This window comes from Ostrinia furnacalis, unplaced genomic scaffold (assembly GCF_004193835.3).
Source record: "Ostrinia furnacalis isolate ACB-3 unplaced genomic scaffold, ASM419383v2 OfSCF6199, whole genome shotgun sequence".
Lineage (NCBI taxonomy): Eukaryota > Metazoa > Arthropoda > Insecta > Lepidoptera > Crambidae > Ostrinia > Ostrinia furnacalis.
Window position 1 is genome coordinate 1 of NW_021136438.1, and position 59,968 is coordinate 59,968.

Genomic DNA, 59,968 nt, shown 5'->3' on the forward strand with positions numbered 1-59,968 from the left:
TGTGGCGTTAACGCGTCGCGCGAGTGTCAGCGCGAGTGTCAGTGCGAGGTGTGCGGGGGCTGAGGTAAACAAATGCACGGCATCGAGGCGGTAAATCCTAGCCTTAATGTAAGTATTTCTCTTGGTTGTGGCCCTACTTATGTACAAGCCTCCTCCATCATTTTCCATCTTTCCCTATCGCTGGCTATGTGCATTAGTATTTACAAATTACTTATTTCTTTAAATGTCACATAGGATTCTATTAGTGAATTAACTGTAACAATGTTTGGATGTTACAATAAAATTCAGCTTTCTATTTTGCTGGAAGTTAGAAGTCAGATTCAGTAACAAAAAGACACCTATTTATCAATGCATTATTTTAGAAATACATATAATGAATAAACTAAATTCTATTACTGCTAAATTCTACTTACTTACTCATGCAGAACAAATAGGTGCTTTTAACTAGAGATGAAACGGATAGTTGTTTGGCCGGATACCGGATACCGGATATCCGGCCAGCTGCTAGGCCGGATAGCCGGATATCCGGCGGCCGGATAGTTGGCCCATTGTCTCGTTGCATGTCGTGACGAGTTTAGCGCCGCACAGGTGCTCCGAACGCAATCAGTGGGTCTATTAGTAGACTAGACTAGTCACACTTTTCGAAAATCGAATCAGTCCGAACAGAATGTCAGATTTTGCCACTTGTCTAGGGGGCAGATCAATTCGGGCGATTTCGGTTGCCATCGTAAGTGTGTGATTGAATAGCGATAATTAAATTAGTTTACTTGCTGCATAATCTGACTGAACTGCATCATGACATCAGACCATCAGTGATCAAAGTGAAAAAAGATCGCCAATTTTATTTGGCAATATTTCGAGAACAGATATTTACTATTTATGTATTCGTCATTAGAGTGAATAGCCCAGAAAAAGAAATTAGTTTTTTGAAAGGCCTTAATATGGCTTTTTGTAACTTTTTGGACTTTAAATAAAAGCCGTCATTATTTTATGCCATTTTATTGATGTTTACCTCAAATATTAATGAATTTATTTTATTAATAGGAAATTGTCGTAGTTTTTTAATATCCGGTATCCGGCCGGATAGTGAGCTACTATCCGGTATCCGGCCGGATAGTAAATTTAGGCCGGATACCCGGCCTACCGGATAGTTACCGGATATCCGTTTCATCTCTACTTTTAACCAATATCAAGAGCACAAACATTATAACAAGCTTCTGTAATTTCAGAGGACAAAAAAAACATTTTAAACTTACAGTATTTGTAGTTGCATAAAAAACCAATACTAACCATCCAACATGAAAATGATCAACGTTGACTCTACGCAGTCTTCTCATCATGTCCAGCTGATACTCCTCCTCATCCATAGTGTCATCATGCTTCGGGAACGGGAAGCAGTTGGTGATCTCCAGTCGGTTCTCCACGACCAGACCGAGTAAGGCTCCCTGGGCCACCTCCATGTTGCTGCATGATTCCTCATGGCAGTGCTTCACGATTTTCATCACCGCCTGTAATAATTTGATAAACTATAATGTTCCACTCCAAATGTTGAATTAATTTATCTTCTTTCTTTTCAGCCAAATGACGTCCACTGCTGGACAAAGGCCTCCCCCAAGGTTTTCCACAATGAACGGTCCTGCGCTGCCCGCATCCAGGCTCTTCCCGCGACCTTTACCAGATCGTCGGTCCACCTAGTAGGAGGCCTGCCCACGCTACGTCTTCCAGCCCGTGGTCGCCACTCGAGAACTTTCCTGCCCCAACGGCCATCGTCTCTACGAGCTATGTGCCCCGCCCACTGCCACTTGATTTTAGCAATTCTGCGAGCTATGTNTTAATTTATACTGACTGGAAAAAAAAAATCTTTAATTTAAGATATTTTGGATAAAATCAAGGTAGATCTAAATGATGGTTGATGGTGATGGCATCATTTTTTATAGATGCTAACAGATATTGTTGGTGACAACATAACCTATTATTAAACTTACAGCTCATAACATTGGACACGAATTGAAGGCTTTTGTTTAGAATCTTCACTGGGCATCGAAATAAACGAGAATAAGGATTAATATTGCGAAAATTATATAAATACATGACGTGTCGAGTTACTAAACGAGAGGTTAGATTTAGAAGTACCGTTTCAAGCGATTTTCTCAAAGTAATTCAATGAAATACTAACCAAACCATCACATTGTACGTAAGTAATAGCGGCTTCAGTCTCAGGAACTCTTCTAGCCGACCCACCAGCACGATTCGCCATTTTTATTGAATTACAAAAACGAGAAAGGAAAGAAACAAGGCGGATGAATGACAGATGAAATTTGTCTTTGACATATAGATTTTTGTTAGTCACAATATGTACGCATTATGCTAAAGACATTTAAGCTATTCAGCCCTCAATAATGGAAGTAGTTAAAATTTAATTGCAAGAAAGTAAAATTTTAACAATATTTTTGTACTGTCTTGTATTGATTTTATTGTATTGTATTGTAATTTATAATTTTATAAAAAAATAGAAAGCACTACAACCATAGACAAGTTATTGAGCTACTAGCTGACCCGGCGAACTTCGTACCGCCTTAGCGTAGAGATTTTCTTAATATTTTTTTCCGTAAGAACCATCCTTGGACTTCCACAAACATTTAAAAAAAAGAATTATCGAAATCGGTTCAGCCGTTCACACGTGATGCCGTGACAACGCGAAACGGGTTCCATTTTTATATATATAGATAGATTATCAATCAGCTGTCAAGAAGCTGTCATACCAAAAGAAATGTCAAAAATGATCAGAAATTCTTATCACCGAAGTTATAAATAAATATTTATTTGTTCATTTTCAAATCATAAATCACTTTCTTATAGTCCTTTAGTGCTATCATGTTTGTGTTCACCAAACTAATTAACTGTAACAGTGCCACAAGTAAAACTAAGGTTTATAAACCGTTGAAAGTGCTAGAGGAAGCTCGATTTCAATGATACTCCTACTTCCCGGTAAAAGAAAGAAGTCTTTATCAAATAATGAGTCAACATAAGTTCTGGAAAGGGATCACACCATTGAACATCTCTTCTTCGCAGCAAGTACCTGAAAAAATCGTGAAACTTTGTTCCTTGGGCAGTGACTTCATTGTTCTAGGAAATGACCATGGTCTGTATCACTGCGACATTGAAGAAGATTGTTTAGTATTTAGGAAAATAGGTGGCATTTCCGCTATCGACATATCATATCACGGCGATGTTCTTTACGTAATAGACGTGCATGGACGTATCTACAAGACGAATTCTACTTTCAAAAGTAAAGAAGAGATCGTCGTGAAAGAAGACGCGAAGTGTTGCCCTCACGGCTTCAAAAGTTCCAGTTACAAAGTGAGGTTTAGGAACGTGGTGTCAAGTGATTTTGGCCAACTATTTATCAGCAGCGATGGGCAACTCTGGGGCTGTGGTGTTATGCCCCAAATAGGATTAGATACTAGTAGCATTAAGAAAGTTCTATTTTTCGAAGGCCGGACAGTGTACAGTGCGTCAGTTGGGCAGAATTTTGCAGCAGTGATAGCTAGGAAAAACGTGAAGCGATCGGGGAACTGTGACACTGAGAGTGATAATGATGATGAGGAGGTGTTTGCGTCGAATTGCTCACAATGCCAGACAATAATAGGCCTAGCTTCCCCCGCGTCTGTGCCGTCCCTCTCAGAAACCTGCCCCCTAGGAGTACAGATCAGCAAGTCCAGCGAGGACTCTAGTAGTACAACAGCCCCTCAAACTGATGTCCATGTTGATGCTCATAGTTTTACTGAAGATTCTAGTCCCTCATCAGAAGAGTCAAAAATTGCAAGGAGTAATGCCACTGAAAAAATCACTGATATTGAACCTGACAGTGTGGAAACCAAGTCACATGATGATGATGATGAAAGCACAGAAAAAGATAATGCAAGCACCCATGAGAGCACAGAGAAAATAAACAATATTTTTATAAACACAGATGCAGCTAGACAGTTCCTTAGCAGGCAGCTTTCATGGGTTTCTGCTGGTGAAGATTATTTAGTGGAATATACTGAAAAACCAACAAGGATCATCAAGGAGAATGTTTCAAATCTCACTAACTTTGTGTATGAAGGTGTGAAGACAGTGGGTGACAAAGTGGCAACATTATCTAGACATGTCAGTGGTAGTAGTGAAAACAATGAGGTAGTAGAACTACAAAATAGGCACAACAACGAAGAATTCAATTCTCTAATGTATAGCTGCGCTTCAAACTGTAATATGGACGAATTACAGTTCTCTACAAGTACAATAAGCAGTGAAAAGGAGTTTGAGGCTGCCAGAAAGAATGAAAACCTCAAAAACATGTCAAAACTTGGTAAAAATATTTTAGCAACTGAACTGTGGACCTGGGGAGACATATCATATGGACAGTTAGGTATAGGTGACACAGTCAAGAGACTGAAGCCAATGGTTGTTATGAGCTTATCTGGTTTTGGACTTCAGAAAGTTTCTTGTGGCAAGTGGCATTGCTCAGCGCTCACCCTTGATGGCCGCCTATTCCTCTGGGGCTACAATCATTTCCATCAAGTCAGCTTTGAATCTAGAGACGACAAAAGTGGCCCCAAGAAGTTTACTGAAAATTCAGATAGCGATAGAGTGAGAGACATGATTGCTACTGACCATCACACACTTGCTTATACACACAATGAAAACATTTTCTACATGGGAAAACATACTGAAGGTTACACAGAATCCATTGTGAATTTGAACAAGAATGCAGAGAATGAGGAGATTAAAGAAAATGGGAAAGATCTGGCTGTGAAAATAACTGAGCCCCAAGTGTACATAAATAAACCCCAGAATATGTGTTACCATTGGAGAATTTTGTCTTCTGGTAACATCAGTTACTGTTCTCTTGAAGAGTCCATGAAATGTCCAGAATTTCAGGACTTATCTATTGCTCAAAGGTATTTAGAGGAGATGCTGTTAATATATCATTCCCTCATCAAGCCCTTTTTAAAAAAGAGTAAAGTAATTACTTCACATTCCATTATATACGAAACTGTTTGTGATATTTTTAGTGACATTTTGAATACAACTGCCCTAAATGTGCTCTCGATGTGGCAATATGCAGAGAAGCACATCAATGAATGTGATATTTCTTTAATTAAAAATTTAGAAGAGTATATTTATTTGTACAGAAAGTATTATGTAGCTGTAAGCAACTTGATTGTTATCGGAGGTTTTTCTAACATTAACAATATAGTTGATGTTCCAAATAGTATTTATAATTTATTTAGTGATCAACTCCCATCGAACAAGCAGAAAAACAACAAAAAGACTCTGGAAGCCATAGTAGCACTTGCTTTTGTGCAGCCATTAACAAGATTGAGCTCCTACAAGTGTATAGCTCAGTCTCTTTTGAGATATAAATCGCAAAGGAAAAAGGCCGATGCCAAAACTAATATCGACGATCGATTGAACAAAGTAATCTCGTCTTTGGATACTCTGATAGAGGAACAAGAGAAGAAACGGAAAGAAGCGGACTTGACGAAGTTATTTTGGGAGAGCATAGGGAAATCTCTGGAACAGTACAGGACTCCAGAACGCCGTCTAGTCAGGGAATCAAAGTCTCGTCTTCTCAATCTGGTGAACCCTGGCAGGTTTTCGTCGCATTGGTTCATTTTATTCAATGACTTGTTCATCCACGTGGTTGGAAGTACGCCCAACGTCCACCCCTTGGACACACTATGGGTGGAACCTATTCAGAACACAGACTCCGTACAGAATGCTATTCAGCTGACAACACCCGAGGAGATTCTCTCTGTTTCCACGAGTACCGAGCAGGAGAAAACGGAATGGATACATGCGTTAAACTTGTCCATAAGGTCTGCTTTGAACAAGGAGTCGAACTTCAAACCACCGCCGGCTAGGACGGCGAGCTACACCTTTTCGAGCAAAAATGTCTTCTACAAAGACGCGCAGTATAGCGGTCGATGGTTAGACGGCAAGATACATGGAAGCGGCAAAGTGGAATGGCCTGATGGCAAACTTTATGTGGGCCAGTTCCAAATGAATTCCCTGTGTGGACATGGGAAGATGGAAATGCCTAGCCAAGGTAAATAATCTTATTTTCATACGAGTTAAGTGCGTAGTAGTTACGGACATACGCACATCCAGTTATTAAATGCGACATCTTTAATCTTACTAAGTTGCTAGATGCGAGTTCGCAACATTTAAATAAGTATTGGCATGATCTGTTGATTGTTCTTATGTAGGCTATTGTAACTACATAACAATTCAACAAGAATACGAATACCCTGCACTTAATACCTAGTAGGTACCTAACATTACAAATAGTCCTTGTCATACATAATTAACTTTGTAACGTTAGGTAGGTACAAACTTACATACAATAAAAATATTTATCTTTTGACGTCACCTGATTATACGCGCGATCTAGCGCGTAGTAGTTTTTTCGCATGAATAAAATTCTTATTCTGTTGAATAACAAAAGGTTTCTACGTATAACGTAAGTAGGTATTTATTGAATTATAGTTACGTCATTCATATGTCCAATCCTCAAAGAATATAAATTCCTCAAATATCTTGTTCCAACCTTCGCGTAAACAGAGCAGTAGAAAATATCTTTAATCACTTTAAAATAAGTATTTTATCGTCATTTCAACACCAGTTTACTGCTTTTGAATTATTTACCTAGAAATGAATTCAGATTTCATCTAATTTAAATTTGAAATCGCACAAATCTTAGGTTCCTATACGAATCAATATTCTTATTGTAAGTAAAATAGAGTCCAACTGCTTAAAAATATCCGCTAGTCTCTTCCAAAGTCACTGAATCTCATCAGCAACAGCATTCAGCTACCGATTCTAGTCTTTCTTCGCGTATGTACTTAATTTCTAACCCACACATACTGGATCAAAACACTATCTTCACATTTCGGAAAACCTCCACCTCCATCCTCCACATATCATATTACCTATTAATTTTTTTCCAAACTGTATTTCCAGGAATCTACGAAGGCCAATGGAAGGACAATCTCCAAAATGGCTACGGTGTGATGCGCTACACAACTGGCGACATTTACGAGGGGTATTTCAAAGACGGCCAGCCCCATGGTCACGGGATAAAAAAGCAGGGGGATTTCACATCATCCTCTGCTACAATATACACTGGGGAATGGGTGAACGGGGCGAAACAAGGATATGGAGTGATGGATGATATAGGGAAAGGGGAGAAGTATTTGGGCAACTGGAGCGATAATAAGAAGCATGGATGCGGCCTCATTGTGACCTTGGACGGCATATACTATGAAGGTCTCTTCATGCAGGATGTTCTCACGGTTAGTATGTGTGCTAATGCGAAATGTAAGCAATGTATTTTTATACGTTGTGTATAATAATAGCTTTATCAACATATCTGTAATAGAAATTCATTAGCGCGCGTCTGTTACTTTTCTAGCCAATGTACCGTTTCCGTTTTTTCTCTCGCTCTCATCAAATGGCGATTCTTTGCGATAGAACGAGACTACATGACCGGAAATTGATAGCAAAAACTGTGGCCCATAGTACAGTCTCCAGTGCATCAGCCTATATTTTTTGTTCTTGTAAAGTCTAAATAAATGTAAATAGGTATGACTATTTAAGATATCGCTGTTTGTTAGCTCCGTGTGTCGTTACGTCATCTAAGGAAAAGTAAGTTATGTTATATGTGAGATGATAGTACCTACATTTAATTATCGTTTGATGAATTAATAAAGGCAGTCATTAAGCCACATTGTCTCTTAATTTCATTTATCTAATATTTACTAACTGTTAGTGTATTTGCTTTTACATAGCGATTAAATGTTTATTTTGACTCATTAATGATTACTTAATCAGGGAATTACCGAAACTTCCCGGATAACCGCTTATCGTACTTTACCGGGTATAAGTTATTATTATAAAATACTTCGGTGTATGTCGAAAATCACGTCTCTACTTCCTTTACAACTTATAATCGCGAAACTGAAATGCGTTGGATATATGCTTTAATTTTTGAAAAATGCCCTCACTTCACACCTACCTTCGTTCGTTTCAGTCAAATGATGTACAGTGAAGTCCTGCGCTGCCCGCTCCTACCTATCAAACCTACATTAATCTATACTAATATTATAAATGCGAAAGTAACTCTGTCTGTCTGCCTGTCTCGCTTTCACGCCTAAACCACTGAACCGATTTTGATGAAATTTAGCATAGATATAGTTTCGAGTCCCGGGAAAGGACATAGGATAGTGTTTATACCGGTTTTTGAAACAGGGACGCCGCGATAAAGTTTTTCTGTGACAGACAAAATTCCACGCGGGCGAAGCCGCGGGCGGAAAGCTAGATATTTTATGCTAAATAAGAATCTATGTGTACACTATTCTAACTTATCAAAACAAATTACTCTAAAAATTCCCTATCATTCCAGGGTCATGGAGTAATGGTCTTCGAAGACGGTACCCACTACGAAGGCGAGTTCCGCTCAGCCGGTGTCTTCTCTGGGAAGGGAATCCTGACCTTTTCTAGCGGGGACAAAATAGAAGGCTCCCTTAGCGGCGCCTGGACTGAAGGCGTCAAGATATCCAACGCGACTATGCACCTGAACGTGTCGAATCCTGCCCTGCCGGCTAATTCTAAACCTAAGTGAGTTTCGTTTAAGGTAGCTTTTAAAATAGGGCTCCCTTAGCGGCCCATTGGGTGAAGGCGTGAAGATATCCAACGCGAATATGCACCTGAATGAACATGTCGAATCCTGCCCTGCCTGCTAATTATAAACCTAAGTGAGTAGGTTTAAGGTAGCTTTTAGATGAGCAACATTCTGTTAGATATTTTGACATCTTAACATTCAAAGACTGCTGTGAGACTCCCAAAGATGCAACCTATAATAATACCTGAAATAAACGCTCACGGCAGATAACGTCAAGTTAAGTCCAATTCCATACATCGTATAAATGCTTTCTTCGTCTTTCTTCTTTCCAGTCCGTTTCAATACTGTTTTATTCTAAGCTTTAAAAAACTATTCCTATTATCTATTGTTATTATATTCTGTTCCTTGTAATTCCTTTTATGTGTAAAAAGCAATAAACGTTTTTTATTTTTATTTTTTTATTGCAAATACATTGAGACCCTTTTGTACAACTAATGGCAAAATTATCTGTGTCTATTCTAGTTCCTTCGGCAAGCTCAGTGTAGCTCCAAACCAAAAATGGAACGCGCTCTTCCGCCAATGCTTCCAATGCCTGGGAGTCTCTGAGACCATCCTGACCCCCACTGGAAACCACTTCGCAAACGGTCCAGCCGGGCCTACCATAGACAACGCGAAGATCTGGCAGAACGTAGCTGTAGCTATATCCTGCTCGCATAAGGAGAAACATAATAGAACCCCATCGAAAAGTAGTAGAAGCAGCGATATTGAGAAGTCGGTGGATTGTTTGGAAGTTATACCGAAGTTTGGACAGAAAACGCTCAATTTGGATGACTATACGGAACTGAGATTGTATTTGCAAAATGTAAGTATTCAGTTATATATTATGAAAATATTCATTAACATCTGTCATCTGTAGTCAGTTTTCTTCTGGCTTCCAATTCTTATACCTTCTTTTTGAAAACATTATTTTTATTTAGACTATCGCCATTGGCGCCAAATAGAAAATATCCTATTGTTTTTGGAAAAAGGGGCTAATCGACAGTAGTGCCAACTGCACAAATACGGTTGTGCAATGAGGGCTATCGTTTTAGCGCTCACCAGTTAGCGCCACTGTAGAGTAAGATCCTGTCACTTGCTAGTAGCGAAGACAGTGGCGCCAACTTGTGGATATCATCATTTCAGCCACAGGACGTCCACTGCTGAACATAGGCCTCCCCCAATGACTTCCACATCGCACGGTTGGTAGCGGCCTGCATCCAGCGCCTTCCCGCTAACTTTATCAGGTCATCGGTCCACCTTGTGGGTGGACGTCCCACGCTGCGTTTTCCGGTACGTGGCCTCCATTCCAGAACCTTGCTGCCCCATCGGCCGTCAGTTCTGCGTACTATGTGCCCAGCCCACTGCCACTTCAGCTTGCTGATCCGTCGGGCTATGTCAGCGACTTTAGTTCGTTTACGGATCTCCTCATTTCTGATTCGATCTCGTAAAGAAACACCGAGCATAGCCCTCTCCATAGCACGCTGTGCAACTTTGAGCTTCTGTATAAGGCCTATAGTGAGGGGCCACGTTTCCGAGCCATAAGTCATCACAGGTAACACACATTGGTTGTAGACTTTCGTCTTCAGGCACTGGGGTATTTTGGACGAAAAGATGCTGCGTAGTTTCCCGAACGCTGCCCAGCCGAGTTGGATTCGACGATTGACCTCCTTCTCGAAATTGGACCTACCTAGCTGGATCGTTTGTCCGAGGTAGACATACTTGTCAACAATCTCAAGAATCGAGCTCCCAACCGACACCGGGTAGGGCGCAACATGGACGTTCGACATAAGCTTCGTTTTGTCCATGTTCATCCGAAGGCCTACCTGTTGGGAAACTCGATTAAGGTCTTCGAGCATGGATAATGAGCACATATTTTGATTACTTTGTTTGTGTCAATTTCTAATGCGTCACTGAGTTTCGAACTCAGCGCATTAGTTGTAGGCCAGTAGAATTAAACACAAAAATGAATCAAATCGGAAATAATTCCTACAAAAGATTTTATTGCTTTAATGGCTTCATTGTTTGCCCATTAAGACTCTCCTAGGTTTTCGACTTCGACGGAGTTGTGCTTAAGTGGTGGGGGCCCCCGAAAGGGGCGTTTTTTCGGTTTTCTGGTTATACCGCGTAAAGGACTTACCCTTAAAGCAATAAAATCTTTTGTAGGAATTATTTCCGATTTAAAATCTTATTCTACTGGCCTATTGGCATCTCTCTATATCTCTCTGATTCCCCCAGTACCCTTAGTATCTGATTACTCCAATTTGTGTCTTATCTCTTTCCCAATAAGAAACACGCTCACAACACTTCACTAACTTACCTTTTAACTCACAGGCCTGCGAATCCTCGCACCATCCGTTAGGCCAGCTAGTCCTAAGCCTGACTAACGCATTCAACACCACATACGGAGGCGTCCGCGTCCATCCCTTACTCCTAAGCCACGCGGTCAAAGAACTTAAGAGCATCACCTCGAGGCTATACCAAGTTGTGAGGCTATTGTTCCCGGCGTTACCACCAGAGGGCACTGATGTGGTGTTAGCGTATAGGACGGAGGGAATGGAAGAGGAAGTTTATAGTGAGGACAGCAATCCTATTGATGGGTGAGTTTTGAAGCTAAGATTTTTTCTTATCATTGTTGAACGGGACATTTGGGTGAAAGAGATAACGCATTACGAGCTTGATGGTTGCATACCTTGACTGTTTTCACATGCCTGAGTACAAACAAGCGCGCAAGCACACACACACACACACACACACACGCAAGCACACACATATACACACAAGCACATACACACACACCAAACGCAACCTAAATATGTGGTGATTTTGTTACTTTTTGGTTATGATAAAAAAAAATGTTACTGTTAATTTGTTAAGGGAGAGCGACTCCTTCTGGCACAGGTGCCATTGCACTTACAAGAAAGAGTCCACCTCAAATTCCATTAATTGTTGTTGTTAACGAAATAAACATTTTTCATTTTTTCATTTTTCAAACAATTTAAAATCTAACGCCTGTATTCACAAACGATGCTTGCTTAAGTGAAGCAGCAAATCGAACGCATAGAGTTAAATAGAGCTCTGAGGCTGGTTCGCGTGTCACCCTGTGCGTCCACGCGCACTGTGAGACCTCATAGTAATGTTTGTGAATACGGGTGTAAGAGCACTAAATAGAGACTGGTTTTATATTTATGAAACTACTATAACGTCAGTCTTTCCCAAAGTGGGCGATAACGCCCCCTTGTGGGCGCTGCAGGCTTAAAGGGGGGCGGTAAGAGACCCAGAAAAAAAATCGGGGCGTTGTGTAAAGGCATGGGAGGCGTCATCTACTAGGAGGACTCTTAGACATCGACTGAGCTCGACTCTGGACTACAAAAATGGGGGGCGCTAAAAAATAACTTATTCTCAAAGTGGGCAGTAGACTAAATAAGTTTGGGAACCACTGTATTACGTGATCCGAGCCCTGAAAAACGACTGTCATAATTTTCGTTTAATAAGCCAAATCAGTTTTTTCGAGCTGACCATCCCTGGAAATAGTTTTCCATAATATCCGATGTTACACATTCTCTCGTACTTATTCACATTTAAAACAAATAATTTCTCTTTCTTACCACCTCTACCCGTCTGATCAGTGTCGGGAGTATACTAAATCCACCATGTGCCTCTGATAAATAGAAGTGGGTCGTATTCTAGCATTAGAGATTAAATGACTCTGTGGGATATGATGTTCATCCACAATAAGGAAGCTAAGGTGTTAGGGCTTCCTTCCGAGCGGGTGTTGTGCTCGGGGACCAAGGTCCAATTTACACCATCTTGGTTTGTCTACATATACTTGGCAGGATATAAAACTCTGTCACCGCGATGTAGGATTGTACGCGCGGTGGAGTGTGCCATTGTGAGGTTATAACAGCGCCATCTGTTGGTCACTAGTTTGTAGTGGCGTCGCCACAAATCAATTATGTTGATAATAAACTTCTCTTTCAGCGAAGTAATATCAGCGGCCTCGCTACTCCAACCAACGTTATTACCTCGAGTGCATCCCGCCCTGTTTGTACTATACGCCCTTCATAACAAGAGGGAAGACGATCTCTATTGGCGACGACTGCTCAAGTGGAACAGACAGCCGGATCTCACCCTTATGGCCTTTTTGGGAATCGACCAGTAAGTACCTTATGTCTATCACTATAGAGTTGCTAATTGAACGACTCAATCAACTTGTTATGTCCTTCATAAATAACAAAGACGATCTGTACTGGCGATGACTGCTCAAGTGGAACAGACAGCCGGTCTCACCCTTACGGCCTTTTTGGGAATCGACCAGTAAGTACCTTATGTTTAGCAGCAAAGAGTTGTTAATTGAATGACTCAATCAACTTCTTGCGCCCTTCATAACAAACGCAAAGATGACCTCTATTGGCGACGTCTGCTCAAGTGGAAAAGACAGCCGGATCTCACCCTTATGGCCTTTTTGGGAATTGACCAGTAAGTACCATAATGTCTATCACTATAGAGTTGCTAATTGAACGGCTCAATCAATCTGCTATGCTCTTCATAACAAGAGGGAAGACGATCTTTACTGGCGACGACTGCTCAAGTGGAATAGGCAGCCGGATCTCACCCTTATGGCCTTTTTGGGAATTGACCAGTAAGTACCATATGTCTATCACTATAGAGTTGCTAATTTAATGACTCAATCAACTTGCTACGTTGTTCATAACAAGCGCGAAGATGACCTCTATTGGCGACGTTTGCTCAAGTGGAACAGACAGCCGGATCTCACCCTTATGGCGTTTTTGGGAATCGACCAGTAAGTGTCACCATGGAGTTGTCAATCGAATGTAATGTAAATAAACCAATTAACCGCGCTTTTTTTGGAAACAAATGCGTATTCAAAGGCGCTTTTGAGAACTGACCAGAAAGTTATGTACTGTCGGCCACAGTTCCAGCTACCCATTTCTGTTTTTTCTCTCGCTCTCATCAAGTGGTGATTATTTGCGATAGATTGAGATGACATGAGAAGAAAGGTAGCTGGAAGTGTGGCTGGATATACCTTAAGTGTATTCAGAAATAAGATTGCTATAGAAATGCATCTTCATAACCTATTTATTCCACCCACCTTTCTGCGGCAGAAATGGCTAGCCCACTATCACTTTTTTAGTTTTCATTCCCGTTCCTAATTTATTATTTAATGAGATTTACAGCGTATATTATAATTATGTACTCTAATACTATGAAAATAAGGTGGCTATTAGAATATGTATTAACTAAACATCTATTGTGTGTGTATTAACTAAACATCTATGTTCTTTCCATGCAGAAAGTTCTGGGTAGGCTACAAAGGCCACAACCCCTCGTCGCCTCCGTACTCGCCAGTCAAAGAGCAGCTGTTCCAAGAAGCTGTGGAGACTCTGCAGCAGCTCAAGACCACCTTCTCGCCCATTGAGAAGCTGCTGGTCATCAGAACTACCTTCCAGAAGATGACCACGGCGGTTCAGCAAGAGCTGGGTAAGTATTTTTCAGTCAAATGTCCACTGGACAAAGGCTTCCCCTAAGGATTTCCACAGATTTCCACAAGGATCGCTGCGACTGCAGAAATGTTCTTGAGACGACCACGGCCCGGAAAACGTTGTGTGGGCAAGCCTCCCACTAGGTGGACCGATGATCTGGTGTAGGGGCCGTTCAAGTATTACGTAAGCACCAAGGGGGGGTGGGGGGGTCTCTGTTTTGCTTATTTTGGATGACATGGGGGGTAGGGGGGTCTAGATGATGATTACGTCATCGTTAGTTATTTCATCATTGCAAACGTTGTGATAGGGATAGAGACATGCGGTTTTTGGTTTTACGAAGGTAATACGATAGAGAATAATACAAAGTAATAAAAACCACCGGTTATAGGGGCATTTTTTGGAGGAATTTATTAAATAACCAAAAAAACACGAATTTAAAAGCAGTTTTTTTTATCAAAAAGTATCATTTTTTATTATTTGNCGCGCGCGATAAAGTTTTTCTGTGACAGACAAAATTCCACGCGGGCGAAGCCGCGGGCGGAAAGCTAGTATAATATAAGATAGAGTGATGATAAGGTTTATTATGTACTACTGAACTAAAGCGCAGCCGGGGCGGGTCGCTAGTTAAAGATATGTATATGTTTCTCAAATCGTACTAATATTACAGGAAAGATTTGTACTTTTGTATGTGTGTAACGAATAATCTCAAAACAGTAACATTGGCTCTATGTTTGAGCCATCCAAGAATCGGTGCGGTTTTGTTCCCCAGTCGATGAAGCACATGATGTCGTGCCCTGAGTGCCCGAGCAACTGAACTCAGGAGGATTTAATGAATGCTGCTGACAACGCCACTCTTGTAGCGGAGTTTTGGGCTGACACTGTGTACGTTTGTTGTCGACACGATAAGAACATAACAAAACGCAGGCAAAAGCTAGAATTAGATACAACAGCTCATTGTTAACGTCAGTCTGAAGTTACGAAAAGTGCCTAAATCCTTTGGCATTCTTCAGGTCGGTCATCGCTCCACATTTTTCTGATGATTCAACGTGCTAATTTAGGCTTTTAAAATGCAAATTGGCCAAAATCTTTTCCGTGTTTATCTGTGTCAGACACAAAGGATGTTTGAGCACCACTTTCAAAAAGAGGGCAGCACTGTTTGAGGAAAACATTAGTGATATTTTGACGTCGATTCGCTAAATCAAAGAACCATTACGGCGTGGGTGTCGTGAGTGTGTTAATAGTGATAGACCTAAATTCAATAGCAAACTTGCTTTTTGAGGTAAATAAAAAAAATCTGTGAAATATTTAACCAACGATAGTCAGTTCTTTATTATTTCCTGTATTTACTTCAAGACTTTGTAACATTGTTACAACAATTTATTTTTACTGCTATTGTGTAACTAGGGAAGTAAAATTACATTTCTTTTAATCGTAATTTCGATTTAGGAGTTAGGTAGTACTTATTATTATTATAAAGAAATTACTATGAAAAGTTTCTAAACATTAATAATAAAGTATATTGACCCTACACTATCGTTGTAGGTATCGATAGAAAAACAATGTCACATTAAAAAATAGATATTACTGATATTACTAGCTACGTTATAATTGTTAGGCTGGATTGCACCATCTTACTTTAACTTTGAGAAACGTCAAAAATCTGTCAAACTCCACACAAATAACACCGGTTATCGTTACACTCGTAGTAACGGTCAAAGTTAGTTGGTGCAACTCAGCCTTAGTGTGCTAATAACATTTTTAAGGCTGCTATTTTTAAAGTGATACGTTTTATTTATGAGACAACTTCCTACGAGTACATGTTCATCCGATAATAATAACGCATTATTACTAATTACTAATCCCATCCCATCCCAACTATCCCAACTATCCCAACTTAATATTATAAATGCGAAAGTAACTCTGTCTGTCTGTCTGTCTGTCTGTCTGTCTGTCTGTCTGTCTGTTACGCTTTCCCGCTTAAACCTCGCAACCGATTTTGATGAAATTTGGCATAAAGATAGTNTTATAATATTAAGTTAGTTTTATTTCAAATTCATTTTTTTATTGCACATTAAGTGTCTTTACACAAGGTCTTAAATCAATAACAATTAAACTTTAAACGAAATAATACTTAAACAGTTAACAAAAGTTTGCCTTCTGTCACTAGCTACGATTGAGGACGGACGTGTCGAGGCGTCTCGAAGTGCTTTGCAATTTCAATTTAATTTTTTGTTGAACTGTGATCTCAAGAGCTCGGGCTTCGCCCTCGCTCCAAGACGGTGGCGGAGTCCCGGCGCTGCCAACTGCGGTTTCGGCGCCGCGACCGGTGATTTGAACCACGGGCCTGACGCGTGAGTGTTGAATCCGATACCACTGGACCACGGATACCGGGCGCGTTGCGGTCGAAATTAGTCATTGGCCCCTACGCTTCGAGTGACGTCACCGTTGTGCCCGCCATCCTTGACTAGCTCGGCTGTTAGTTACTACGGAGTGTCAATTCGTGCTAGTAAAATTTTATAAGGCGTTATTCATTGATTACATACTCAGTAACCATGAACTGCAGTGCGTGCAAAAAGTATTTGGATACAAAAGAATGCATGAAATGCCGTCTGTGCACTAGCAAATTCCACATTCAATGCCTTAACATAGACAAAAAGCAATTTTTGACACTTAACAAAGAATATAAAGCAACATGGATATGTCCAGCTTGTAGCAGTGTTACCCGCCGTGCGCGTTCAAATGACAACACTCCTGTACGCCAGAGCACATCAATGGCGCCGGCCTCAGACAGCATGAACATGTCCTGCGACTTAGACGATCCCGGTACTACCTCCCCTACTGGAGTTTTATCATCTCCCAGGGCAACTTTTAATAAAGAAGAGATCACTCTGGAACGAATTAGTATACTCCTTGATGAGAAGCTCAGTGCGTCTCTTTCTGCTTTTATGGAGAGTTTCCGAATGGCTCTAAGAGATGATGTCAAAGAGATGGTTAAAAACGAGATTGGTTCTACAATGGATGCCATCAAGGAGGAGTTTAGCGCTACCACCGACTTCATTTGCGCAGAACAAAAATCACTTCAATCGGACATCACCAAAACTGCCACAAAAATCAAGTCTTTGGAAGACGAAAACACAAAGCTTGTTAGGGTCCTAACGAATATTAGTAATAAATGAAATAGCGGACTGTATAAAAATAGGTGCTGTATTCTCGCCAGCCTAATTTACAATAATTATCTAGGATACGCGGTAATCGTGCGACGACGGTGGTGTCCCAAAGGCGAGTGTGTGACCCGAGCGCAGCCGATGATGACGCTGTCGGCCCGAGGTGACGTTAGTCATTGTACGCCGCCCGCACGTCTCCTCCCGCGCGTTGTTGGGTTCCCAACAAAGCTTCAGGTAGAGATTAACCGCCTTAACACCCGCCTGGCGACGATTGAAAAGATATCACGGAGCTGTAACATTGAATTGCAGGCGGCAACCGAACGTAGGAATGAGAATGTGGTGGCGCTCTTCAAGAACCTGTGCGAGGCGGTAAAGGCATCAGTGGACGACAGCCATATTAGCGCATGCCGGAGAGTGGCAAAACAAAATACTGCTTCTAATAGACCACGTAATATCATAGTGACGTTTTCGTCACCGCGCGTCAGAGACTTGGTTTTGTCAGCTACGCACCGTTATAATAAGTCCCACTCCGGGCGCGGGTTACTGTCCTCAGACTTGGGCATTACTGGTGATGCGTGCAAGATATATGTTAACGAACACCTATCTCCTGAACTAAAGTCACTACACGCAGCAACAAGGAAGGTAGCTAGAGATCATAATTATAAATATGTGTGGATTAAATATAGCCAAATATACGTTCGTAAAGACGACTCTTCGGGTGCCTTACTTGTAAATAATACGGAGTCTCTTAGTAAAATCAACTGAACATCGCAGTAGCTTTATTGTTAGTGTTCTCTCGTTTTTTTATAAGTATTGAAGCGTTAATATTTAGTTTACATTTTAAATTATTAAGTATGTATACGTTATTTTACCAAAATTTAGGAAGAGCTAGATCTAAAATTAAGGAAATATATTTAAACTTATCTGTTAACAATTATGATATAGTTTGTTTGGTCGAAACTAATTTCGATAGTGGGGTCTTTGATGGTGAAGTAATAGATAGCCGGTACACTGTATTCAGAAGGGATCGCAATAGCTCGAACTCCTCTAAAGAGAGCGGGGGAGGCGTCTTTGTAGCCATAAAAAGCCAAATAAGTGTTACCAGGCAAACTTGTTGGGAGAGTAGGGCCGAGGACTTATGGTTAACAATTCTGCCCCATAAATTTAGCGAACGTTCTACACATATATGCCTATGTTACTTGCCTCCGGATCTACCACTGGAGAACGTTGCCGAGTTCCATAATAATTGTCAAAAAGTGATATTCAATTCTAAATTAGAGGATATATTTTTGTTAATTGGAGATTTCAATACCCCTAATATCTCATGGATTAGTCACTCTCAACTTAATTATGTGACCCCCTCTAATCCTCTGGATCGCAAAGCCAACTTGCTGTTGGAAACTGTAAGTGCCTGCAGTCTTATTCAATTTAACACTATTCCTAATGGAAATAATCGTTACCTTGATCTAATTTTTGCAACCCTATCGGCCGGTGCTGTTTCTGTTGCAGTGACCGATCCTATATGTCAAGTGGACTGTCATCATCTCGCTTATTATGTCGAAATTTTAAACATAGAAAAAGATAAACCTGTTAAACCTAACAACAAAAATCGTTTTAACTTCAATAAATGCAACTATAATAATCTAAGGATAGATTTATGCTGTGTTGATTGGGAAAATTTGCTGTCATCCAGTGATATCGATGTATGTGTTGATGAGTTTTATTCAAAACTTAATGAACTTATATCTAAGCACACCCCTACCACTAAAAGTGTCTCATCTAAATACCCTATTTGGTACAGTAGAGCACTAATACAATGTATTAGCGAGAAATCGAAATACCACCGTCGCTACAAAAAGTTTGGCAACCCACGGGACTATGACACTTTCACACTTCTTCGTTCGAGATCCAAAAGACTGATAACCGAATGTCATGACGTATATCTGTCCTCAGTTGAGGATTGCTTAGAGGATGACCCAAAGGTATTCTGGAGGTATGTGAATGGGAAGAAGGGTAGAGCTACAATTCCCAACACAATGTTTTATAAGGGCAGGAAATGTTCCGATGGTCAAGGCATTTGCGAACTTTTTTCAGAGTTCTTTGGCTCGGTATACGACGGTCCATGTTCGACTGTTTCGCCTGAATCTTTGGACCTTCCCGCAGTTTCTAATTCCACACTTCATCATTTCAATTTCACACAACAGGAGATTGCCTTGAAAATAAAAGCCTTAGATATAAGTAAAGGTCCAGGACCTGACGATATCCCTCCTAAATTTATAAAGAACTGCTGTGATGAACTATTATTGCCGTTATGCCTGTTGTTTAATAAATCGATTGAAACTGGAATGTTTCCTTCCCGTTGGAGAGCGGCCAATGTCATTCCCATTTATAAAACGGGCGATAAGACATCTTGTTTAAATTATCGGCCAATAAGCATCCTTCCATGTTTCGCGAAGCTCTTTGAGTCATTGGTTTATGAGCCGCTCTACGATCATCTTAGTGGGCACATATCTAGTAGACAACACGGTTTTGTTAGAAGGAGGTCTACCCTGAGCAACCTCTTGGAGTTTAAAAACTATCTCTGCCATGTGTTTGCTTCAGGGGGTCAAGTCGATGCTCTGTATCTCGATTTTAGCAAGGCCTTCGATAAGGTGGACCACTCACTCCTGTGTTATAAACTCTCGTACTACGGTATACATGGGAGTTTGTTGAGATGGGTGGTATCCTACTTAAGTAACAGAACTCAATTGGTGACTGTGAAGGGCTTTTCATCCTCTCCTATATTTGTATCATCTGGAGTCCCACAAGGATCGCATTTAGGACCGCTTCTATTTGTGATCTTTATAAACGACTTGATTAATCGACTGTCATGTCCCTCTCTTCTTTATGCTGATGATCTGAAAATATATACTGATGTCACGGATACAGCGAATTGTGAAGTACTTCAAAGAGATCTCAATACTGTGTCTGATTGGTGTGCTTTAAATAAAATGAGCCTCAATGTGAACAAAAGCAGTGTTATCTCCTTCACAAAAAAGAAAAATAGAACTTTTTACCAGTACTGTATCCGGGACAAAGTACTGGGTAGAAGTGAGGTCATAAGGGACTTAGGTGTATATTTTGACGAGGAATTAACATTTCACCATCATTATGAACAAATTATTAAAGTGAGTAATAAACTGTTAGGATTCATTATAAGAACCACCAAATCTTTCAGGAGGCCCCGTAGTATGTTGTGCTTATTTTTTAGCTTGGTTAGAAGTGTCTTAGAGTATTGCTGTCCGATATGGTCCCCTTACTACAATGTCCACATTAATACCATTGAAAGGGTACAGAAGAGATGCCTGAGGTATATAACATATAGGTACGGCATGGGCCGATCGCTTAAGCAGTACAGTGATAGACTTTCTAAGTTTAATATGGTCTCTTTGCAAACTCGTCGAACAATCCCTTTAAGATTCTACTTGTTCAAAAACTGAGTAAGCATCGCTTGTGCATCGGCATTCTTTTCACTCATAATAATATGTATATTCATAATATTTATTTATTCATTATTTGCAAGTCATATTTCATCACATACTGTATCATACTTAATATTAACTCTGTAAGGGTGTAGCAATTTTACAACTTATAATAATTTAGGTACTGAGTGAGCGCAGCTTGTGCTTCGACATCCCTTTCACATTTTTGAGTGAGCACCGCTTACACTTCTGCCCCCTTTTCACTAACAATATACATATTCGTAATAATTCAGGTACTGAGTGACTACCGCTTGTGCTTCGACATCCCTTTCACAATTAAAGTGAGCACCGCTTGCACTTCGGCCTCCTTTTCACTCATAATAATATAAGATTTATAAACATTAGCGTTCCATTTCAATTCAGTAAATCGTATAAAATTGTCACATTGAGACCAGCGTTTCTTTATTTTACTCATAATGTAGTTTTAAAATAATTCAGCTATCTACTGAGTGAGCACCGCTTAAGCTTCAGCATCCATTTCACGATTAAGTGAGCACTGCTTGCTCTTCGGCATACTTTTAAATTCCATACAAAAAGCACCGGTTACCGTTATAGCTACGGTCAAAGTTAGGTGGTGCAACTCAGCCTAAAACGAAGAAAGATTGAAAAAAAAGAAACATTTCGTTTTAAACCTTAACCGTATGACAATAAAGTGCACAATGGTATTTCGTATTGCAACCTAAGCCCTGATTGTCTCTTATTGGTCGTAGTAAAAATATAGTAAAATGCGTAACCAATTAGAGACGGGGTGAGCACGTGACCGGAGCGATGCGCTTACGCTAAAATTTCTACAAAGTGGTCAGGCGGAAGAGTCCCCGATAGTACATATCCCAAAATGAGTAGTAATTGGATAGTCCACATGTCTAATCTTAACTCTCAATGCGCTTTTCATAATTTAAAGTAGGTATCCATTGGTGACGACTTTTCACATTGTCAAGTCTCTAGTTGACTCACTCTAGTCTCAACTCTCAATGCATTATATCCTAAAGTAGGATCCATTGGTAACAACTATTTATTTCACATTGTCAAACCTCTAGTTAGACTCACTCTAGTCTCAACTCTCATTGCACTATATTGTAAAGTAAGTATCCATTGGTGATGTGACTATTTCACATTTCAAATCTCTCATTTTAAATTCACTTTAGTCTCAATTCTTGTATTCGCTAGATTCACAATCGGCCTTGTTATTACTGCACTGTTGTCCAGGGTTTTTTTGGAATTATAAATGCTTGATAACTTTAGTGCTGCTCCTTTACTCAAGGAAATAGTGGTGAGTCTGGATGTACTACTCACATCTCGCATACACGGTATGGTGGATTAGATCACTATCATAAGTTTCAGTAATGCTTTTTAAGTGTGACAAACTAATGAAGTACCACTTATATTCGTCAAAATAAATAAAATATGTCTACCACTTCATAAGACAAGACATGTTTATTCAAATTCAAATTATTTATTTCTCATTATTGTAGATAAAGATTTTACCACGTGTTAATCGTACCTATGTTTGTACACTTGTAAAAGTGTATCCCATTTATAAAAATTCACTGTTTTCTATAAGTTGGAACACATTATCATGTATCTGTATACATACATCTTGGATTATTTCACTGAGATGGCAGTAAATATACTTTTCTTTGTTGTCACGTCCACTAAATGTATAGTAGTAAATGTATACAGGGTGTCCCAAAAACAATGGATAACCTTGTAACCATCGATAGACCTCGCCATGGTCTCCCTAACGTCCAATTTTGACCCCAGTAAAAATATCACCGTTTTCAAGATTTTTAAGGTTTTGTGCATTTTTAGAAAATTGCCACCTGCGATCACTCTTTCTCATGCCATTTCTACAAATGAGGATATTTTTCAATCTAGTTATCACAAGGGATAGTTGGGTTATCAAAAGAAATGATTAAAGTTCAACAAATTAGTTTAAAAGTATGAAAATTTTAAGAAATTGCAGAGAAGAAGGAAAAATTAATTCATTGTCGTGCACTTTTGATCAGCCATCGTGTAAAAAAAATGTAGGAAAACCATCGTGCCCATTATCTTAAAAACTTCCTTGGTTAATTGAGATTCTAAAAAGATATCATAAGCCTATGTATTCTGTATAATTTTTATCTTATGGCTACTTGAATAGCAACTAGTATGAAAACTGCAAAAATGAGTTTTTTTCGTAATAGTTAAATTAGGACTGCATAGTGGCATTAAATACAAATGGATAATATTAAGCGTAGGAATTTAAATAAAGCAACATTTTTCATCATCATCATCATCATTTCAGCCATAGGACGTCCACTGCTGAACATAGGCCTGTACCCCAATGATTTTCATAATGACCGCTTGGTAGCGGCCTGCATCCAGCACCTTGCTGCTTACGTTTATGAGGTCGTCGGTCTACTTTGTAAGTGGACGTCCTACGATGCGCTTTCCGGTACGTAGCCTCCACTTGAACCCTGTTGCCTTATTCGCCGTCATTTCATTTCTGCAGTTTTCATACTAGTTGCTATTCAAGTAGCCATAAGATAAAAATTATACAGAATACATAGGCTTATGATACCTTTTTAGAATCTCAATTAACCAAGGAAGTTTTTAAGATAATGGGCACGATGGTCTTCCTACATTTTTTTTACACGATGGCTGATCAAAAGTGCACGACAATGAATTAATTTTTCCTTCTTCTCTGCAATTTCTTAAAATTTTCGTACTTTTAAACTAATTTGTTGAACTTTAATCATTTTTTTTGATAACCCAACTATCCCTTGTGATAAGGAAAAAAACTAGATTGAAAAATATCCTCATTTGTAGAAATGGCATGAGAAAAAGTGATCACAGGTGGCAATTTTGTAAAAATGCACAAAAACTTAAAAATCTTGATAACAGTGATATTTTTACTGGGGTCAAAATTGGACGTTAGGGAGACCATGGCGAGGTCTATCGATGGTTACAAGGTTATCCATTGTTTTTGGGACACCCTGTATATTAATAAGTACTTTCACCAAACGTACCTATAATATGTAAAACAATAACACAATCACTTTGATTTCATCATTCACCATTATTGTTCAGTTTCATAAAGTCCACCATTAAAACTCTTCTCATTTAAATGAACTACGACTTGTTGTATCCTTTGCAACTTAATTATTTATGTATGAATTTCGTATACATAATGTTCCGATAATGTTTTATAACAATAACTACACTCGAGCCTGGAGTCGGTCATTTGAAATGTTTGTAAACATCTCAGTGTCCACACTTGTATCGACTTCCATGGACAAATTTTCATATGTGGCCAATTAATTATTACATTATCATCTTCAACTTTTCATTATCTTATGCTGTTAAATTCAGTTACAGTCCGGAATACCGGAAATGTAATGTAACATTTCCGGTGTAACATCATTATCTTCAGATTTTAAAAGTGGGAAGCAAATAAGTATGCGTTATAACTCTTGTGAACTGGGTCGATCGTTGCAGAATTCAGTAAGTACTTACTAACTCTTCCACCAATGAACTTGAATCATTATAAAGAAGTTTAGTCCCATGTAAATAGATACATATATGTACTAAAATAATGTCTTCATTTAACACTGGAACAGCCACTTCGAGAATCGCCAAGATAAACGTAAACTTTTACTGTTTGCAATTATCGCTCTATTTTATTAATATTTCATTTATTCTAGTGATCGGGTTTTCAATAAAATTTTGTCCTCCGTCAAAAGCCTGCTTAAGGTATCTTTTGCTACTCGTATTATATCCATTATCAACAGGCAACTTTTTTTTTCATTTTCTTAACGTTCCATTTATTAACCTTTTACTTTTATTTCCATCCCTGGAATATCATTCTGATTTAACTTAATCACCAAATAAGTACATTACTTATTTTAAACTTTCGTATACCATATTTTAAGTGTACCTTGAAATGTGGTTAAATTTATTTCTGTATAATATTATAACATCTATCCATGCGAGGATTTTATATNACATAATTGTCGACAACTTCGAGTGTAGAGTCTCCAACCTTCAGAGGAGTGGGTGCAACACGTACCTTGAAATGTGGTTAAATTTATTTCTGTATAATATTATAACATCTATCCATGCGAGGATTTTATATTATCTACTCAATTGAGTACATTGTTTTCACCGTATGACACTCGTAGAAGCTGCTCTCAATTAACAAAATGCTCTAAGATCTGTCTGTCAGGCACATGCCTCCTCGTAGTCCTGTTTTGAATTTACATAGTTGTATTCTCCAATTTACACACCTCTAGTTCTTTCGTCTTCAGTGTTGTAGGTCTCGCATATACGTAAAAACAGCTAAATTGAGTCTCATAAATCATTAGTATTGTGTTATCAATTCATTATCAGGCAGGTCCACTAGTACACTGCTCGAAAATGGTAGGTAAACATTAAACTCTACATAAATTACAGAGAATGTGACCATGTTATATGAACTTCAGAACGACGAGTCTGTTTCGATTCCTTGTCTCGCAAATAAGCAGGTTGCTTCTTTTATTTTTAAGTCGTATGACATTTGTCTCGGATATTTTTTTTTTTTTTACATACATCACTATCACATTTCACATATCAATAAACATACATTCTTTTCACATAGTATCACTCGTATATTAGTCTCTTCTTCATAGTGATTCAGGTCTATAGCTTACTTATTTGTTAGTTCATTCATCACTATTCATTCACTATAAAATATAGGGTATTCGACACAATTTGTGTTACTAGAATCAAATAGTTCGATTTGCATCAATTATTATGGGTAATTTGTCTATTTATAAGAATAATCTCTGGCACCCTTGTATTTGTTCTCATAGCATTTCCCTTACTCAATAATTCAGGTATCTATCTACCTACTGAGTGAGCACCGTTTAAGCTTCAGCATCCATTTCACAATTATGTGAGCGCTGCTTGCTATTCGGCCTACCTTTCTTACTCAGTCATCAAATAATAATAATAATTACAACATTAACACACCATAACTTTTCCCAACGGGATAGTTACACTCAAACTAATATAACGTAATTTCAATGATGTATCTATTTTCACTGCTAATTGGTTATACCACCAATCACAATAAACTGTCTCTTGGTAAATCAATTGTAGGTATGCTTTAAAACACTGTTACCCATATGGTACACAATTTATCTAGCTCTAATTTCACTACATCCGCTTCAACAAGATCAACAAACGTAAACTTAAAACCGCTCTAAATAACTGTTGTAAAAACCAGTAATTTGATTAAAATCATATTCATCGATACTACATGGTAGGTATCGCTCACAACACATGGCTGTATAAGCTGCACTGGATTTATTACACATCAGTTATGTATTAAATTACCTTGTTCCGGTTAACAAATTATCATTTAATTCAAATCTTTCAATCAGTATCTGTAAAATCATTGTTATCATCACAACATCACCGGACTTTCGTGATCTTTACACTTAGGTATCAAACCATTATTAACTCAAGTTCAATTTTTCATAGTGACGTAATAACCAATACGTTACTCATATAATATCACAAACATTCTAGCACAATGGCTACCAAATCTGAAAGCCCAACTGTTAAATCCCACATTGATGGTTGAAAACAAATTACTTACTTATCACTTCATTTACCTCAGATACGATTTTATTTCAAATACATTGCGTGTGGTAACATAAATGTAACGCAGACACATTTAGACAATCACGTAGGTGTCGCTTTTCAACTTGTAAACTTTGACCAATCTTTAACCACTCTGACAGTGTTAATTACGTATCTTCAAAACAACTCCATTCACTGGAGTAATGAACTAATTACCGAATCTTATTTATTTTTCGACGTCAAAATCAAAACACTTATCATTTGTGTTCACATCTCTACGACAATTAGGTAGTCTTACCTACTTATTATCGATTTGTTAAAATTACCAACTTTCATCGTCCATGTGTTCAGTCAGTCAATGTTATGATTATTTCAGTACATTTGCCATTTGTAAATATAGCAGGTACCATACCTTTCCATGGGCTAAAATACACAAAATATAAATTATTATTACCAGTAACTCTTAAAATATATGTATCTCCATAAATCATGTTTGCACAATCACGACAAATTGTCGAACCAAATTCATCATAATAGTAACAAATCACAAGTACTTACTTTGAACCTTTAGAACCACACACAATGGTGTTTATTGTTTCGAGGCCTCGCCACGAAATTTTATCTTAATGGTGTTAATATAAACACAGGTTCGCTTCGCTAGCGCAATCCGAGTCAGGATGTGTTTGACCAGTGTTTGTTCCAAACAGCATGTAATATTACATTAATTGAATACAAAATAATTACGAACTCTATAATTATGGGTAATTTAAATTTACTTAATTTACATCACCATATTATTTCACAGTAATATATTCCATAATTGACACACATAACTTCTGATAATCCTTTGTCACTTTCAAATAATTCAAAAAATTTATTTTGTTAAAATCTTAATAACCAATGATGGAGTAAAAAAAATGAAATTAATGAATTGTGCCATTATGATATATTTTATATTAATCATAAACTATCTGCTGAGAACTTATCTTTTCTCTTAGTAAAATGGTACTTTTACGAATTCAATATATTCACTATAAAATCACTTTTAGCCATTCCAAATTCATACTTAGTTTCTTGCGAAGATCTAAATTATAAATATCTTCAATACTTGATAAATAAAAGAAATCTTTCTTTGCAAAAATTGCATAATGACATCCTCATACCAAAAATTACTCACTTCGCGTTTTTTATTTTTTTTTTATTTTAATTAAATTAAAATTTTAAACCATCGAAGCAGATCTTCTCAATTAATAACGTAAGTAACAGTATCCAAAACAATATCAGTTTCCTTTTTCTCACTGTATTTTCCATTCTTTTGTCGTGAACTTTATCGCGCAAAATAAAAGCGCATAAAATAAGGACTCAATGTTATTTTCTGCCAGTCAACTATTGATTGAGCGGTCACTTCCAGAAAACTCACTTGTTGTTTCATNAATCCTTTGTCACTTTCAAATAATTCACATTTATTTTGTTAAGATCTTAATAACCAATGATGGAGTAAAAATAAAATTAATGAACTGTGCCATTATGATATATCTTTATATTAATCATAAACTATCTGCTGAGAACTTATCTTTTCTCTTAGTAAGATGGTACTTTTACCAATTCAATATATTCACTATAAAATCACTTTTAGCAATTCCAAATTCTTACTTAGTTTCTTGCGAAGATCTAAATAATAAATATCTTCAATTCTTGATAAATAAAAGGAATCTTTCTTTGCAAAAATTGCATCATGACATCCTCATACCAAAAATTACTCACTTCGCGGTTTTTTTTTTTCTTAAATTAAATTAAAACTTTAAATTATCACAGCAGATCTTCTCAAATAATAACGTAAGTAACAGTATCCAAATATCAGTTTTTTTTTCTCACTGTATTTTCCATTCATTTGTTGTGAACTTTATCGCACAAAATAAAAGTGCATAAAATAAGGACTTAATGTTATTTTCTGCCAGTCAACTATTGATTGAGCGGCTACTTCCAGAAAACTCACTTGTTTTTTCATGCAACTTGATCAATAATAATAAAAATAAATAATTTACATACCAATGGGCGTCGGACTCACTTCTGATATGTTAGATTCGTACACATACTCACTCACAAATTGGATATTAAATACAAATAGTCTGAAACCAACTTATTCACCAATACCATAATTTGCCAATTCAAGCCATCAATCATAGGTACACAACACACTGGTATTTTAAAAGGCTCTCGGGTCATGGCGTTCTAGCTCGCCGCCAACGTTCGAATGCCACAAGGAATATCTTTTTGTTATCCCGTACGACTCCCCGCGTTCCTCAGGTGTAATTTGATAGCCAAATCAGCGTTAATCCTTTCGTTGCTAACAAACCTATACACCTTGTAGAGCCATTTTAGATTAACAGGAATAATAATAAAATATCATTTTCCTGATACTCATTCTGTCATTGAATATTATATGAGAACCTTTTGGCCATATTCAAAGAGCCTGCGCTTTCAGCGCTACCATGGTTTATGGTTTCGTCCCAGTTTGTGTACACCGTCCGCAAACACTCCAAAGTTACGATGCGCTAACTCCCCCTATGCGAATAAATGAGCTAACGAGAGAACAGATTAGTACAGTTTAATGCTCACTCATCTATGTGTAATTACAACGTAATAGGGTAATTACTAGAGAATAGTTTTCGACGGCTGTAAATAACGTTTATTTCTCGCCTCATTGACTGGCAATTCGACTTGACAACTTGACAGTTATTTCTTGGTATTTTAATTAAAAGTGCCTGCCTCAATCTGGTCCCATTCTTTTCTAATCTAAAACGAAGTCTACTTCTACGGTTTCTGAATGACTAGTAAAAAGGCGTTGTTAGCAGCCCATTAACAGCAAATGAGGTGTTAACAAGACATTTTAGAACAAGACAGTTTAGCTGTCTAGCCAATGAACTTGAGATAGCTATGTCATTCCGTTCACACGACCACGTACCTACTAATTCCTCTACTTAAGTATATCAGTGAAAACGTACAATTGTACTCAACTCAAAGATAATTTCTTAAATGAACCGTTCTTTGTCCGCAGTTTAACACAGCAAGTAGTAGCACTGAAAGAAATCAGACTGCAAGAAGAGGAGGGCGCGCCTTTCACGGCGATCCGTGAGGCGTCGCTTCTAAAGGAGTTGAAGCACGCAAACATCGTCACGCTGCACGACATAGTGCACACGCGGGAGACGCTTACCTTCGTGTTCGAGTTTGTGGTGAGTCAGCTGGCTGTCCTTGTCTTTCTTTAGTAGAAATCATGCTGCGAGAAAAGGAGGGAAGCTTTTCACGGCGATCCGTGAGGCGTCTCTTCTAAAAGAGTTGAAGCACGCCTAAATCGTCACGCTGCACGACATAGTGCACACGCGGGAGGCGCTGACCTTCGTGTTCCAGTTTGTGGTGAGTCATCTGGCTGTCCTTGTCTCTCTATAATAAAAATCAGACTGCGAGAAAAGGAGGGAAGCTTTTCACGGCGATCCGTGAGGCGTCTCTTCTAAAAGAGTTGAAGCACGCCAACATCGTCACGCTGCACGACATAGTGCACACGCGGGAGACGCTGACCTTCGTGTTCGAGTTTGTGGTGAGTCATCTGGCTGTCCTTGTCCCACCTTGGTAGAAATCAGGCTACGAGAAAAGGAAGGAAGCCTCTCACGGCGATTCGTGAGGCGTCGCTTCTAAAAGAGTTGAAGCACGCCAACATCGTCACGCTGCACGACATACTGCACACGCGGGAGACGCTAACCTTCGTGTTCGAGTTTGTGGTGAGTCATCTAGATGTCCTTGTCACTCCTTAGTAGAGATCATTCTGCGAGAAAAGGATGACACATTCGTGGTGCGTCTTTTGGAAGCTGAACATCGAATCGAATTGACAGACGTTTGTTTCGTCTCGAGGCTTCCACTTCACCACTCTTCTTATCCTCATCTCAACGAATGTCTTTAATCTTTATGCTACAGATATCTAAGTTTTAAAATAAATATATGAACTAAAGTATCCCTATACTTATCTTACATCAATAGCAATATGATGTTGTATGTCAACATTCATGGCCAAAAAGGGTTTCCACATTTTAACTTCGCCCTTTCCCCGCATCGTCACTTTTACTCCCGGCGCCTTAGGCGGTCACATACCTACCCGACTTGCCCTAATCTGAAATTGTTACTGCGTTCGCTTACCCTTGCCCTATCTCAAACTGTAATGCATTCGAAGCGTAAGTAGATAAATAAAGAAACTTGGAGACAGCCTGAAACAGAATACGTTTCCAACAAGAAGGGCCTCACCCATTAATCACACAATGTTCTTAGAAACTTTTTTTTTATTCACCCCCTCCTCCCATTACGTGGTGAAGTTTTAGACTACACCCTCACCACCTTTTCCTAAAATATTAATATTAACTTTAGATACAAACAAACAACATACGGGGCAACGTCAAACGTATTTGGCGCCAAAATCATTTTTCTTCTGCCAGTAGTTCAGTAGCCGCGGTCATAGAAAAAATGTACACACGTGATATCTCACTGCACACCTCCCTTGTGACATGTCGTGTCTTTTTCCGAACTCCCCCTACCGAGACTCTTGTGATTAATTGACTATCCATAAGCTGCATCAAGCCGGCTGATACTGAAATTGTCACGTGTTTTCTGAACAGAACAATCAACGACGTCCACAATTTTCTAAGGCTGAGTTGCACCATCGTACTTTAACTTTAAAAAACGTCAAAAATCTGTCAAACTCCGTACAAAAGCACCATTTATTGTTATTGTTACGGTTAAAATAAGGTGATGCAACTCAGCCTAAGTTTAACTTTTCCATGTTGTAAATCCTACACTTTCATACTCCTCGTTACAAGACGCCGAACCCAATCCCTCTTATTACAGAAAGTTAAACTCTGGTTTAAATAGACATTTAGTATGGAAATGACAATTTAAACCAGTGTTAGTCCCGGGTTTAACTTTTTTGTAATAAGGGGAATATGTCGAACTACTGCGAACGGTACCACGAAACTTGCACGTTGTTGTTTGTATTTGTGGCGAGTTAATATTTAGTTATGTGCAGTCGAAATACGAGTTTGCTTCCGTGAAATATTGTTCTTGTGTTCTCAATTTAATGTTTTCTAGTTTAGTTTTGATTAATATTAGCACGGGATTCGTACTGATGAATTTGTGCATAAAACAGACTGCAGCTGTTATTTCGTTGTTCTTTTATTTTCCAAATCTAAGGCTGGGTTGCACCATCTTACTTTAACTTTAACAAACGTCAAAAATCTGTTAAACTCAATACAAAAAATACCGGTTATCGTTACAGTTACGGTCAAAGTTAGATCGTGCAACTCAGCCTTATACTTTTTTGTACCAACTACGTCTCAATTGTTGATTTATACAGAATCTCTGCAAAAGACTGTATTTTAATTTCCTGATACGCTTGTTTTAATTTATTGATGCTTTACGTTACACGGTCTTGGAATAAGGAAGTGAGTTTTTAATTTGCTCCTTGATAAGTATATTAATTAAATCGTTCTTTGATAAACAAACAATAATACAATATTCCACCCTTGTTGTGCTCATATTCTGATCGCATCATGTAAATGAGGAAACTTCGGTATCTGAGCGATCAACTTCGTAACGAGTATTTAAATGTTAATTATCTTTCAGCGTAAAAGTTTTCCAACAAAATAGACGAATTTACGAGTATATTTTGAAGCAATATTATTCCACATTTCAGCACATAAGTATTAAGTACAACGGAAGTGCTATAAATTGAGGTAAAATTTAACACTCAAACGTTCGGCATACGTATTTGCTTGTATTATTTATTTTCGACGGCCGAACTAACCAATTTTATTTAAATGGAATAAAATAAAATAAAACATTTTTCTGTACAGTCGGTATTTATTTAAAGTACCGACTAATATTTTCAACAATTACAAAGACCAAGCTATAGATAGTGATAAGTATTAAATAAGGGTTTATGATCAGCCCTATAACGCTAAGTATCTTCGTAATTCGTATTTGCGTATTACAGATTGAAATTTTATGCAAGATTTATCTCATTAATTTTTTTAACATTATGCTTTACATGAAAAATAACAATCAACTCTCTTGACCCTTCATACAAGAGCCCTAAATAAATATTATCTGTTTCCATTGATGATTGAGCGGAGCTTGATGGACCAGTATTTTGATAAATCCGACGTATTTAAGCGTCGGAAATGCATGAAAACTCCGCTCTACGTATCTCAGCATCAACGTAAACGCACCTTTATCTTCATGCCTACGTCACAAGAATGTTGTGTTTCAATTAACCTTTTCCCTCAGGACACGGACCTATCACAATACATGGAGAGGCATCCGGGCGGGTTGAACCACCACAACGTCAGACTGTTCATGTTCCAGCTGCTACGCGGCCTGTCCTACTGCCATCGGAGAAGAGTTTTACACAGGTATGAAAGTTATAATAGTCATTAATTTATTATCTGCAAATAGGCTTTTAAAAAGCTAAAAGCGCTTTCCCAGTAGGTATTACTTAACCGTATCACTGCTTTTCGACAATAAATGCTGTGTTGCGAAAGTATCAACATCATTTCAGCCATTGACAGTTTACTAATGAATCAAGAATCATTTATCTGCTGTTATTGTATTATGGATGTAAGCCTCCCCCAAGAAGTGACACAAAGCACTGTCACATGCCTTTTTCCATCTTCTTGAGGTCGTCAGTCCATCAAAATAGGTGTTGATAAACGTTTTGCCAGATTTTAATACTTGCACAATCTTCGAATCTAGTTTAGCTTTCGTCCAAATAAAAGCTGTTAATTTGATAGACTGGATGTTTCAACACGAAACGAGTTCATCTTAAGCCCGTAATGAAACGACGATAGATTCAAACTCGGGCATTGGTTTAAGGTTGTTATGATTAGTTTCAATATTTATCCATTCGTTAGTAAAAAAACATACTTGAGTATCGTTTTACAATACGGGCTTCTTATTTTTATTTAACTCTTGATCAACCCACCCTGTATGTAACTCGATTAATGTTCATTGATACTTTATTTATAGATATTAGTTTTTACTTTACGATATTCCGGAGTATACTTCACATCGGCAATAAACTTCAAATTGGTTATAGCTCGTTTTATTAGCTTACATTCGTTGTAATAACGTATCCGGTACGTTACATCACGTATTTGTCGTGAATTGTGTAATTTATATCAGTACATCGACTAATATTTTACAACGAATCGCAAATAAATCACAATTATTTATGTTGGCATCATGTACTTTTGTTTTTTTACATACGTCAATTAATCGTCAAACGTTGTTTTCTTTAAATTATATTCGTTTATTTCACCTACACGTTTTATATTAATAACGCGATTCTTTATTTTTTTACTCCACTACCGTCATGCATGAGACACAAATATGTAAAAATAATTATAAGATTATGGTTTAAAAATAGTGTCACTTTCAGATGACATTACTCTGATTTGTATTAAAATTTCTTATGACTACCTAATATTCTAAAGAATATACTCAAGTATGACTATTGCTTACTTACAGTATATTCAATAGAGCAGTAAACATACATTATGTCATCATACACCCATAGCAAAAGATGTGCCTTTAAAAGAGCAGAGCAAATAACGCGTTTAATATAGGCACGGGCGAGCGTAAGTTCGTTGCGGACGTGACCGGCGTGCGGGATGCCGGCAGATATCGATGCCTGCACCCGGTGATACTTTACAGTTTTACTGAGACAAGCCCGTAGTATATGACATCATGTACCTATATTACATTATGTATTATTATTTATCTTCCAAAAGATGTGATTTTAAATAACAGCAAATAATGCGTTGAGTATAGGCACGGGTGAGCGCTTCGCAAGTTCGGTGAAAAGCTCATATTTACGATGAAGTTGAAGCGCTATAATTTGTACACAATATTATGGGTCTACTTAACTCTAACATCCGACCACTACTGTAAAATCGTTCTCTCGTTATTTTGCTTCGCATTCATGAAACCCAATGACTCGATTCTCCAGGGGTTAATTGTATGTTGAAGTAATTTTATTGTATGAAAATAAAAACAGTCTTTATTCCTGTCGATCTTTAATGCCACATTATTTTGTTCTTTCGTTAGCAATCCTTGTATAGTCAGTGTCAAATAGTTCGTACTTCGTGACACCCAGTGGCCAAAAAGTTGAGAAAACGTGACAAGTTAACAAGACGTGTTGTGAACTTTTTGGCTACTTTGGGTGTCACGAACTATTTGACGCTAACTGTACTAACGTTGTGCTAACGTATTTAATTAATAAATATACTTATTTCTTCGAAACAGGGACGTGAAACCACAGAACCTACTAATAAGTTCACACGGCGAGCTCAAGCTAGCGGACTTCGGGCTGGCGCGGGCCAAGTCGGTTCCCAGCCACACGTACTCGCACGAAGTCGTCACGTTATGGTACAGACCTCCAGGTGAGACAGCAATTACAGTCTTCTTTCTTTTTAACTGGATTGTGATCATTGATTACTGAGGTCACATAAGTTCACACGGCGAGCTCAAGCTAGCGGACTTCGGGCTGGCGCGGGCCAAGTCGGTTCCCAGCCACACGTACTCGCACGAAGTCGTCACGTTATGGTACAGACCTCCAGGTGAGACAGCAATTACAGTCTTCTTTCTTTTTAACTGGATTGTGATCATTGATTACTGAGGTCACATAAGTTCACACGGCGAGCTCAAGCTAGCGGACTTCGGGCTGGCGCGGGCCAAGTCGGTTCCCAGCCACACGTACTCGCACGAAGTCGTCACGTTATGGTACAGACCTCCAGGTGAGACAGCAATTACAGTCTTCTTTCTTTTTAACTGGATTGTGATCATTGATTACTGAGGTCACATAAGTTCACACGGCGAGCTCAAGCTAGCGGACTTCGGGCTGGCGCGGGCCAAGTCGGTTCCCAGCCACACGTACTCGCACGAAGTCGTCACGTTATGGTACAGACCTCCAGGTGAGACAGCAATTACAGTCTTCTTTCTTTTTAACTGGATTGTGATCATTGATTACTGAGGTCACATAAGTTCACACGGCGAGCTCAAGCTAGCGGACTTCGGGCTGGCGCGGGCCAAGTCGGTTCCCAGCCACACGTACTCGCACGAAGTCGTCACGTTATGGTACAGACCTCCAGGTGAGACAGCAATTACAGTCTTCTTTCTTTTTAACTGGATTGTGATAATTGATTACTGAGGTCACATAAGGTCTCACGGCGAGCTCAAGCTAGCGGACTTCGGGCTGGCGCGGGCCAAGTCGGTTCCCAGTCACACGTACTCGCACGAAGTCGTGACGTTATGGTACAGACCTCCAGGTGAGACAGCAATTACAGTCTTCTTTCTTTTTTATATGGATTGTGATAATTGATTACTGAGGTCACATAAGGTCTCACGGCGAGCTCAAGCTAGCGGATTTCGGGCTGGCGCGGGCCAAGTCGGTTCCCAGCCACACGTACTCGCACGAAGTCGTCACGTTATGGTACAGACCTCCAGGTAAGACAGGAGAAAAAGAAGAGAGAAGAAAACTGTTTGTCTTTTGTCTTATTCTTTCATGTAATCATCATCATTAGGCCATTTAGTTACAGGAGCACGACCCTCTCTAATTTACCAGAGAGGCAAATGGATGATTTAACGCTGGCTGAGGAGGTTTTTTCGTGTAGATTATGATGACAATGAGGTCATGACCCTAGAGTCAACGACTGACAACTATTGTCACAATCTTATTGTATGAAGTCTACGTAAGCCAAGGGCAGAAACGAGTATTAAATAAACGATCATGATCACCTATTAAAGTCATAATTTACTTTGCTAATATGGTGTGACGCTCTGACGTAGGCCGGTCAATTATTTATATTTGGCATGTGTAAACTCATTTATGCATTCGCTAATTTATTTTAGCATGCTCCTAATGTGTTACATGTATTACTTTGTCATTTGTAGTTCCACAAATAGGTTTCAGCGCTCTACGTGTGTGGAAAAACCGCTAAGAGTAAATTAAAAGTTATTTTTAGCACACGTTAATAGCTAAGTTTAACACTGCTTCATGAGATGTCCGACAAAATCCTATTTTTAACCTTTTTTTGATGAAAAAATGCATTGAATTGCATACCTATCCTGCGGGGACAGGGTAGGTTATGTGGGGCGCACCAAGTCAGAAGGACAAAGGCATACCCACTAAAAAGACCCCGGTGCTCCGTCATTCGCCTTAAGTGGGAAGGAACTTATTTAAGTTGGAAGTTATCTGAACACCTTGTGCGTTGGCTTTGAATACTGCAACGAAACGAATGATCTGATATCATTCAAAATCGAATGTAAAGCGACAATAGCCCAGCCAGGGTGGAAAAAAATCATGATTTATTTATTTTAATCAAAAAAATCAGATTTTTAAGAAAAAATCACGATTTTTTTGATTTATTTGATTTTTACGATTTTTATTACGTTTTGCGATCATTTCTTTAGTTTTTCTTACGGAAAACATTTTTATTTACGTAGAATTGATGTATAGAGCTGGCAACACCACCAAAAAAAATAAATTGTGTGGTTATCTAAAAAATCGCAAACATGTTTGTACGGAAAAAATATTTTTTTCTGATTCTCTATTCAAAAAATCAATTTCATACATTAACACCTATTATTTAACATTGTTTTCGAACATTACAGTTGATTAATATAAAGTCCCAGCCTTTCATTAATTCCATTTTTGGCATTTGATTTAAATCAGTGATTTTTATTAAAAAAATCATGCAATATAAATCGTGATTTAAATCATGATTTAAATCAAGCAACCCTGAGCCCAGCGGTGTTGGCATCAGACTACGATTTGAGTATACGACCACCCTCGACCGCGTGATTATTGTGGTGAACCCACTCCTTTTTTTTCGTCGGGAAATGCTTTACGCATATCCACTAGCCGATGGGGCAGCCAGTGGGTTATGTGGGACTCTTCCCGCTAGAAGGACGGGGCCTATCCTTAATGGATAGCCACCGGTGTCTTCCAGGACTGTTGGATCGAATCAACTCGTAACCTAAGCATATATTTACCGTACTCGTAAGGGTTAACAGGAATTTAGCAATTCATCATCTATCATTTCAGCCATAGGACGTCCACTACTGAACATGGGCTTCTCCCAATGCTTTCTACGTTGATCGATTGGTAGCGAGCAGCCTGCGTCTAGCCCTTCCCTGCTACCTTTACGATGTCATTAAGCAATTTGAGGATATTTAGCAATTACTGACAAATTATTAAGAACATTTTCAGCATGAGTATTTTGTTTCGTAGATGTACTGCTGGGCAGCACGGAGTACTCGACGTCCCTAATATGTGGGGCACGAGCTACATCTACCTTAATACAATAGGGATAGGGATCATGTTCTATAAACATTCAGTAGCATCAACTTGTCTCGCACATGTACTGCTGGGCAGCACGGAGTACTCGACGTCGCTAATATGTGGGGCACGAGCTACATCTACCTTAATACAATAGGGATAGGGATCATGTTCTATAAACATTCAGCAGCATTAACTTGTCTCGCAGATGTACTGCTGGGCAGCACGGAGTACTCGACGTCGCTAATATGTGGGGCACGAGCTACATCTACCTTAATACAATAGGGATAGTGATCATGTTCTATAAACATTCAGCAGCATTAACTTGTCTCGCAGATGTACTGCTGGGCAGCACGGAGTACTCGACGTCGCTGGACATGTGGGGCGTGGGCTGCATTTTCGTGGAGATGCTGTGCGGCGTCCCCACCTTCCCTGGCGTGCGTGACACGCACGATCAGCTCGACAAGATCTTTAAGGTTAGAACTCCTGCTCCTCATAGGTATATGTCCTCAAAAGAGAGCTCTTCTCAGCCAGAAGATGTCTACTGCTGAACAAAGGAGGCTTTAAATATTTTCACAGCGATCGGTCCTTCCCTGCCCTAATCCAGGTGGACAGGCGCAACCTTCGTGACTGGGAAACCTGCTTACTGCTTACATTATTATTATGCATTATTATTATACGCAACGCGTTTTGGTCACTGTAAAACTACCATATCGCGAAATACGTGATTCTTTTTGAATACGTTCACACTATGTGAAAATGAAAAGCCATGACGTGTTCTGAGCGCTTGTTTGTGGTTAGCCATATTAATATCACGATAGACGTAACTCATTTGAAGGGTGTCCAAGGAAAATATTTTCCTCTTTTAATCCTACAACATCCCTCCGTTTATTCTATTCCAAAGAAAGCGTCACTTTAGCTCAGTGTTGCCAGACGTTTCTTACTTTATTGTGGGGATGATCTTTCATAGATATCTAACCAAAAAACTTTTAACAGGTGGTAGGCACGCCGACAGAAGAAAGCTGGGTGGGCGTCAGCCGGTTACCCGGTCTCCGGACACACGTGACCCGGTGGGGCACCTGCCCCGGCCGGCCGCTAGGGTCAGCCTTCCCCCGGCTTAGGGAGGGGGGGCGCGAGGCTGAGAGGCTAGCGGCCACGTTACTCCAGCCAGACCCTACCAGGCGTCTTGCGGCACATAGCGCGCTGTATCACGCGTACTTCGCTTCCCTGCCGCCACGGTTGAGGGACCTGCCTGATGGTGAGTGACTGTACACTTGATAAATATGTTCTCTTGACTGCGCGAGACTGAGAGGCTAGCGGCCACGTTACTCCAGCCAGATCCCACCAGATGTCTGGCAGCGCATAGTGCGCTGTATCATGCATACTTCGCTTCGCTGCCGCCACGGTTGAGAGACCTGCCTGATGGTGAGTACACTTGATAAATTTGTTCTCTTGACTGCGCAAGGCTGAGAGGCTAGCGGCCACGTTACTCCGGCCAGTCCTATTAGGCGTCTGGCCGCTTATAGCGCGCTGCGCTGTACCATGTGTACTTCACTTCACTGCCACCACGGTTGAGAGACCTGCCTGATGGTGAGTGATTATACTTGACATATAAGTTGTATGGACTAAGAGAGGGAGGCTGCGATGCTGTGAGGCTAGCGGCTACGTTACTCCAGCCAGATCCCACCATGCGTCTGGTGGCGAATAGCGCGCTGTATCACGCGTACTTCGCTTCCCTGCCGCCACGGTTGATAGACCTGCCTGATGGTGAGTGATAATACTTGAAATATAAGTTGACTGGGCTTAGGGAGGAAGGGTGCGAGGCTGAGAGGCTAGCAGCCACGTTACTCCAGCCCGATCCTACCAGGCGTCTGGCGGCGCAAAGCGCGCTGTATCACGCGTACTTCGCTTCCCTGCCGCCACGGTTGAGGGACCTGCCTGATGGTGAGTGACTAATCTTGTGATGTAGGGAAAGAAAGAGGGAAGCTAGCGGCCACGTTACTCCAGCCCGATTCTATCAAGCGTCTGGCGGCGCATAGCGCGCTGTATCACGCGTACTTCGCTTCCCTGCCGCCACGGTTGAGGGACCTGCCTGATGGTGAGTGACTAATCTTGTGATGTAGGGAAAGAGAGGGAAGCTAGCGGCCACGTTACTCCAGCCAGATCCCACCAGGCGTCTTGCGGCGCATAGCGCGCTGTATCACGCGTACTTTGCTTCCCTGCCGCCACGGTTGAGGGACCTGCCTGATGGTGAGTACACTTGATAAATGTGTTCTCTTGACTGCGGGAGACTGAGAGGCTAGCGGCTACGTTACTGCAGCCAGATCCCACCAGGCGTCTAGCGGCACATAGCGCGCTGTATCATGCGTACTTCGCTTCCCTGCCCCCGCGGTTGAGGGACCTGCCTGATGGTGAGTGACTGTACACTTGATAAATGTGTTCTCTTGACTGCGGGAGACTGAGAGGCTAGCGGCTACGTTACTCCAGCCAGACCCTACCAGGCGTCTGGCGGCGCATAGCGCGCTGTATCACGCGTACTTCGCTTCCCTGCCGCCACGGTTGAGGGACCTGCCTGATGGTGAGTGACTGTTCTCGTGACATATTCCTTTGGTTTAGGGAGGGGGCGGGAGGCTGAGAGGCTAGCGACCACGTTACTGCAACCAGATTCCACCAGGCGTATCACGCGTACTTTGCTTCCCTGCCGCCACGGTTGAGAGATCTGCCTGATGGTGAGTGACTACGCTTGACATATAAGTGGTCTGGACTTAGGTAGGGGGACGCAAGGCTTGAGAGGCTAACGTCCATGTTACTCCAGCCCGACCCCACCAGGCGTCTTGCGGCGCATAGCGCGCTATATCATGCGTACTTCGCTTCCCTGCCGCCACGGTTGAGGGACCTGCCTTATGGTAAGTGATTGTACTTGACAATTATAGTTGACTAGGCTTAGGGAGGAAGGGTGCGATGCTGAGAGGCTAGCGGCTACGTTACTCCAGCCCGATCCCACCAGGCGTCTGGCGGCGCATAGCGCGCTGTATCACGCGTACTTCGCTTCCCTGCCGCCACGGTTGAGAGACCTGCCTGATGGTGAGTGATTATACTTGACATATAAGTTGTATGGACTAAGAGAGGGAGGCTGCGATGCTGTGAGGCTAGCCGCTACGTTACTCCAGCCAGATCCCACCAGGCGTCTGGCGGCGCATAGCGCGCTGTATCATGCGTACTTCGCTTCCCTGCCGCCACGGTTGAGGGACCTGCCTGATGGTGAGTACACTTCGTCGCCGTCGTCGAACAACGATGTATCTATAAAGTGTTATCTTGCACAAACTCGTCTCTGTACTGCGTTAGAATAATCACATCCATCTATTTTTGATTCTGTAGCTTCGGTATGTTTGTGAACTTTAAAAAATAAGAATAATGATATAAAGGAGCGACTTTAGTAGTAATTTAATGCCTAAAAACAGAAGTTGGCGGATGTAGACATGCGACGTTGTTCGATGACGACGACGACTTGATAAATGTGTTCTCTTGACTGCGGGAGGGCGGGAGACTGAGAGGCTAGCGGCCACGTTACTCCAGCCAGATCCCACCAGGCGTCTGGCGACGCACAGCGCGCTGTATCACGCGTACTTCGCTTCCCTGCCGCCACGGTTGAGAGACCTGCCTGATGGTGAGTAACTAACTATACTTGACATATAAGTTGACTGGGCTTAGGGAGGAAGGGTGCGAAGCTGAGAGGCTAGCGGCTACGTTACTCCAGCCAGATCCCACCAGGCGTCTGGCGACGCACAGCGCGCTGTATCACGCGTACTTCGCTTCCCTGCCGCCACGGTTGAGGGACCTGCCTGATGGTAAGTGCCTGTTCTCGTGATATAGGGTGGGCGCGAGGTTGAGAGGCTAGCGGCCACGTTACTCCAGCCAGATCCCACCAGGCGTCTGGCGGCGCATAGCGCGCTGTATCACGCGTACTTCGCTTCCCTGCCGCCACGGTTGAGGGACCTGCCTGATGGTAAGTGCCTGTTCTCGTGATATAGGGTGGGCGCGAGGTTGAGAGACTAGCGGCCATGTTACTACAGCCTGCTAAAGAGATGTGAATACGTTTACAAAATGCATAGCTTCACCAGCATCATCAGGTTAATTTTAGTCTCCAATTCAGGAACCCAACCATGTCCAATTTACCAGATGCAAATTTAGGATTTGACCTACAGTGCCCACGCTAGTTGGATAGGCCAATGTCGGCATGTTACACATTTGTTTAAACGCCTTTTATTATCCACTTTACTCTTACAACTTGTACCAAAACTACCGCAAACGGGAAGTAAACAAAAATAAAATGGAATTCCTATGTAGCGATAATAAAATTTACTATCACTTACGCATCGGAATGGGAAAGCGCACCATCAAAATAACGCAGGTGTCTCCCCTTTGACTGAACGAGGTCATAATTGAGTTAAAACTGAGGGGTCGCGGGAAACCAGGCGTGACGAGGGACGCGTGCGACTCCGCAGACTGATTTAAAAACAAATGACATTGTAGTTTTTAAATCACTGAATATGGGGGAAGATTTTCAGAGATGTTTTTGTTGGGGAGAAACAAATGAGAGAGAAACGTCGTGGGGATTAAGGCTTTATTCCGGCGAGGTCGCGTTTTTACCGAAATACGTTTTGGTTGTTGGTAAAAGTTGCAAGTTTAATGTAATCTTGTAAGGTATATGTCATGTGCATATTTTAGTTTCGTCGAATAAAGAATATATCGCTGTTTATAATTGAATTTTCAAGTTCAAGACGGCTGGCTTTCATGATATTTGAAAGGTATTTCTGAATACCTTCCATTGTTCAGAAGTTGAGATAAGACGAATATTAAGTTATTGAAAATGAGAGAATTGAGGCTCGCTTTTCTCTTTATACGCCTTAAATTCATACTTGTACGTATGCTTAACTGCCGCCTGTCTTGGTGTTTGACGTAATGGATGGAAAAGCCAGGCTCAGATACGAGTTCGAATCCTGCTATATGCACGAGTATTTATATCATAATTCGTGGAAAATAATTGCTTACTTTCCGGCTAGAATTCCTATGATAGTAGGAACAGTTAACAAAATAGTACCAAAAAATGCGAATAACAATTAATTGGCCAACAATGCAGGTGTTCTAACGTAGTATTTTGTTGCAGAGGTGTCAATCTTCACAGTGGAAGGCGTGAGCATGCACGCCGAGAGCCGGCACGCCGCCATCAAGTGAGCCCCATAGCGCCTTAGTTGAATCCGCGTCGTCGCCGCGTCGATCGCCCACCGAACGTTCGCCAGCCGCCGAACGTCGCTCGCCGCCGATCGCACCGCGCGCGACGTCATTCGTTAGCTAGTACGTTTCAATTCCTATAGTTTTAACGTCGAAATCTGGTTGAATCGTCTCGGTGGACCAATGTTTCGTGATAGTTTCTCTTGTTAGTTTAAAAAAACGCTCCACAGGGCATCGAATGCCAGCGGCAGTATTCGTCTACTCCTCGCACCTTTCGTTCGTTGATTGTCCATCCGTCAATCGCTTGTCGATGAATACTTAAGCGCTTGTTAAGCTTCTAACGGAATATCCATCCATATAATTCAATTATTCTATGGTGACAAGGTAAACTGATAGGTATCGAGTGTACGAATTATATGTATAAATATATAAACAGAGCAGTGTGCCATGTATATCTATAATTGAGAAGAGTATGAAGTGTTATTTTAAAAGATTTTTATGCTGGATATATGCTCATAATTTGGTAAAAATTTTGAAGATGTTTATTTATAATAAGGAATAATTGTCGACGAAGTTTACTCTAATGCAGTCTTATGAAAGCTATACGGTTTTTTAATTGAGGCCTTTATCACAAGTTCGCGATTTGTGTAACCTATGGTGTCAGGGATAATGCTCTATAATTGCGACATGTTTTTTTCTAAACTTATTTTAGTTTGAGTTAAATGGCCGCTTTGAAAAAGCTTTTTACAATGAATTAAATGACAAGAGGTACACCGAAGAGCATTATCTTTGTCGCCACATCCTTTTTTGATCTACCAGGAAGAGCAACGTGCATATAAATGCATCTTAAGTACAATCAAGTGCAAAGAAACGTACACTTGGGAACATCGTTAACCCAGATTGGCTGAGATAACTTCACGTAACAACGCTTAACGCCACAACGTTACGCGAGCCTCCCCAAGTAACATTTTACTCCATTTAAGAGTTCAATAGTCGTTCACATGTACTCCACAAGCTGTGTATGTCAGCTGTATACGAGCTGTATAGCTTGCTATAATGCTTTTATAGAACCAGTTTGGGCACAAATTAGACAGCTTTAAGTTCACTATGGCTGTACATTAGCAGTATAATAGCATTATAATAGCAGTTTAAGTAGTAACATCGTACTTAAGGCTGACTTACGGCACTATATGGGACGCAGTGTGAACCATACAACGTACGTGAGGACAATAAAGAGTAACAAGTGGCTAAATGCACAGCTTTCAAAGTTATAAAGTCCGACAAAAGTACTCCAATGCTACATAAAGTTCACGTGTGTCCTAAATTATTTCCACATTTTAATATTAGTTTGGTATTTGTACGTGAGTGCCAAGAGGAAACAACTCGGGCGGATAATATAATCATTTATGCAAATAATAACACGGGTAAGGTTTAAATACTTAATAATGTTAATGCCATTGGGAATGCAACTTTATCGTGAAATGTATACATATTTACAGCTAAAATATTTACGCGCCTCTGTAAAAACGCGATATTCATTTTAAAATATTTAAAACTGGCTGAGAGGAAATCTACAATTTTCAGTTTTTGATATTGTATTGGCATTATAATTATACTACGGTAATTAATTATAACATGAAACCAAAACTCAATCGCTCTATCTGCGAATTTTGTGATAAATCTGCATTAATTTTGGAGATTTATTTGGTAAATATTTTAGGTTATGTAGAACAAAATGGTGGAAATGAAATACGGCTATGTGAACTGTTATAACTCCAATTTAATGCGGTGAGCGTATATTAGGTTCACATGTGTTCTGTTAGAATGCTGTTATCTATATTAAGTTCCACATTTGTACCACTACAGCGCTAATGTCTATAAATTTATTCTAATGTGAACTTATGTACAGCTTTAAGATGTACCTAGTTCAGGTCAATTGTGTATCTTTAATTCTTTCAAATACTGAAATTTTAGAGATCCGCAATAAAAATTATTAATGTCCGTTAAATCGCCTAGCCCAGGTACTAATAGTCAAGTATGAATACCTAAAGCATCAGACGGTAGTGTTCCCGGTTTAAATTCGTTTATTATGCCTGACAATTTATTCAAAGCGGAATGAGGAATACGATTTTCAATAGCCCATGTTCTTATTTTTTTGCTAAAGGTTAAATAATTGTCTAAATCAAAATTGTATTCACTATCACTAGAACTGCAATCATCACACTCTGATATCTGTATATTTTGAAGGGAACTTTCAGGTTCAGGCATAATATTTTCCTCTGCATCATGTACAGAACCACCATAAATACAACTAAAAACAGGCTTGGGGAAAAGTGTAATAGAATATCACATTCACATTCATTTTCAGCTTAAAGCAAATAAGAGTAGTACTTGTGGACAAATAAACTGCTATTGATGTTAATGGACAACACATATAGTCCTTTTAACAGCCTACAGTGCACATGCGAACCATTGAAACACTTTTGTACAGATAGTAAAAAAAGGTTATTTTAATAACACAAACAAGTCCTACTACAGCTACTAGCTGTATAACAGTCTAAAACAAGTAAACATAACAGCCTTTGGCTTTATAAATGACCACGTGTGTTCTATTAAAATGCTAGCTCTATAACATCATACAAGTAGGCCGTTAAACAGCGGTTGCCGTATCTCTACCCTCCTATAATGCTCTTAGTCAGATGGCTGACTAAAGAATAGTTGTTAGAGTATTATAACACCAACAATCGTATAAAAGTATAACTCTACACTAGTCTACACTCCTATAAGTCCCTTAGACAGGTATAGGTGTAATTAATTGCAATAATACAGCTTATACATCACGAGTGAACTGTACTAATGCTTTAAGTACACATTGGAACTAAATGTGAACTCTTAAATGGAGTAAAATGTTACTTGGGTCGGGTGTACTTTTCATTGTCCTTGACTGCACCGCACGTCCGTGACTCGTGTTAAGGGCCTCCTCACCTTAATCTTGGCGTTTGTCTAAATCTTATGCACACATTCCTTCCACGGTGCTCAAATAGTAAGGTTAGGGTGGCGACTGGCGGAGTGGCGGCCACTGAAGTGATACAACGTGAATTGATCAGATACAAACTTACCAAAATTAATTTATCGCGACCGATCTCAAGTTAAGTGTGGGACCGTCCTACTGTAAATTTTTACGTGATAGTGAATTCGATTCGACTCTTGTGGTGTATGAGAGGTAGAGTAGATGGAAGGTAGATTCCGTCTAGACTAAAGATTAGTGAAATTAATCGGTTTAGTCAAATTAGTGGTCCCCCACTGTAAGGTTAGGCAGTGTGTAGTGACGACCGGCGCATCGGCAACTGACGATTAGCTAAGGAATGCGATTTTTTCTATCGTCTCTAGTGTAGATACTATCTAAAGTTGCATTTGTGATACAAGTCTGTTGGTAATGTTTCATTTCAACCAGCAATTTCAATGCGAATGGTACTTCTACTGAAACTTAGATCCGTAACATGAATTGAACTCAAAATTAGATTCAAACTCAAGCATAGCTGTAAGAAGCATCTATTCTTGGGTCTTAACTCCGTTATGAGCTTCAATTGACTTGTAACAACTCTCAACTGGTATGCATAATGTATGAAAATGCTATTTAGATTTTGAGTTACGGTTAATTTTTGGCTTTCTTACACTCGTATTTGATTTGTCTATGGTTCAAACGTCATATTGCCGACTTGAACCATAAATGCAACTGATCTAAAATTAATATTATGATCTGTGATTTGAAAATAGTTTATAGTCCTGTCGAAACGTAAACACCAATTTGTGCCAACGTGTAAATTAAATTAATGAATCGCTTCATTCGGACAGATCTCGCGATAGGACGATCGTGGAATCGCATTTTGTAAACAATTTTATAACGATAGGGGGAAATGTATTCACGTCAGGTGACAGTCTAGTCCGTAGTCAACTAACGACATCTTTCATAATGATACAATAACAAGTAGATTGCCACTTTGTAAAATTTTACAGACATTGTATGATACTAATTAATATGAAATGAGCAATATTAAATATAGTAGGAATGGAGTAAGGTTACCATATGCAAAAAGTGTCTGAATATGACGTATGTATTTAATTAAATGGAATAACGATACCTCATCTGGTAACCTTGTTGATAAGTGAAATGATTATGCTTTTTACTCCTGCTTGCAATTACTCTGGTACTAAAGAATCTGAAATGAAGTTCATAGCGGTGGCTCTGTTATGTGTAGCAATAAAGGGTCACATTAAAAGATTTTCGATAGCTTTACAAAATTTGTACGTTCTTGAAATATACTTACCTCAGTGTAGGTCGAGAAGAGGCTATATTACGGGATATTATGGAGCCTTATGCACTGTGTAGTCCAGAGATTTTAAATAAATATTACCCGAAAACTACGTCATTGGTATTACTGCAGTAATTTTTTAGGCTAATAATAAACTTATTTTATAAAATGACGGTCAAATCTCAATGAAGCGAATATTTTTCGTTGTGAAAGCAATTTACAAATTACAAATTCGTAATTGAAAATGAATTGATTTTCCACACATTATTCAAGGTTACTTTTAATTGATTGGCACCTTGACATCAAGGACAGGTTTCAGGGTGGTTCTATTTAAAATTCATGGACTGCATCGCAATAAACGCACTGCCACTTCATTAGGTAGTTTGATAAGAGATACGTAGGAAGTCTTAGTTGTCTGTGTGCGCCGGGGAAATAGTGAGCGTAGATCAACTTAGTGTAGTGTGCGTGTACCGAAAGATACGAGAGCGTACGTAGCAGGAAACTAAAAAAATTTAGCACAAAAGTGACAATTTTGTCACAAATTGGAACTCCTGCGACGCCCTGTATAAATTCGGTTGCGAACACCAAAATAGTACGTAAATTGTATAGTCTGTGAAATTCTATATTTTCTGTGTACATGATTTGTTGAGTTTTGTCTATATGTATATTTTTCGGTTGCGGCCAGGAAATCGGCGGTTCTACAACGAAAACGAAGGGCTGGTGTTATATTTAGTGAAAATATTTCTCAATGCTATCTAATTTTCACTCGGTGCAGAAGCTCACACCAAGTAGATTAATTTCTTAAGATTTTTAATTTTGAGCTTTACATTTTTTGAAGAGATATGAGCGGAGATAGCTAAATCGTGACCAATAAGTTTTGATCGCTTCTGAATCTCAAAGATCGTGTTGGGTACTTGACGTGTTTTCTTCGCTCATATCTCGTTCAAACGAGGAACTAAAACAAAAAGTGCTGTATTTGAAATAGTTTTTCGCAATGAACCCGCCCATTTCGTGGCCGCACTGTAAGGGAGAGTGGCAAAGTAAATAAATCACCCGTTGAGTGAGGCACCGGGCACGTTGTGCGTGCATGTAACATATATAAATGTTAGTAATATGGAGCATTTATATGAATGAGGATAGGAAATTCTATTGTATACATAATTATTTGCATTTCTACCAAGAACTGATGTTAAATCGCGCCGTTTGCTACATTAGTATAACGATGGAACGAATTCTGTATATAGTTATTATTAATTAGTTGTTACGGTTTCTTAGTTCTGACAGTCCTATGAGTTGCCATTGCCGATCGTGTCCCCAAAGTAAGGGAGACACATGAGATTTATTTTATATTTTTAATTCTTAAGATGTATTAACTACATTTAATTACTTTAGGTATCACGAAATTGTCCTGCTGCTGATTATGATTTTTTTTTTTTTTATTGTATAAACAATGTGCTTTTACTCGTTCAAAAAATGTAAATACGATATTTGAACTGATAATAATAAAAGTTTTTATTTCTTATGAAATGATGTTTTTAATAATCTACCCTTTTCATTAGGTACTCGTTTCAGCCAAATGACGTCCACTGCTGGACAAAGGCCTCCCCCAAGGTTTTCCACAATGAACGGTCCTGCGCTGCCCGCATCCAGGCTCTTCCCGCGACCTTTACCAGATCGTCGGTCCACCTAGTAGGAGGCCTGCCCACGCTACGTTTTCCAGCCCGTGGTCGCCACTCGAGCACTTTCCTGCCCCAACGGCCATCGTCTCTACGAGCTATGTGCCCCGCCCACTGCCACTTGATTTTAGCAATTCTGCGAGCTATGTCGGTTACTTTGGTTCTCCTACGGATCTCCTCATTTCTGATTCGATCACGCAGGGAAACTCCGAGCATAGCCCGCTCCATCGCCCTTTGGGTGACCTTGAGCCTTCTTATGAGGCCCATAGTAAGCGACCACGTTTCGGATCCATATGTCAACACTGGCAACACACACTGCTCGAAGACTTTCGTCTTGAGACACTGCGGTATTTCGGACATGAGTATATGGCGAAGCTTCCCGAACGCTGCCCATCCGAGTTGGATTCGACGATTGACCTCTTTCTCGAAGTTGGACCTACCTAACTGGACTGTTTGTCCCAGGTATACATAATTGTCGACAACTTCGAGTGTAGAGTCTCCAACCTTCAGAGGAGTGGGTGCAACACGGACATTAGACATGATTTTTGTCTTGTCCATGTTCATTCTGAGGCCCACTTGTTGAGAGGCTCTACTGAGGCCATCGAGCATTGTGCCTAGATCCTCCAAGGTCTCAGCCATGACTACGATATCGTCCGCGAATCGAAGGTGGGTGATGTACTCGCCGTTGATATTTATGCCAAATCCGTTCCAGTCCAGAAGCTTGAAGACATCTTCCAGGGCGGTGGTAAACAGTTTTGGAGATATGACGTACCTATCTACGTACGTACGTACGTAGTACGTACGTACGTATCGTACGTAGGTACCTTAATTGTCGATTTTTAGGGTTATAAAATGTAATTATGTTCACCAATGCCGTAAATTCGGAACTACTGCAGTATTGCAACTTTATTATTAATTTCGGGTAGCAGCATTTGTTGAAAGTGGCAACACTGTTAGTTGTGAAGTTGAACTCGGTCAACTCGATCGTTATGTCGTTCTCATTTCGAATCGCGGCAGTGCTGTAAAGTTCACAATAATATCGTGCGTAGTTTCATTCAACTCAGTTCAGTTTACAGTTCAGTTTCAAATAAGTGTATTTACCACAGTAAAATCTTGGACTAAAATAGAACATTGATTACGTTCGAGGGTGGAGAAACTACACTACGGAAGACCAGGGAAGCCCGAACGCATCGCACTTAACGGTAAGCACGAATTATCTATATTTTATGTTATTTTCATATTTCTCCAGCAAATCGCAAAGTTCCTACAGTCTCATTTCGTCAGAACACAGTCCACTTTATCAACCTTTCCACCCTTGTCGCTCAAATTAAAAAATTGCACGACTAACGACTCATAAACCACGATGCCGTCATTTATAACAAGATTAAGTAGCTGACAAGATTTGAGAATTAATAAAAGAAGAAGCGTCGGAACCGCGATATGTGAAGAAAACCGTGAAATAATCTGGCTCCGCGCCAACCGCTAAGCTGTAGCTCGCTTAGCTCAGGCCGCGAGCTAAGCTCACTTAGGAGCGCTCAGATATTGCAGTTTGCGAAGCCTGGTGTTCGTACTTTTGCTATTATTTATTTCATTTTAACTTATGAATGGCTTCGAATAGTGACTTTAAATCGTATCTACTACTTATCGTTGTATCGTATCTACTACTTATAGTTTTAAGATTTATTCGTGAAAAATTGATGACAGGAAAACTGTTCTTAGAATTGCCGTCTTTTGTGGTAGGTAATCAATTTTGTGTTTTGTTGACGATCACACTGAAAATACTAGCCGTACAAGATTTGTAGCGTAGCCCTGTACCTATTCTGCTTTCTATTGTCATTCTGTTGACACGAAATATACTCCAAAATCATAAGCCAGCCATGAAATGAAATGTATAGATAAGTATACGATAACATCCCGCATAGCATAATCATCATTGGTTATTCTACAATTTCATCACTACGCTCTATCGAAAAGCAAAAACAATCGACTAACGTCGCTCATTACTTATCAGGGGAGAACCAAATCAAAGCCTTCAGGGTCCGCAGCACGCAGAGCTGATAATGCCTCGGACGAGCTGGCGTCTCGCCAACGCCGGCTCATCTCGCTCCAACTTGGAAGAATGGGGCAATCACGAAAATTACGTTACATACCTACGTTTTCACCGCATATGATTTAATAAATGCAATAAACTAACTAAGCAGTTTTTTACTACACTTTCTATTACTTTTTTTTTAACAAAATCTATACATAGTTATAAAGCCGTTTGCCTTTACTTAAAAACAACAAAATAAATATAGGTACCTCCTCATACTTACACTTGCTTATACTTTTAAAGAACATAAAACATTACCTTTTCTTCTACTGATAAGAAAAAGTAAAATAATTACGTTAAAAGAAAAAAATCTGATACCTTTCTAGTTTCTTTTTAAAATAGATTTTATCGCAAGGACACAAGCAAAAGTTCTAAGAATCAAAGTAAGTAGGTAAGTAAAGTATTCTTGAACATTTATTAAAATTCCATTAAGATTTTCACTACAACGTCCTTTTAGCTCCAACAGTCAAGGAAATTATTCAAAGATATGCTGTGCAGAAACAGAACCTTGCAAATTAGGATTAAATTCGTCGTAACATTTGGAGCGAAAGTTAGCATCAATCACAAGGCGAGAGTCGTGAAATTATATTCCTCTTCTAATTATTGCTCCTACAATCGAGGCTGCTCTACCGACTAGGGATGGACTTTGCACTCACTTCAAATAATTCTGTGACAATAAAAGATGAACTTAGATTTTCCATTTTAATTTAGTTTGTAATCAAAATGTAGTCACATTACTAGTGCAGTTACCTACCTATAATAGGTAAATATTACATAATACACTTTACAAAACCTCTTTTACTTAAGTATAGCTGAAAATCCCGAGGCTTATTGTAGTGTAGGGTCTTATACATCGGTTTTCTCAAAAGGTTTGTGGGCGGTTTACTTATTGTAGGCGGCTTTGTAAATCTGGCTTTTTTATTGTGTAAAAACACTTTTAAGTAAAACTATGTTTTCATTAATACAACACAACAGATCCCTATGATCGAGGTACATGTCAACTCCACTAACAAGAAAAGTTTGTTCATAAACTTGTAGTAGCTACCACTCTACTACGCTTTGACTTTGACTGAACCGACAAAGGAAGTACAAAATAAAGGTTTTTGGTTACCAATGTATGATTATATGTTGATTCTATGAATAAAAAAGTCAATAAATCTAGTGGGTTTTCAGCTGATGCTGTAAACGTGGCTTCATTTGATTTTGTTAAGGAAGTGTGTGACTAAACTGGCCTAATAATGTGCTTAGTGCTTTCCAAGCAAGGTAAGGATTAGAGTCTCCTAAAGAAGATCTTGTAACCTGGTTCATTTTAGTTTGCAACGTCATAATACATTTACTTTATCTACCATTCCAAAGCACCCAAGGAAGCGAGTTTAAACTAATAATATATTTTCCTAGTTTCTTTAAACGTTTCTTTTAAACAGGTCAAGTTTCTAATTAGCACTGCAATTTAACTGCAGTTCTGCAAAATTAGTTCGAAAGTAGCCTTCCTTGGGACCCGGTTAATTAGGTAACATTTTAAAACTAAAAGTCGGTAAAAGTTTAGTATTATTTCACTGAGGCAATTCGTTTATTTAACTATCTTATTTAGGTCTTGGACATTAGGGTGTAGAATGAGAGATAAGAAGCAACGGGAGGAGTGCCTCATACTACTGCTTGGTCCACTAAAAATGTGCTTTTACACCAATATCTGGTGTTATTTAGCTGTATAATTATGTTTATTTAGTAATTCATATTAAAGTAGGTAGAGCTAACGATGGCTTACTTAATAAGCTCTCAACTGGTGGTGATAAACAAAATTAAAATGACGCCACTAACCTTTGGAGCAATAACTACTATCCCTGTTATTATAGCTCAAAATAATAAGCTGGCCATAAGCCTTATACTGCTCCTCGACACGCAAAATACAAATTACTCCACGAAAAGAATGCCCAACGCCTGAAAAAGAGATATTAAGAGGAAATTCAGGAGAAATTGGATAGGTACTTGTAGAATATTAATCACATAAATATCTCGTTACAAAGCTTTATTGCGGAGTTATTAGCACGATAATAGGCTAGTTGCCTAAAAAATTTTTTTTAGTCCGTAATGTTTAATATCAAAAAATATTGGACACATATATTTTTATTTATCAATCTAACAAATAATTACATAGTTATGGTGCGTTGAAGTTGCGCACGACGTCACAACGTGCGGCATTTTTAAGCAAGCGTTGACGTCACGGGCCTCTTCTTATGAACTTTGGGGCGCTTTATCTCTTTAAATTTTCATTAGTTTGAAAAAGTGAAAAATACGTGTAGAGTATTTTTTGATAAGTTAACTGACGGACTAATTAAAACTCTTGCTTTTTGACCCAGGCAACATCCCCATTGTCAGATTGAGTGCTGGATAGTCAAGTGATTTAAACGGAGTGCGTAACTGACCTTATTTTGTGTTAGGCTAAGTTCAAAGTGTACGTACTTACCTATAATAGTCAGTATAAGCACTAAGTACTACTTAGATAGGTACATTCTGGTACATGTTGTATAGTCAGCTATCTCAGCAGAGTAATCCAGAAGATGAAACTACATTATTCAACAAAGTTAATCTACGATTAAAACAATGCATAGTGCTGCTAAATGTATCCCGCCGGTCGTGTGGGACTCAGCATAATTGCATTGGGGGAATACTGCCCTAAACAATCTACTTCAGTTTTCCATTTGCGGTATACTTACTGGTACTATTGTAATCATGGAATTACCTACCTTCTACTAATTGATGAACACAATTTAGAAACTATTCGCTCGAACTTTAGACCGAATGGCGATTAAATTTTAATTAGCAGCGGCAAATGTTTGAGCCGAATTTGCCCCGAATTTTGGTCGAAAGAGAAGACGTGACGTAATTAAGCTGTGTATTCACTGCATGCGACGAGCTGCATGCTGCATGTGTGCACTGGGGCACGTAAATGCATGGTTACGTAAAGAGTATTTTCGGTGCTCCTAAACACGTTGTTTAAAATTATGGTGAATAATTTGGTTGAGAAACTCAAAGTTGCACAGCGTGCTATCGAGAGGGCTATGCTTGGTGTTTCTTTGAGAGATCGAATCAGAAATGAGGAGATCCGTAAACGAACTAAAGTCGCTGACATAGCCCAATGGATTAACAAGCTGAAGTGGCAATGGGCAGGGCACATAGTACGCAGAACTGTCGGCCGATGGGGCAGAAAGGTTCTTGAATGGAGGCCGCGTACAGGAAAACGCAGCGTGGGACGTCCACCTACAAGGTGGACCGACGACATCGTAAAGGTAGCAGGGAAGCGCTGGACGCAGGCCGCTACCAATCGATCAACATGGAAAGCATTGGGGGAGGCCTATGTTCAGCAGTGGACGTCCTATGGGTGAAATGATGATGATGATGATGATGATGAATTTGGTTGAACCTGAAATAGTCTCTTCGTGAAAACAGACTATATTTTTAGTAGACATGTATTTTTAAATCTGGTTGAGGATAATACGTCCGCTCTATTAAATAAAAGGTAGATAAAAGCTTTCTGTGTACCTTCAAATCTCGGCGTTTACAGAAAATATTATTATAAAATATTTCTGCCATCCGGCCTTTTCACCCCTAGGTAATTGATAGAGGTCGTTGCCCGGGTGCTATTATTTGAAAAAAGTCGTTTCCGGCCTTGGAGATTCGGCCGATTGACCTTTCCGACACAAAGTAACGACTTTTGAAAATAATATAAAAAGGTGAATTCAGTATGGGGAAACATGAAGAAGGATTTTATTTAAGAACGTTGTGATATGAAAGGGCCGCTTATTACGTCTATATGGAGTACAAACCCGGTTATTGGAATTCAAACGGGAAGTTTCGCATGCGATATTGAATGAAATGATGTTCCCGAAGGATAGGTATCGCGGAGCCTTTATGGAACTATCGAGGCGTGAAAATCAGTTGGAGGATTTAATTTCGGGCGGCGGCGGCGGCGGCGCTATACGCACGTTTTGTAATACAATTTGTCTGCTGAATCGATCATAGTCGGGAAATTTGCACTTCCTTGTAACAGATACAGTTTCATACGAATTCTAGCGAGCAAGGTAGATTCAGCCTGGTTTCAGGTCGATTAATTTAGCTATGATTGCGTACTTAGCTTTGTATGGAAGGCTTATAAAGTCAGAGAAGTTTGGCTCTACATTTGGTCTGATAGCTTTTCACGGTAGGGTTATTTATTTCTAGTCAATCTTTTGGGCTTTAACTAACTGATATTAACTTGATGGTTGTGTGATGTCTTCTCTACATTATATCAAAGGGTATGAAGGTAGAGCGGGAGGTGAATGCCATAAATAGACCATTCAGATATCATAAATTAATCTCCTTTCAATGAAATTAACACATTTAACAAGGAATACCTACTAATTACAGTCAGCTAGTTATTTATGCTCATACACATTTAGATAGTGGTTTTCCTCGAAAGCTTTTGTTGGTAACCGCTAATTTAAGACGCTCCAGTTGGCTTATTATATGATATAAATGTCGCGCCTTCAATCATCTTGTGACATCCCGTATTATTATTTACATATATTTATACATATTGTATAAATCCCTGTGCCTGTGTGCTAAAAGACTTTTAGCATCAGGGGTGCGCGCTTACGTGCGATTGTTGTCAAATACCTGCCTTTTGAGAGAAAAAACTGCAATCCAAACATTTTCTTCAGTGTTTCTAACTATGCCATTATTTCAGTAGTGCCCTCCAGAACCAGACAAGTTTATTACAAGAACGTACCCTTTTTGTCCCCAAGTCCTTATTGTAATAGACAAGCAACGAATTGAAGAAGCCATTCGCTCCGATGTCGCAAAAAGAACCCGTTTCAAAGGCTCTATATCTGTCTAGTTTCAAGAAAGTCTAGACTTTACACGAATCTCTACTTACTCGATGAGGCCGCGACAATACATATTGGAGGCTAGCCGATAAATAAAAGATATGAATACAGTTGTAAAGAATCATTGGGCAAGATATCGCCGTGAATCTTTTTCGTGAGGCGCGATATAGCCGATATATTATTGAAAAGAAGAATGAGCAACACATTTTGATTGTAAGTTAATACTTATTTTACTAAGAAGGGCTCTTGTACGCATGTCTTCCTATAGGTACTTCGGTTTACTGGAAATCTTTTGTCACACGTTCCGCGATAAAAAGGTGGATACGTAGGTAGTAGTAATTCTTTAATGCGATTAAAGAATCCTTTCTATAACTGTCTCTATGCCAGAATAATTTAACAACAAATAATTTCACCGAATTATACAAACCAAACAAAGAACGAATCATATTCTCAAGCACGAGTTACGAAGAGAGTTCTCAATACTGCAATGATTCGTAAACATGAGTGCACGCTGTCACTCCCCTCCCGATGTCACTCAAAATGACTGACGTGAAGAACATCTTAGATGGAGTGGAAAATTGTTTCCTTTGCCATCATTTGCATATTAATTTTAATGTCATATCTTAAATTCAAAGATAAAATCTACGCATCAGCATCTGGATGAACGCAGCTGCGTTAAAAATGTATAAATGTAGAGTTAAATGTGATCAAACAAAAAGGGTTACTTCTAATAAGTACTCAAAATACAACTTATTTTCCTGCAGGACCAATATCTAGAATTAAAAAAAACGGCCCCATAAATGATGACTGACAATTTGTATGTAGTTTTTTTTTCACTTTCTTCTTGAGAAAAGTTGTTGCATTTACGCAGGAGGATCAAAAGTCTGTGTTTGGTCACCTACCAAATAATCACCCTGTGTACAATAAAGGTATTAGACATCACTTAAAAATGTTAAGTGGCTTAAAAACCTGCATAATCCATTCTGAACGCGTATTCTCTCCTTAGGGATTATTTCATAATCCTGAAATTACTATGTAAATCCAGCAACAACAAAAGCTTCGTTAATGTCTTCTATACGGACTAACTATGGCTATAGCTTTTCATCTAAGTATATTTATAACGAGATAATAATTTCAAGTTTATTGGATTTCTTATTAAGTTCCCGTGGGACTCCGGCCGAAAGCCCTCTCCCCCTCTAATGAAATAGGAAAGTAGTAACAATTTAATGTATCCTCTGAAAGTGGTCAAGAAAGGACTGCCTTTAAATATAATAAAATCTATTCTCAAATATTACTAACATTGAGATTTAATCTTAAAAATATTCAAAACCCTTACTGTTAAAAATCTAGTAAGATCATACATCATACATACTAATGTACTTTGAAATTGTGTAAGTAGGTATACATAATTTTGAAAGATTGATAGAACAATGTAAAAACGATAATTTGTTTACCTATGTTATGTATTTGTATTAGATACCTCTGTCATCTAGGAGCGAGCGTGCGTTTTGGAGTAGATTCCTACAAATTCATGTATTCTTAGTTTTAGTAATGTACCTACTTTTCACTCACCAATTTGGCAAGGTTACTCCGCCAAGGAATTGACCTAGTTTCTGATCTCTACGAGTAAGACACGATAAAACCTAGTGGTCTACACTTTTGGTCAGGTATTACAAATATTACTACATAGCTGCTAAAACCGAAACATCGATTTCCTAAGCCCTTAAAGTCTTTTATCGAAACATGAACATAAGCCGGTAATTTTTCCCCCGGCGTATGAGGGTAACGAAATTCTGACTCACCCGGGGCAAGTCGAGTGAGAGCCAAAGCACACGATACGTTGCGGATTCGCATCGGAAAAATTTCGTCGTATCGCACGACGCGCCGCACCGCTCGTGAGCCCACCATTATTTTTTTAAATATTTATTGGTACATAAGAGACAAAAAGGTCTATGACTCAGTGATTGCAGTAGATCCACAAACGCTGTTATTCTGCCATAGCCAAGATATACATAAATAAATAAATATAAAATACTTAAAATTACAATTTACTCAATTACAAATTGCTATGTGAACTTATAATTATCCAGTGCCAGAGATTTCTATGTAAGACGACGCAGCAACACCGCTTCGGCGTCGCACCGCCGCCGCAACGCATCGTGTGCTTTGGCTCTAATCCGGGGCACCTCGAGTGACCCACTTCCACTCCCTCGCACTCACAACGCTTACAATCACTTGTTGGCCAATTTGGCCCAAACATTTGGAAGTGTCGGAGGTGAGCCTCGAATGAAGGCTTTTGACAATACGATCGTTTCAATGGGCTTTAAAACCGCTGAGTGGTGGGAATGTAAAAGTTTGCGGCGTGGCAGCAATTAATTTAGGTATTATCGCTTTGAAAGTTTAACTTAATAAAAATAATAATTTCTAATCAAACGTGTCTCTACAAAGTAAACGAAAGTTACAAAAAGTAAGGTAGTGTGTCCTTTTCTACGTTAAAAGGATTGTGACAACAGGTGTCCAGTTGAACAGGATTCCAATAAAATCCTTATTTTGTCTGGTTACAATTGCTAGAAAAGTCACACTGATTTATTATAACTTTAGGTAGGCACTGTTCCCAAAAGCGGACTTGTGTGGACAGTGCACAAACGCTGTAAAATAAAAAGGGTAGCCAAACAAAATGCATACAAAATGTGATCCGGCGGGCGGGACATTGTGGTGTCGCGATCGGAGCCATTCTACTATGTCGGAGCTATTCGCTGCTCTATGGCGCGATCAAGTGTCAGACGCAGACCGTTCCAACGACAATATAGAGCTGAATAATAACTATTTAGCCTTTTATAGCGGGAAAATGTTTTTAAAAGCTTTCGCTGGCGATGGCGGTTCGATTATATTAGTGTGGATAGTTTGTGGCACCAAATATTACATCGCCAAGTACCTATGTATGGAGAATTTAGTCACGGTGCAGGTACATTTCTACAGAACCTCGTTTATTTATAGTATTGTCAAAAATATTACACTTGAAAAATCCAATTGGTTCTACTTTACTTTTAACTCATAAAAACAGTATGTATTTCCGTAGTTTGTGGGTTCTTTTTCGGGTCTTTAGTCGTTTAGTCAAGATTATTCGACCCACGCCACGGGGCGATTCGCCCAAGAGCTCTTTTTAAATGGGTCCTTTAGCACCATTTCCACCTCAGGCGGTACATTGTTCAGTTCATACTCTAAAATCAATTGCTATTATTACAAGATATAAGAAGGTTCTTTGTTCCCTCACAGTTCATCCCAGACAAGTGAGTTTAATAGCTAAAGCTGTACCATCTAATATCCTGTTGCCGCCGACGTCTCTCGCAGCCTGCATATCGCCCCAGGCCTTATCGGTTTTTAAACCTAGCTCTACAAACGTTACTGCTAACAATAGATTATTCGTTATTTTCTATTATGTTTGCATGGTGGGTTACAGTCACCAGTTTATCTAAAATAATATATAATTTGTCTATAATATTTTCGCAAGTTTGTAGTAAGTAAGTAGTAGGTACATACTTTTACCGTTAAAAAACTGCTTAAACACGTTCCTGAAATCATCATTCCAGCCATCCACTACTAACCTCCTTCAATGATTTCCTCATCGCCTAATTGGTAGCGGCCTGCATTCGGCGCCTTCCTTTATAAGGTCATCGGTCCACCTTGTGGGTGGATGTCCCACCATACTACTCATACATTCAACATTATAACTTCAAAATGCATTGCGGAGTTAACAAGTACTAATAAGATAGCAAGCTAGAAAACGTAGAGCTATGTGCAGCAATATTACCTTTTAAACTGTGGTTTCAAAAATGAAAAACTAAAACTTTATCTTGTTATTATTTGAGCAGCAGTTAAATGAAGTGCGGCCATAAACCACCTTTATTAGTCTTTAAAG

General features: G+C 39.4%; 4 protein-coding genes across 4 annotated transcripts; 3 read left to right on the forward strand and 1 right to left on the reverse strand.

Annotated features, from left to right (window-relative positions):
- Positions 1 to 1,177: 1,177 nt before the first annotated feature.
- LOC114362090 (eukaryotic translation initiation factor 3 subunit H-like) lies at positions 1,178 to 2,330 on the reverse strand (the record flags this gene model as incomplete). The annotated part of the gene is made up of 2 exons (XM_028317358.1): positions 2,177 to 2,330; positions 1,178 to 1,508 (listed from the first exon to the last, which is right to left on the reverse strand). Coding segments are annotated over exons 1-2 (412 nt in total), but the record flags the coding sequence as incomplete, so codon positions are not given.
- Positions 2,331 to 2,778: 448 nt separating this feature from the next.
- On the forward strand, positions 2,779 to 14,253 carry LOC114362096 (Amyotrophic lateral sclerosis 2). The gene is made up of 7 exons (XM_028317365.1): positions 2,779 to 6,094; positions 7,009 to 7,340; positions 8,450 to 8,664; positions 9,191 to 9,530; positions 11,039 to 11,304; positions 12,686 to 12,862; positions 14,019 to 14,253. The coding sequence occupies exons 1-7, from the start codon at positions 3,016 to 3,018 to the stop codon at positions 14,251 to 14,253; spliced, it is 4,644 nt and encodes a 1,547-aa protein (XP_028173166.1). The 5' UTR covers positions 2,779 to 3,015.
- A 2,128-nt stretch (positions 14,254 to 16,381) lies between these two features.
- LOC114362097 (uncharacterized) lies at positions 16,382 to 18,137 on the forward strand. Its single transcript, XM_028317366.1, has 2 exons — positions 16,382 to 17,342; positions 17,595 to 18,137. Exons 1-2 carry the CDS (start codon positions 16,761 to 16,763, stop codon positions 18,135 to 18,137), a joined length of 1,125 nt encoding a protein of 374 aa, XP_028173167.1. The 5' UTR covers positions 16,382 to 16,760.
- Positions 18,138 to 20,675: 2,538 nt separating this feature from the next.
- LOC114362098 (cyclin dependent kinase Eip63E) lies at positions 20,676 to 44,060 on the forward strand. The gene is made up of 7 exons (XM_028317367.1): positions 20,676 to 20,701; positions 29,556 to 29,730; positions 32,825 to 32,949; positions 34,841 to 34,977; positions 38,211 to 38,350; positions 38,871 to 39,132; positions 43,042 to 44,060. The coding sequence occupies exons 1-7, from the start codon at positions 20,676 to 20,678 to the stop codon at positions 43,107 to 43,109; spliced, it is 933 nt and encodes a 310-aa protein (XP_028173168.1). The 3' UTR covers positions 43,110 to 44,060.
- Positions 44,061 to 59,968: the final 15,908 nt, after the last annotated feature.

Coding starts and splice junctions, on each gene's coding strand:
- LOC114362096 (XM_028317365.1), top strand. CDS start 3,016: ATGAGTCAACATAAGTTCTGGAAAGGGATCACACCATTGAACATCTCT. Junction 6,095..7,008: donor GATGGAAATGCCTAGCCAAG/GTAAATAATCTT, acceptor CTGTATTTCCAG/GAATCTACGAAGGCCAATGG. Junction 12,863..14,018: donor GCCTTTTTGGGAATCGACCA/GTAAGTACCTTA, acceptor CTTTCCATGCAG/AAAGTTCTGGGTAGGCTACA.
- LOC114362097 (XM_028317366.1), top strand. CDS start 16,761: ATGAACTGCAGTGCGTGCAAAAAGTATTTGGATACAAAAGAATGCATG. Junction 17,343..17,594: donor AGTCTTTGGAAGACGAAAAC/ACAAAGCTTGTT, acceptor GTTGGGTTCCCA/ACAAAGCTTCAGGTAGAGAT.
- LOC114362098 (XM_028317367.1), top strand. CDS start 20,676: ATGTCCACATTAATACCATTGAAAGG. Junction 29,731..32,824: donor CCTTCGTGTTCGAGTTTGTG/GTGAGTCAGCTG, acceptor CTTTTCCCTCAG/GACACGGACCTATCACAATA. Junction 34,978..38,210: donor GTTATGGTACAGACCTCCAG/GTGAGACAGCAA, acceptor CTTGTCTCGCAG/ATGTACTGCTGGGCAGCACG.